This window comes from Vidua macroura, chromosome 3 (genome assembly GCF_024509145.1).
Source record: "Vidua macroura isolate BioBank_ID:100142 chromosome 3, ASM2450914v1, whole genome shotgun sequence".
Lineage (NCBI taxonomy): Eukaryota > Metazoa > Chordata > Aves > Passeriformes > Viduidae > Vidua > Vidua macroura.
The window spans coordinates 29,792,040-29,863,832 of NC_071573.1; the positions used below are offsets into that span (position 1 = coordinate 29,792,040).

A 71,793-nucleotide genomic window follows, 5' to 3' on the forward strand; every position below is an offset into this window, starting at 1 on the left:
CAATCAGGAGAAGGCACCCGCGGGTCGGTTCACGCCCCCTTGGCGAAGCGGCGGCCGGGGCGAGGGAGGCTGCGGGAGTGGCGGCGCTCGGAGCCAATGGCCTGCAGGCAAAGCGTGCCGCCGGGAGGGAGGGGATGTGGCGGCGGGAGGGAGGCTGGGTGGGGCGAGGGCGCTCGCTGACAGCCGCTTCCGTCAGTCCTGCCCGAGGCTGCGAGGCCGAAAAAAAAAAGTGCGGAGAAAGACGGAGTGCGTGCGCTGTCGTCTTGACTGACGAGCGCTGCAGCCAATAGTTACCAAAGCAGACGAGGGAGACCCAATCAGAGAAAAGCTTTTCGGCGGGGCCTGCGTGTGAGCGGCGAACGCATCTACCAATGACAGCGAGGAAGGGCTGTGCCGACGGGGCCGGCGGCCAATGGTCGGCGGGCCGGGGCGGGCGGGGTGAGCCTGGCCCCGCCCGGCTCTCCCGAGCGCGGTGACGCGGGCGGGGGGGGGACGGCGGCTCCAACATGTCCGCGCTGCTGGCGGCGCTCCGAGTGCGCGACCGGGCGGCGGCGGCGGCCGGCGGCGGCCAGCGCGGGGCGGCGCGCACCTGAGCGCGAGCCAGCACCGCCCGCACCCGCGCCGGGCCCCGCAGCGCCGCCGGGCGCCGGGGGACGCGGGGCGCACAGGTAGAGAGAGCGGCCGGGGCAGAGCGGGGGAAGGGGCTTAGCGGGCGGGCCGGGGCTAGGGCCGGGGCTGCGGCGCCGGGGGGGGGCAGCGAACATCGCGTGCGGTGGGTGCGCCCCCGGGGAGCGAGCGGGCGCCGCGAGGCCCGGCCGCCGCCTTCCTCCCGCCGCGGGAGAAGAGAGGGCCGGGGCCGCGCTGACACGGCCCAGGCCCCGCACGGCCCTGCGGCTGGGGAGCCGGCGGGCTCGGCCTCGTGTGGGTGGCACCGAGGAAGGCGCCGGAGGTGTCCGGCGTGTGCCGGCGGCTGCGGCCGGAGCCGGGCCGGGGGGCGGCCGGCGGGCTCGCGCACGTGCATTGGCCGGGCCCTGGGGAGTGTCGGGCCGGGCCCGTGTTACCGACGGGCTGGGCGGGTGGGGGACGGTGGCGAGCGGCGGGCACGGCCCCGGTGTCCGGGGAGAAGGTGCCGCGAGGCCTGGGTGCTTGTGACGAGCTGGGGATGAAATCACAGGCAGATGGGCAGTGCCTGGGAGCCTTTAGGCGAAAGGAGTTGAAAGCAGTTCTTACTTGTAGTTTGGAGCTTGCTGGCTCTGCGAACCCAGTGGATATACTTTTGTTATAATTTACAATAATACCTCTCCCGGAAGGAGGGCATCATTTTGATGAATTCAGTTGGAGGCAGCTAGAAAAATATGTACCTGTCTCGTTTTGTGTGCTGCGGTAGGTTGAGAGATGTGTTTATACCGTGGGGATGCAGGTGGTGGGTGAAACCACACCTGTTTTGGAGTAGTGGTACAGGAAGGCCTGTGAATTTAGGAGTAATCGGTAAACAGACTTCTGTGTGTTTTGAGAAATAAGGTGGTAAGTTGGCAGGCGTCTAAAGGCTATGGAGGAGGGAGGCTTTGGGTGGTAGGGAAGCTTGTGTACAAGTTACAGGTACAGTGGTAACAGGTTGCTACAAGGTTCTGAACTTGTTTTGTTTCGTGGCCAGTGTGGTTAGACTTAATGTGCGAGACCTTCGTGTGTAATATGAGCTGGTATGTGGACAGCAAGTCATGCGTGTTCCTACTGCCGTGCTTTGATTTGTTTGCTGCTCACACTGGGAGCTGAGAGAGATGCTTGGCTGTCACCAGCTCGGTGAGCTCGCTCTCTGGTGTGTGGACATGGGCTAGAGTAGCAAGCAACGTGGTCTGTGTCCTGGAAACCTGAGAGGAGCTGTGAGTTGATGTTTCACCTGTAATGAAATGGAAAGGCTGGATATTTGTTGTTTGGTTCGTGGAATACAAATGGGAAAACATGTAGCAAATGCCAGGTGTTGGGATCATGATAGTACTTTTTGGAGAAAAGTCAGCATGTGTGCCGGGGAGCTGTTGAACTGTAGTTATATGTTTTTGACAGGTATCAGGCACTCTAAATTTCTGTCTGTTAGATCATCAACACTGTCTTCTTGTTGGTAAATTTTCAAGGATGACTGTGGACTATAGGAAAGTGAAGGGGCTTGAGGCATATTTGGGTATGATTGAAAATGGGGGGAAGGATGAATTTGTACCCAGGGTGAAGATTATGTTAGGATATGTATACATGTGTGTATCAGGGGAATGGTATTTGTGCAAAAGGGAAACTGGAGTTTTCGTACTGCTGAGTTGGTTAGTCTGTGTATAGAGAGAGGAGGCAGGCGTTTTTGGCTGAGGCTGTGAAAAGTTGAAATGGTGTGGGGGAGGGATGATGAACTGGCTCCAGGGTCCTGTACAGGTTGGAGGCTGTGGGGATTCTTTGCTGCTCATAGTATGGAGACAAGTCTTTTATAGTTGTGACACCTGGTGAAAATGAAAAAAGTGAATAAAGATGATGAGGCAGTTGAGTACTGTTATGAATATTACTGGATTAAAGGAGGTTACAGGTCAGTCAAGGGGTTTCTGGTAAAGTGCTTTTTTTTGTTTGTTTATTTTGTTCTGTTTGTTTCACTGGATAAATTGACCATTAACTTTAAAGGTTAACTTTTGCTGAAACTAGCACTCATCATGGTGTTGACAGATCAGCAGCTAACTAAAAGCATTTAATGTGGTGTAGAAAAGCTCGTGTGTGTGTGTGTGTGTGTGTGTGTGTGTGTGTGTGTGGGCTTGGGCTCCAGTACATCCATTATGTGTATTTATTACATGCATTTTCTATACCGTAACACTTAACTGAGTTTGCATATCCAGAGTATATGAAGTGTTCTGTACTGGACTTGTGTTTGAGAGAGTGCATCAACACTTGAGGGTCAGAAGTTTGTGAAGAGATGATCCATTTAGAATGGAAGGCTGCTTGGATCAGTTGGAAATGAGGACTAATTACGTTTGTATTCCATGTTCTAAAGTTTGGGATAGTATGTTCTAGTTATTTGTGTAGTCCCTTACCTGTTCTGCAGATATTTAGAGGAGGCTGTTACATAGGGCAGTGATTTAATTAAGGCACACAACATCAGGATGAGGGAAACGTAATTAATGTAGTATGGAGAGGGCTGCATAGAGGGTGCTGAGAACCCATTTTTCTTTTGTAGTGGTAGCCATGAGGTGATCAGGTAGTGATGTAAGGAACAAGAGAAAGAAATGAGTAGTCTTGTAGTTATCCTGGACAATCCAGTTCTCTTCTTGTCTGGGGTGCATTGCTCTTTTAAGCTTTTCCAATGATAGTCACTAATGTGTGCTTCTGATTTAGTAAACTTGTCTCGAGAAATAAAAACCTATTACAATTGAAATTCAAGCCTGTGAAATGTGTGTGTTGAACAATCATTTCACATGCTCACTGTCAAAAACTACTGCTCTCAGGGGTCCAGTGGAGAGCAGAGAGTATTTCTGACATGAATCTGTTGCTTCCATATTACAAAAGGGAAAAGCACTAAAATCTGCTCTTAGTAGTGGATGTTAAAATCTGTGTTTATGAAGTACTTGTATTACTCTTTGGAGCAGGCCTTATTTAGACTGCATCAAGGGATGGGGTTGTGCATGGTACAGTATTGAATGTCCTCCTCGAATGGAGCAGACTGCAGCACACCTTGCTGAATGCTGCTGCTACAGTGTTCAACGGGGCAGGGGTGGGCTTGGTTTGTCAGTGTGATTTCTGTTGCTTGATTTGGTCTTAGGTTGTTTTTTGTGATTTTTTTTTTTTTTTTTTTTTTTTTTTTTTGTTGGTGGTTTTTTCTTTTTGGTTTCTTTAAAAAAAAAAACACTGAAAATGAAAATTGATCATTTGGTAGTGCCTTGCATGATCAGTCCAGTAGGAATGCTTAAATCTGCCATATAGGTTTACTGCTGTAGCTTGGGAAGTGGGAAATGGCTGTTCTTTTCCAGTCAGCACTGGAAGATAATTAGCTAACCATTGGGTTTTACAAGCATGGTCTCTTCCAAGTGAATGGGAAAGCCTTGGTGACAGAATCCAAGCTCCAGACTCCATGTTTCAACTGTGGAGAGTGATCACTGTAACAGGCTATGCATATCTTTGTATCCATGGTTGTTGTTTTTTGGTTTTTTTTTTCCCCTAGTATTTTTTTCCTTTCCTAGTATTGGTTCTTTCTGCCCACCACCTTAATCAAATATGCTCTATTTTGTTTGGGGCTTGTTTTTTTAGTTCTTGTCACTTGTCCACTGATCTCTCTGAATTCAGTGCTGCACTTCCCTGCTCTGTGGAAAAGAAGCATTCTTCAGATATTGGGCCTTTTAGCAACTGGAGTGATTCAATCTGAGTATTGTTCTTCTCAGTAAATTGGAGGAGAGCAGTGATAATTTCTTTGGAAAATAGTTGAAAACAAAACTTTTGCTGTCTTGGTTCTTTTCTTATGTGTTACTTTTTTAATTCTGTGCTTCAGTTTATGCTTGGTGGTCTTCATGATTTGGCTTATAGCTGTACAGCGTGTGAATTGTAACTTCTTCTTTCTCACTGTCTGTTAGCGGTGTGAATACAGCATAAATGTTTTATGCATCTTAGAGGAGTCAGGTTTAGCCCCAACCTCCAGCATCTCAGGTATACGTAAAATGTTCAGGGAATTTAATGTCAAAATCTAGACCAGTAATTGCAGCTTCTTAATAAAAAAAAAAAAAAAGCCACCCAAATAGAATGACTTCTTACTAGAGAAGCTGAGAAAGGAGAAATTGAAAGATGATCCCTGATGTAAGAACAAGGATGCAGAGTTTCCAGAAAGATTATCAGTACTGCTTTTACTTAACAGACAACTTTGCAAACTCCTTAGCTGTTTGCATGATGTTTTTCAGCCTTAGCCAGATGTCTAGTGTGGGAAACTTTATTCAAACTGCTTATAATTTGCTCAAGCCTTGTACAAATTTATATTTGTATCATATGATAAAGTCAGATAAATATTTGGAAGAATTTGAGTGTCACTCCAGACGAAAACTGGTCTGAAAATCTTCATGAAGATGGTAAGAAATTACTGAGCTGGGTAGCTCATCTCTAGTTTCTAGAGATGAGCGGTTCAGCTCATCTCAGTTTCTTGAGACATTATTGGCATGTTGAAACATAAGGGTTGCCAGTGAGTGTAGGTTAAATTAGTCTTCTGGCTCTTGGAAAACCCTGTGTTGGGAGGGAAAGCACAAAGATGTTTTAATGTAGAGAATGATGACAGAAGGGAAAATTCAGTGTCTCAGCAGACAGCAGCCTTTCTTATAATTTTGAAGGAAATTACTCAGGCCCAGGTATTTTTGTTCTGCTATGAAAATGTTATCCACAATTCTTTTTTTCCCTGTGCACCATTAGTTTCTCATTAACATTACCTCAGTGTGTCATTTTATGATGTCACTATGTTACTATCTCCTGGGGTAGATTCTATTCATCTTCGATGGGAAATAACTTTATTAATTGAATTTTCTTTCAAACAAATAGTACAACTAGGTGCTTAAGTCTGTTTTCACAAGAGTTAACGTGAAACAGACCAGAAAAACATCACTTAAGGATGTTTCAGGCTGGGCTGCTGGAGAATATAAAATGGCTTTTTAGTGAGTATGGTAATGACATGTCAAGAACTACAAACTTCCAGTTAAATCACAAAGGAAAGTGTCATTAGTTCTTTCAGTTTTCATGGGATTAGCATGTTAACAGAAAATGTCATCTTCAGTAATCCTACTTTTGTGTCTGCACCCCAGTATAGGAACTTGACCTTTACTGAATGTAGAGCAAACATGGCTCTGCATTGTTAGCCTGTTGAGCAGAGGAGGTAGCACATTATTGTAAGTTTGTCATGCAGTACTGCTTTGGTCTGTTCTCAGCACCTTGTTGGTCCTGCTAAAGGCAGGTATATGTTTAAAACTCATTATCTTCTATTTAAAATTTTATAGAAAAATAAAAATTGGTAACAGGAGAGAACATCTCAGTGATGGAAGTATTTGTAAAGAACTGATGTTTTGATTCAAGTGGAACAATGAACATTATGTTGGTCAGCTTATTCAAAAAGAAAAATAAAACAGTTCTGGGTGGCTTTGTTGGTTAAGCTGATGTGCAAGTCATAAAAAGCATTATTGAGTACGTGCTGCTTTTCCTTTCCTATCACCACCTCCAGTGGAGCCATTGATTGAGTTGTTTTTCCAATGTTATTTGAAAAGTTTTGTAAAACAGTAATTGTAAGTGATGCGTGAAATATGTAGATCTTTGGTGGGCTATCTTTTTCTTTATTCAGAAAACTTTTCTAGAGTATCCCACTAGCTTTTGAAACTCCTAACCTGTAAAGGGGTAGAAACAACAGTGGATGAGTGGTGATACACTGCTGCTATCATTACTCCAGAAAAAGGAGCATCCTGTGCGGGCTTCCTTTCTAGGGTTTTTAAGGTACGTGTTGGCAGCTTAAGTCTGTGGGTTTACTTCCTGCTGCTTGAGGTTCTCATAAATGAATGGACAGTACCTGCCACACTGATAATATTTACATTAGCAAGCAGTATGCTGCAGTTGAAGGAGGTTGTAGAGTGAAGCTGTAAGTTAGACAGACTCTGTGTCCCCAGTGTGTGTACTTCGTGGGATTTATTTTAGACTAATTGTAGTCTGGTTCTGTGGACTGAGTATGTTCCAAGCTTTCCCAGAGTTTTGATGTAGGTCAGTCTTGGAGATGTTTAGATCATTTGTTCAGAAACTTCTATGAGATGTGAACTAAAATACAGGAAGTGGGTGACAGATTTACTTCAAAATGCATGCTCCTAATTCAAACGGACGTGCCAGTACAGCTGTGCCCATTAAAAGGCACGTTAGAGCACTGCAGAGGGTGCTGAGCTATGCAGGGGACTGGGTTCTACCCTCTACTGCTTCCTAAGTGTTGCCAGGCCTGCAGAAATTGTCCTGCTGCTCTCTAAGGATTGCTGGTTTATCATGACTGGTAACTAAATATCTGTTCCCAAATTTTTGTCCCTAGTTTTGAAATTTTGTGTGAAAATGACTGGTGTTAAAACTACAACAAATTCTGGAGAGTAGATCTTTCGTGGTTTTACTTCAGTTAATCAAGAATGAAACTATCTATGTGAGCAGCAAGTTATGAAGCCTGACTTCCTGTGGCTTTGTGTCTTGTGGTTGGGCATAGGGTACTGTGAGTTCTGTAAGTATTCTCATTTGTTTGAGGCAAGATCTGTCCTGTATGGGATGATGGTTTTGGTAACACAGCTGAGCTTCTGCTGCACTTGTCCTCAAGGGGCACTGGTTTGGATGTCTCTCCTTGATGTGACTGTTTATTTCCACAAAACTCGTAGGACCTGATTATTTCTGAAATGTTTACCCTTGTGTAAACTTTTGAGTTGTGTTTCAGTGAAACTGTGGGGATACAGACAACACGCACTGTAACTTGGCTTGCTGGGGTTTTATTTTATTTTCCACTAATGTTATGTCTTGTTTTACTGTTTGTGTGTGTGGTTGGTTGTCTGTTTTTTGGGTTTTTTTTTTGTTTTAAATAATTACCACTGTTTGAAGTTTCTTCCAAAATAATTAAAAGTGTATTCTCCTCAACATTTCAGGGAACATATCTAGAAATAGGAAATTGTGTTCTTCATGGCAACTTTTTAAGGGATGCTGGAAGTCTTTTCTTTGTAAGTTAGATGAAATTCTGAATAGTATTCAACATGCTTGTTAAACCACATCCAAATAAACATTGACAGGTGTAAAGTTGCCTTTGTATATTGCAGCTGTATATATTGTACCTCATACAGTAGTTTTGGACCAGGATTCTAGGAGAGAAGTGAATGAGGGTTTTCACATTGCATAAGTCTCTGGAGTACAGCTAGAATGGATTTAGACGGTGGAGGATTAGCAGTTGGAGGGGGCAGGGACTTGTGTTTGTGATTGCCCTTGTGACCTTGAAAAACTGCTGAAATTGTCATGTGCTTTGAAACTTTTCATATGAGAAGTACTGTACTGAAATGCTGTGGTACTGTGGGCTGTTCTGAGAGTTCTGTCTTCAGTGCATAAAACTGAAGAAATTGTTCCTTTTGCATCTGTTGAAGTGGTCTATACTCAAAGCACTGCTTTCAGAGAGTTGTAAAGGTATGAAAGGTGAATATAGCGCAGATGTTACTCAGGTTTTTTCTGTCCTTTCTTCTCCTGCTCTCTTTACCTAGTATAGTAGTAAAATATGTCTGTACTACTTGTTCTGTTCCCAACAGGAAAACCTTATCCTGGTCAAAAGGTACTCTGCATACCAGCTTGTGCATAAGACTTCTCTTCAAATATGGTACTAGTTGCAGGCACTGGTTTCTGGTGTCTGACATGAAGCTTAGTTCTCTGGAACGTTTGATAAAAATTGCTTATATCTGGCTTTTTACTAAAAGAGTAGTTTGTTTGTTTTTTTTTTTTTTTTTTGAGTGTTCTTGTTCAAAGGAAACATGAAGTTCTTTTTTTATTTCAGCTGTTGTAGAACTTGAATTCAGACCTAGCAGGGGTAGTCCATTGACTCCCCCAGGTAGTGTTCAGTCCCTCAACTTGGAAAGTAAAGCAGCTCCATCTAGCTCAAGAGACCCCCAGTGCACAGTACAGCTGTTAAGGCTCACAAATGCCTCACTTTGGGTGTTGTCAGTAAGAACTGAAGTGGCGCCTCTAAGGAGGTTATTAACAATGTTTAATTACAGGTGTGATTTACACTCAGTGAGTGTTATTCAGTAATTGAGGGACTACTGCCTATACATGTATCCAATGGACTCCTCAGATGGGATGTTTATCCTTTTGCTAGCTTGTATGTTTTCTGTGCCTTTATCACTTTTCCAGGAGACATATTACAGCAAGAGCTTTTTTGTTTTACTTTTCCTTTTCTCTGAGATAATGTCTTTCCTGTTCTTCTCTTTGCTGATTGCTTATGTTGGTGGATGAATTTATTGGACTCATCCAAAGTCTAGGTTGTGTCTCATTATGTTACTCTGAGGAGTAGTTATCTAAACAAGTAGCGGGTTGTGCACAAGACTTCAAATAATAGATGTTTTATACATAAACAAGATGAAAATAATGTTGTGAAAACAATAGCTAATGCTGGGAGGAAGAGGGGAGCGAGAAACCTGTTCTGTAAATCCTCTGTAAGTGCACTGCAATTCGAACTGCTGTTCAAAAGATGACCTCCAGTTCATAAGCATCCAGTCGTTTAAAAAAAATGCATTAATAATAGGAGTTGTTTGCTTTGTGTGAGGTTTTCCAACCTTCCGTCTTTTAGATTCTGTGCATCTCTTGCAGTGTGAAGAAACTGGAAGCAGTTCAATGTGTCTATCTCTTACAAGCAATTTGTGGGATCAGGGAAAAGACAAGAATACCACTTTTGTGGATGATTACATTGGAAAGAGATGTTTCGCAGTGTTTGCTAGAGTCAAATAGCTGTGCAGTCTCCTCTGCAGTCAGGCCTTAAGAGCTCATCTGTTTTCCATAAGTGGTAGAAGTGATAGTTTAACATTTTCCTGTGTTTTAAAATTGAAACAGTAATTAGGTTTGTGATGTGGAAGGAAAGGATAGTTAGGACTACTGTAGTGCCAATACAGGTGTTTCATATCTTAATTTTATATGATAGTAAACAATAAATTTATTTTACTTTTTTTTGGCCTTTGGTTTGTCTTATGCTGAACTATGTCTGTACTATTATGTCTTAGAATATTTGAGTGTGAAAATAATGGAGGTTAAGAGCTGTTGAAGATTGATGGCTAATTTGTAACTTTAAATCAAATTGGGTGACATCTCAATTTCTTAACTAGAACATACAAACACAGGGAATTCTAGGCCAAAGAACTTCTCTAAAATATTTAATGAACTGAAGTATAGTAGCTGTTGTTAAACAAAACAGCTTATTTTGTGATTTTGACTATTGTTACAGTATTATTTTAATTTAAAGAAAAAAAGGAATGCTATCAACTTAGCATATCTGAATTTTGGAGCGACTGGGATAATGTTACAAACTGTTGAAACAGTTTCTCATGATTTTTAACATGAAGTGAAACATGAAGTTCTGTACTTCTGGAGTCAGAGGGGAAGAAATACAATTCCAGTACAGTTCAGGATTCTTGAAATTAGCTTGTGTGCTGCTGTTGCCAATGGCAGGAAACAGAATTTAACATGGTTAGAAAAATGTCACTATGGAAGGTACTCTGCAATTGTACTTTATTAATTCATATTTGGAAAAAACAATTCCTTGAAAAATACCATATATTCACAGATGTATTTAAGAACCACACTATTTTCAGCCTGAAGTTTTCTGTCTTTCTGAATAGAGTGGGAATGTAGGGCTCAGTTACTGCTGTAAGTCATCTTTTTTCACTGTTCTGTTTCGTTCAGGCTTAGCAGATTCAGATGTGTTTTGTATAAGCAAAAACTCGGGGCAGCAATGTCATTAACTGAAGTAGCAAATTTTTTGGAAAGGTGTCTTAAGTTTTGTCCAGACTTGAAACCTGATTATGTTGTCAAGTTTCGCAAAGAACAGGAAGTCAATGTGGAAAACTTGTTAATAGGTCTCTCCCTATTGTCGCTTCATCCAAAGGTCTTGTTTGTTTGTTTATTGAAGTACTGATTAAAACAAGCCCTTGCATACTAAGTACATGTGACAGCTTAGATCTGTCATGAGTTTTCAGATTTGTGCTTAAAGCCTTTTTCTAAAGTCAAGTCATGGTCCTAGAACACTGTGTTGGAAACACCATCATCCTTTTCTGCTATTTATCTTCTTTTTAGTAGTCAGCATCTTAAGGTACTGCTAGTACAATAAGTGGTGAACCAGGTCTACCTGTGAGCAGCCTTTCTTCTGCACAGTTCATTTGTTCAAGTTGTTTTTTTTCCAGTCAGTGTTTATCGTCTCCTTTCCCTGAGTCGAAGTTTGATGCTGTTACTGTAACGGAGAACCTGAAATAAATGAGGAGAGAACATGAAAAGTAGTGTTCTTAGTAGGGAAGAAAACTGCAGTGCTTTCTGAAGAACTTATTGCATAAATTCACTGATAACTTCAGCTAATCCAGAGAATACTTGGGTAGGCAGAACACAGAATTCATTGAGGAGTATTCCTTCTCACTCTCGTCGTGGAGATCTGTTTTTTGTTCATTTGTCTGTACCTCATTTTAAAGATTTTTATCAGCACGTACACTGCACTGCCTTTTATTACCAAGTTCTGCTGCCTGCTACTACCTCTGCTTGCCTTTCAGCAGTATCCTGACTCTTTTTGATACTGGCATGAGTAAAACCCAACAGGTAAAAATTGACCCCTGACATTGCTGGATGAGATGGGGATTTGCTATTCTTTCTCTGTCCTTATTTTTGTTTGTGTTTGGTTTCTTTAGGCTTATTTTCTCCTGTTGAATCCACTCTTGAGGAGGACTGAGCATAATGAGAGAAGATTTAGTCTATAGTGCTTTTTCCTGAACTGTGTGTGTTACTGGGTTTATTTGCCCTGAATTGTGTAAGAAGTTCTTCAGATAGTGGGAAACTTAGTGCTTTATGGATTTAAGGTATCATGGAATTGGTAGACCTGCCTCACTGTTGCTGAAGAAGCAAAGATTCTTGTCAGGTCTTTGGATGACTGAGAAGATGTATTTTGAACTTCTTTATTCAGAGAAGGAAAGTAAGAGTGAGCTGATATGACCCCAGATTAATTTTTACATTAAGAGGGGATAAAAAGCAATAAAGCTTATTAGGTCCAACTGCCAAAAGGTAGCATCTGCAAAATTCTATAGACAGGAGAGTTCATTCTTTTGTGTTGGTTTCTAGTAATTAAATTTTATGCTACACTGGTGAGAGTGCTGGGCACTAGATACTTCAACTTCTTTGTTGCTGTTACGTTTTTGTAGCTGTTTAAAAACAGTGGGTATAGCACCTTCTTGCAAGCTGAGTCACTTACTGTACATAATAAGCTTTGGTTTTGTCTCTCATTAGGGGAAGTTCTTACCCTCTACCCAAACATGTTTTTGCTGCATGCTGCCCAGTTCATGAATATCTGGTATTCCTCTTTTTAAAGGTGAAAGGTCCTTGAAATAATTTGGGTTTTTTCATCACTTTTCAGTGTTTATACAGTACAGAAAAGAGTCTTTGCTAGGCTTTTGTGCACACTCAGGCATTTGCTTCTGGAACCCATTCATAATCCTGACTTTCATTAAGGAAGAAGTTCTTGTATAGTTACCTAAGTATGTTAGTGCTGTTGTATTTCTGCAGTTTTCTCCTTCTGACCACGTGTAGGATCCTCTTCCTTCTCATGTTGATACTTGGTTGTGCCTCATCTTGTGGTAAGAGTTGGGTATTGTGCATATGTTGGGTACATATTGCTAAAATGAGTTTTCTTCTAGTTTGTCTTCTTGAATCAGCTTGCTTCATGAGGATGTGAGAGCAACTACTGGTGCCGAAGTTGGGTTTGAAACTACCCGTGCCAGGAGGTGGGCTTACAGCAGTTATCAGTTCAACATAGCCTCACTTACTGTAAGACTGCATGCTGAGGTGTTTCAAATGAGGTTCTTGACACTGGTGGTTTTGACGCCTGATGACCTATCTTGTGAATGGAAGTTCTGTATTTACTTGGAATGTTACTGCTGATGAAGACCATAGAGAAGTCACATAACTATGACGGTGTTTGCAGTGTCACCAGTCAGGTTGCAGTCCTAAAGTAAAAGAGCATGGAATTAAATGTTGACATTGAAACATCTATTATAACTAAATTAAAAAGGTCCATTCCCTCTTTTGGATTTTCCCCAAATGCATAGCCTGCAACAGATGTTTATATGACTCCCTTCATAGTAGTCATTCCGGTTTAATTAAATACCAGCACTTGCTGACAAGAATATCTGTAGGTACATGAGAAAGCAACAGAAACCAAAACTTTGCATAGCAAAGGTCATGGTAAGGAGTTTGTCAGAATGTCTGTGAGCAAGTCAAGCTGTTTTTCTGTGCTTTTTGTCACATTTGCAGATTTCCATAGGGGTAGGAGGACTGCCTCGGCTCATCCACTGTGGTGTTTGTCACCGCTTAATGTGCAGTTAGAGTATCTTACCCACTGCCTGTTTCAAGCCTGGGTTTTGATGAACTGCAGAGGGACTGAACTATTTTGGGTGAAACATGAGTAATGTCATCACTAGTAAAGAATAGAGTTTGCAGTTGTTTGTCAGGCAGCGGCTGATTACGTGTCCAGGAGTTTCTGTATTCGTTCAGTTTTGGTGGTCTCTTGCAATAAGGTTGGGAAGAAATTCAAGCTGTCTGAAAAGATGGAAGCAATCTGAAGTCTAGAAATTCTTTACAATGTTCATAATGAAACATGTTTGAGTTTTCTTGGTCATTTGTTGTTCTTTTCCACTTCTTTCTCTTTCTCAGCCATATGTTTCTGTAATAAATTTTAGATAGTGTTACAAAGACCAAATTTTCCCTTTTATAACCTCTGCTGTTTACTGCCTTGTAGCCAGATACTTTGAAAACTAGCCAAAAAACTGAATTGCTTGATGTCTGTGTTTGATGTGTCGAGACCTGCTTTTTTTTTTTTTTTTTTAATGCACAGAGTACTTGTATTTAGGCATTTAGGCTTCGGAACATTTGAATTCTGAAAATTGTTGAAGCATAGAGATGGTTCCTGTTCACTGTTTCAGGCATCCTTTCTATGTTATATAATAAAGAAAGCATTCCGTTTCACTTAATAAAAATGTTAAATACTGCTTTATTTGGATAGCACTATCAAGAAGTAGTTTATATAAATCTATAGAAAAACATTTTTGAAAAAGATGACTATTTTCAGTCTGCTTGACTTTACTGGGGGTCAGTTGTGCTTGACTGACCTGACTGCCTTCTGTCAAATTACTAGGTCTTCAGCTGAGGATAGAATTTTAGAGAATTTTTTTTTTTTTATTTTAACCTTAGCAAGATGTTTTGATGTCCCTCAGCATACTCCTATTTACAGTCTCAATGGGAGGATGACTAGACAAATGAAAGCCGGTTGAGGAGTCATTTTAAAGGGTGGCTGGTCAATGTTTCGTACTATGTCTGAACAGCAGTTACAGCTAGAGCTCCTCAAGGGTCTACTGGCTACTAAATAAAATAGTTTTAACGTAGTCACTCTTGTTGACTATTTTTGGTATTAAGCAGTAGTTAATTAGAATATGCCTATTGAGTGGGCTTGGAATAAGAAAGGTATGCTCATTGAATAAATATTTAATCTAAGAAAGGAAAAATACTCTTTTTTAGTGTCAAAAATTAAGTTTTAGAACATTATAGTTATCAATATGTCTTGTCTCTCATTTGCCTTTGGTGTTCTGAACCTTGAGGTAAAACAAAGTGATTTGTAGAGCATTTGAAGTTACTGGGAAGGGAGGGGTAAGCAGGATGCTGGGGAGTGAAACTAAATCTCAGCTTTTCTGAAACTAGTTTCTTTTCACAAGCCTGCATAAAGAGGGAAGTGAACTGTCATCTTGGATCCTACATGTGGACAAGCTCCAGAACAGACAATACTTGAGGCAGAGTCTTGCTGCAGAAACAGTATTCTGATCTGTGAAGGTGTGGTCGGTTTAATTGTGATGGCCCTTCTCATGGGTTTGGGAGAAATGCAACTTTGTTTCTTTCTTGTAACCAAGAGAGCTTAGGTGTGTTCCTGCTTGTGTTTTTAAAGAAATCTGTAGTGGCCAGTAACAGACTTCTTTGTCACGATTTCTGTGCTTTAAGATAAGTCAGAATCTCAGCTTTTAGTCTTCCTTTGCATCCAGGATGTGGATGTATTACTGTAAACAATTGCATTAGTATGCCAGACTTCTCCATTCTCTCTGCACTTAAACATGCTTACATACACGTGATTGTATGCAGGTTCTCCTGTCACATGGTTTATGTATTCCTGGTTTGGAAATGGATTTGCTGACATGACATCTGTAAAGGTGGTATGTATTGAAAGTGGGAGTTTTTTGGGAAGTAGTGGCCATCGAATGGTTGGTATCCTAGATCACTGTATACTTTCATTAAGTGAAAAGCAGTCACTTGATGTTTGGCAGCATTGCCATAGACAAATAGGAACTTTCTGTCTAGCTTGGCCTCTTCCAGTGGTTCACAGAGTTTATTAGTTTCAGTTTAGCTGTTACTCTTAAGTGTTTGAGTTAGAGATTTTATTGAATATTGTGTTGAACTAGGAGAGAAGTTGGTCAATTCATCCATATTACTATTTTCAGACTCACGGGCTGTTTTGCATTATTCACCCCAATATACAAGGCAGAGTCTCTAAAGGGTATCTTAATCAGAAAGACAAAGATCTGGAAGAAATTCTATTTTTATACTGCATTTAAGGTAAGACTTTGGAAATTGTCCATGATCAGATGACACAAAGCATGAATACTGAGACTTGGCAAAATGATACTGTTTCAGAGTTCATGGCTTGCATATTATACTATTCCTGCAGAATAGTATAATATAGAATAATGTAGTATAATATAGAATGTTATCACTCCTTACTAACTATTAAATACTTCTGCATGTTTCTGTTGAAATGCACTAATGATCAGAGTATATCAGCTAACTGTGGCTGTGCTCCTTAACTAAAATAGTCAAGTAGGTTGCTACTTGTAGCTAATGTTTATTGCACTTCTGTCTTTTGAGTAGTATAGGTGTTGCTAATTACAAAACTGATACTCAGATGCATGATATGGAATTTTGTACTAAATTGGCAGTGTTTTAGTAACTCTTGTGTTTACTTTGTGGTCCCGTGCTGAGCATATTGTTGTAATTCTCTGTGAATGCAAAGAGTGAACACACTTTTGAGTAATATTTTAGTCACTTTCAAAATATCAGGAAATAGGGCAGGTTTGCTACATTTTGGAGGAAATGGCAGATGCATTTCTTTTAATAAAGCCATAGCTTCAAGCACCTGCACAGTTGTCAGCTTTCTGCAAGTTGGAGCACAATCAAGTAGTAGGAGCCATTAGCACTGTTCAACAGTGATGCCATTGCCTTCAGCTTACATGCACAGTTTAACAAAATATTAATCATGTTTGTTGTTTCATTCCCACAACACTCCCAGGGAAAAGTGGAGTCTATATATAAACATATATATATATATATAGTGAAGCTGATTAGAGGGCTGGAGCACGTCTCCTGTGTTGAAAAGCTGATAAAGTTGAGGTTGTTCAGGCTGAGGAGGAGAAGGCTGTGTTGAGACCTTAGAGCAGCCTTCCAGTACCTAAAGAGTGCCTACAAGAAAACTGGAATGGGACCTTTGACAAGGGTGTGCTTTAATGGGACAAGGAATCATGGCTTTAAACTGCAAGAGGGTATGTTTAGATTGAATATTAGGAAGAAATTCTTACTGTGAGGGTAGTGAGGCACTGGAATCAGTAGCCCAGAGAATTTGCACATGTCCTGTCCCTTGCAATGTCCAAGGCCAGGTTGGATGGAGCTTTGAGCAACCTGGCCCAGTAAAAGGTGTCCCTGTTTGTGGCAGGTGGGTTGGAACACGGTGATCTTTGAGGTAATTTCCAACCCAAACCACTCTTTGAAGATTTGAGAAGCACATAGCTATTGCTTTACAGAGCAGGTATTTGCATAGAAGAAAGAATACAAGGCCATGGTCTCAAGTCATAGAAGTGATGTTGGAGGCACTCAGAAGGACGTGGGAGATGTTTTGGGGACTAATGTGTAAGTAGCACTTTATATAGGCAGCTGGTTGCCTAATGCCAGCTCTTCAGTTTCAGAGGCGTGGAAACCTACTGAAATTGGCACTTGGTGTGCTGCGTTCAGCATCTGTTTGAAAGCTCAGATCAGCAGTCTTCTATTCACATACCTATTTCTGATTTTTTGTGGCGGGGGGTCTGCTTTTTATGTAGTAGGTTTTACTGAATTATTTGTGTAATCCCCAAGCTAATTGTCTGCTTTTCTTTTAAACTGCTAAATTCATCTGATTCTTTCAGTTGTCATTCTGCAAATGCCAGAATATTTAAGAGTATTCCTTTGTGTGCCATGATTATTTTATGGATTCCTAGTTTCATCCAGATAGTTTCTTACACTAATATAGAATACATACAGGTTAAGCTTTCTGGTAGTAAAGTGGTAAGACTGATATGTGAGCTTTAGAATATAGAAATAGTTTTAAAATATCTTGACAAGTTGTTGTATAAATGGGATACCAGAATATGATGTTTGCCCCCTTGCTACAATTAATGTGGGGTTTTTTTGAGTGTGTCTTTGTGCTAAGATGTTTCCATCACTATTCAGTCCAGCAAGGGCATATCTTGCAGCCAGCAGTGTACAGGAGCAGTAGTAACCTTTGGTGGAGCTGGAGATGGTGTCTTAATCTGTGTTATCCAAATTTGCCTGCAGCTGATGTCTGAAATGATGAGTAGCATAAAGTGAATGTTGAATTATTAACATGCTAACTTTCCTGGAATAATTTTGGCTGTCATGTCTGTCATCATGGCACTGACTGCCTGTCATGCCCTTAAGCACCTTCTCTAATAATTGATTTCTTGAAAATTGGCATGATCTGCTTGTATGTTACTTTTAACATTCTTACTAACAGAGTTCCCCTTTGAATTTTTGCAGGTGTAGTTCAACATGTATTGTCATACTGGTATAGTGGCAAAATTAAAACAGTTTTTACTCAATAGAGGTATCTTAAACTTCAGCATTGAAATATATATTGCAAATTGAGAGTTTAAACTATTGATTAAAAGTGAGTCCAAGTGACTTATTGTAGAACTGAAGTTGCAGAATGAATTGGACAATACTTTTGAGTTCTTAAGCTTACAAGTTGCCAAGTGGCTGCTTCTTGCCAAGTACTCTTGTGTAGATGACAAGTGAAACAGTTCAGATAGCCTCAATGCAGACACTTGAAAAAAATTCCGTGTGTCCAGGCAATGATACTGGAACCTGCTGTCAGGAAAAAAAGGTAATGAAGTTTGCTTCCCTCTGCAGTTCCTAGAGATAGTAGTTCTTTTAACTAGATTTCTTCTTAAAAAATTTCTCTAGCCTGATGCAGAAGTGGAGCATCCTGTGAAAGGAGAGTAGTGTGTTTTCTGAAATAGTCTGGACAAGTCATCTGTGTTCTGAAACATGACTTTCCATACCATATTATGGATTGAATATCATTTGACTACAGGTATATTGATTTTGTTACAGTATGGGAGTACATAATTATATATTGTATAGGATCAGCTTCTTCCCTTCCACATTGGTTATAACTGCCTTAAAAATGCTTTGAGATAGGCCTTATCTGAAATGAATCAAATCAGGCTGATTTAGGAAGGTTATAAATCTATGTTAGCAATAAGGAAATTACTTTCTAAACAAATGGACCCTCTTAAAAATGTTTCATTGCCTTTACATTTCTATGTGCTGATTCTGTTAATAGTAATACATGTTGTTACTGAAGTAACTTCGCTAGTAATTAGAAGAAGCATCTTAATCTGGAAGAGACAAAGGGAAAGAATGTTCTAAAACTGTAATTGAGATATAATAATAACTATTTTTAGTTAAAACTGTATTTTAACAATTCCTATTTGGAGCCTTCAGTTCCTGTATTACTTAAATTACTTCTTTTGAAAGATTATGTGTGTAGGCTGTGACTTGACATAACAGATGCCTGAATTCTCTCTTTCCAAGCTGCATGTTTTGCAGTAAACATTAAACTGCATATAGCATCATAACTCTTAATATTTGGCAGCTCGTACTACTGGTTTTCTTATGTTACCAATTTAAACTTGCTGGTGATTTTATTGTGGTGTTGAATGACCTTTTTTGCATTTAATTTAACTCCTGATGTATATAAATTTAGCAAGTGGTAACATGGCTAAAAAAAGCTACAAATAGATCCAAGTGTCTAAGTAGTGTGGCAGAGAATTTATGCCTTCTGTAACTGTCTGCACATCAGTAGTGGCCAAATTGTTGTTTTTTTTTTTTTTAATCTGCTGTGATGACTCAGTTTTAGTGCATTTATACCCAAAGACTTACCATTACAAGTTGAAGAGGAGCCTTATTTGAGAGAGGGGAAGTCATTGGTATTATATATAAAGAAATAAAACCCCATTCTTATTATCCCTTTTAAATTTGATACATCTTGATTTGGGTCATTGTCAAACATACCAGCATTAGCAAATTCTTGCTGTATTTTTTGTACCTGGTCCTAAATGAAGTACTGTTATTTTTATACTTTTTGTTTTTCACCCCACTTTGTGGAGTTTAAATTCTTTCCAAATTTTGGATATACTCGTGGTCACACTTAGGGTTGTGTTACATATGTAAGATAGGGAAAAATGTGATTAGTATTGTAATGGCTTCATTCCCCTAACAGACAAAATGTGATGCTGTTGTGCCTTTGAGAATCCTTTGTGGGATATTAGTCCTAAATACAGGGTCTGTGCAGAAAGACATGTGTAAACCAGGTTTAAGCTTCTTTTTTTTAGTGTCAGAAACAGTAGAAATTTAAGATACGGTATTGAGGATAAAAAACTCTTGATTAGCTTCAGTGATGGTAGCAAGACTTGATTCAAAAGCTGACCTGTTCTAAATGCACTGGTAGCCAGTAGGAGCTAGGGTAAAGTTCTCTACCCAGATAAATATTAATATTTGAAGACTCTGGCTTAAGAATCACTGAATACTGGTCACAGAGGAATTAGGGTAGCCATCTGTAGATAATCTGTTCTTTTTTTTCTTCTGACCATTTTATACAAGACACTCAAAATGGTATTAATCTTTTGAAAACTATCAGACTTGGACTCTAACCTACAGCTAAAGCATCTTAAAATTTTGTAGCTCAGTCATCTTTGCTGTCTTAGTAATGAAATATGATTATGTCAATTTTCTTAACTCTGTATCCTACAGTGCAATGAGGTTTGTAACAATGGACTTTATTATCCAAAAGCATGTACTTGCTACCGAATTAACTGATCTGAACTACGTTGCTTTCTCTGATCTTGCGGACAATTGATGCTGTAGGAGTTTATGGTTTTCTGCTTAAGATGCCTTCTTTGAATGGCTTAACTAGAAAGGGCTAAGCTTTTTGAATTGCATAATCAACAGAGGGTTTTTATTTCCAAGATTTGTCCTGAGCTTGAATAATACTATGGTTTACTAATACTTTTCTCTTCTAGGCAAAGGAATGACAGACTCTGGATGCTCATTAATAGTGTTATAGTAGGTAGAGTGGATGAGACTGTCAAGTGAGGTGTGGTTTAGGGACATACTGTTTTGTACCAGAGGACTTCAGAAAAAATGTGCCTTGTAATATTATTAGGTAACAGATAAGGTGGATTCTTTCTCAGAACATCTGACCAGCACTCAGGCTGGTTTTGTGAACATTTACAAAATCTAATCTACCAGTAGTGGTTGTATTTTTTTAAAACATCAGGTTGAAGGCCAGATGTTAACAAAGACAATAAATAGACAGATATTTTCAAACTGACACAATAGGGTACTGCTACCCAGGTGTTCTAGCTAGTTATGTGATACTAAATTTACCTAAAGGAGAAGCAGTGTAAGAATATGCTCAAATGATAGGCACTGCAGTAATAGTAAATATGATCTTAGGTTGCCCATGCATATCACTTCAGTGTGTCTGAGCTGGAATTTTGAGTCCCCATCAGGGAGATGAATGATTGTAGACTCTGCCCTTTGCATCAAGGAAAACCACAAACCCATACAGAATACAAACACGTCTTTTTCAGTCTGTGACTCCTGGATTGTTGTGGAAGGTGTAGTATGTATCTAGAACTTTACTTGCACTACAGCTATTACATAAGGTAAGATAAAAGCTAGTTAGAAACTTTTTCAAGCTTTTCTCTAGAAAGTCCTAGCAGCCTCAGTTTCTTCAGTCCTCTGTTTACAATGCTTTGTTGTTTCAGTTGAGAGGATTTTTTTGAAGAAAACTTACATATACATGGAATTTATTTTAACTGTTGAAAGTACTTCCTTCTGCTTAGTTCAGCTAACGATCAAATAAGTGAAAATGAAAGAGCTTTGTACTTGGGTGGTTTTATTAAACTGTGTTAGATGGCTGTGCTCTTGAGCCTCCTCTCTTCCTAAAGCTGGCTGTTTGCAAAGCTGCCCAGCAGAACTGATGGAGAGATGATTCTACATTTCTCTGCTTGACTTGTGCTGAGCATAACTCTGATCTATTACAGAAGAACAGAGAAGTAAGTGCTTCCCAGTAGGCAAATGCAGATTGCATGCGCACATTCTGAACTCCAGTAAGGCTGGCTTTTGGTCTCCCTTCATCTTGTGCTTGTATAATTCAACAAAGTTTGGTTTCCTCATCAGCCAGATGAGCAGTCTCTGCTTGAGGCATTCATTTGTACTAGCATAGCTGTCTGCTCAGCCACAGAGCATGGAACAGGAATGGGCTGCTGAGAGTAAATATCACTTAAGCTACCATTGCTGCCAAGATATCCACACCCGTAATGTGAATTTACTGATCTAAAGCTTACCTGAAGGTGAGTCACAGAGAATTTAGGAATTACAAAAGTGCAAATACATATTAAAGACAGGCCTGCAGGAAGAAAATTCAGAATATCTTTTGGAAGATGTGTCAAAAAGCAGCTTTCTGGATACTGTAACTTATGTCCATCATTTGTGAGGTGATGTTTAAAAGTATGGACCTAATTTGAATGCTAAGCCCATGGTATTACCAAGCTTTTAGGTGAGTGGGAAATACTGGTCTAACAGTGTACTCCTGTTGGAAATTCATCATTTAATAGTTTAAATTACTAATTGGCTATAGAACTTTTAACTGCAGACTTCAACTTGCTTAACTCAACTTTGACTGGAACCCCAAGCAAATTTATTTCAAGGCATTTAGCTTTTCAGGAAGTTCTGGGTTTTACTTCTAAAACACAGTGGAAGGATACTTTTGCAGATTTTTCAAAACCATAATATTAAGTGCTTCAAAAAGGATAAAGCATCTAAATTGCTTCATAGAGTTCTTAGTTTTGAACTTTAGTTAGGTCTCCTTACTTTAACTGATTAATATGAATGTTTTAGTACAGCTTCCATGTTTGAAAAGAGGGGAAAAAGAATTCACCATAAACACCCACACCTGCAAATCCACAAATCTAGACTTTGTTCAGACTTGGTTGATTCACAATAGAATCACAAATCAAGACTTTGTTCAGTCTTGGTTCTGTATAGAATGAAGAACCACTTAGCAAATGTAGAGAGAATCTTTTATTACAATGGATGAACAACTTTCTCTGTAGGATGGAAGTTGTGCATTCAAGTAAGCAAGCAGAAAATAATTCCTTGTTTAGTTTTGGCTTTGTCATATAGGTACAATAAGGAAGAGCTACTGCATGAATTTGCAGCATTAGCGCGTTCCCCTGCGCACTCACTTTCCCCAAAATGTCAAGTATCTTAATGAATGCCTCTTTCAAGAAAGGGGTGTTACCTTAGGTGTACTGTATGTTGGAAACATGCCCTTGGTAGGTTGCAGTTTACTAGCTAACCTGTGGCATCCACTGCTGCTCTTTTCTTTCTCCCTCCTTGTCTCTCTTACTCTGCAACATCTTCCAGTATGTGGGACCCAGTTTACAGTTCTGGGGGACAATATTGACAGTGGTGGTATTGTGCTGTCATAGGGTGGATCAGGGCACATCAGATTATAGCTCTTTCTGTTGATGTGCAGTTAATGATTTGTTTGTTTGCTTATTTTAAAGCAGCTGTGATTTGGTTATCAATGAAAGGTCAGAGTCCAGGTCTAGCTGGTTAGGAGGCAGAGTAAACACTGTTTTTCTGGTACTTCTCTGGCCAGAGTTTGGAAACTTGCAAAGGACTGGATGTTGTAGTAGCTTTGTTTGTTTCGAATGTTAGGATTCCGCTTGAGGAACATTAGTGCTTTGTGAGCAGCATTATTAAGTATGTATTTAATCATTGGAAAAACCAGCATTTGGTGCCTACGCTCTGTAAATAATATGATAGGGTTCTTCAAATTTCTCTAGACTGTGTCATTTTTTTTCTTAATGATCTTATTTTCGAATAGTGAGTTTAGTTCTTTAGCAGTGAGGTACTTATGATGGCTTTGTCCGTTTGGTCTTACCTTCTGAAGAAAATACTGTAAACATGGTCAAATTCAAATGCTTTATTAACCCAGGAATATTTAAGTTTTTATCAATTGAAAACTATCCTACTGTATGGTGCTGATATTTTAGTAGCAAAATAGTTTACTGAACTAACTTAGTCATACTAAAATATTACACATTTAAGTAGTGCAAAGCCTTCAGTAGCCCAAATAAAATGCTCAATACATCTTGTAATTTTGTTAAGCCTTCCTAACAGGAAACATTCAGCTTTATTCTTGTGATGTAATATATGATGATATCTGGACAAGACATTTACATTTGTGTATTGTGAGTGTTTTTGGCACTCAAGTTGTTAGGAGCTGAATATAATTGTTTGTTATCCCAAAGCTGTATCATGAATCTAAATGTCTTTTCATACTCAGAGGAAACATTCCATGCAGCTTATTTGGAGAGGTAAGAGTCACTACTGTGCAAATTAAGTAGAAGTAGTGTCCCTTTGTTGTGCCATATTCAATGGTGGTGGCTATAACTTAAGGTGTTTTTGTGTTTTGGGACACTGAATACTCTATTCCTCACTTCTGAGAAGTGAGATAGTGTACATAGAATTTGTATAAATGCAATCAGATTCTGAGGTAAAATGCTCTTAGCCCAAAATATCTATTTTGGAATCTACTATAAGCAACCTTCTGGCTTAAAGTCATCCTGGTCTAAGGAATACTCTCACATCCTCTGTAGAGTAGAATCTGGGAGAGCTGAAAGGCTCTTGTTTCTGAAAAGCAGAATGCTCATCTTCCAGGGCTGCTTTTGTGAGTTTGCCACTTTTAAAGGCCACTGGCCACAGAAGCACTGAGGCTCCTGAGCACTTGGTGCAAGCACCTTGTAATGCTCCTGGCTGGGGAGGGTGTTCTGAAGGTGGGGGACAGTGCATGGAGGGAGCCATGTCCTGGCCACGTGTTTTGTGTCTGCGTCCTAAAACCTTGTGTGTTGAAGAGCTATTTTAAACAACTTTGTGAATTTGCACCGGGTGTGTTCCATTTTACTCCCTGAAGTTCCTTGATGTGGAGCCAACTTTTTTACTGAAGCTTTTTTACCTTCTGGGGAGGCATTTGCCTTGTAGTTCAATACAATGATTTAGGATACTTTTTCAGAGTTCATTAATGATTTAGTGCATGCTGCTTAAGGTGTAGTTACACAATACTTGGAACAAATATGAATTGGCAGCAGCTCCCAGTTCTGCATTTCTGTTGCTGGCACTTGTCTATCTGACATTTCCTAAGCTGGTTTGTAGACCTCAAGTGACAGGAAATAATTTTTCTGGATTAGTTTGGTTCCTTGAACATTCCATCCTATTGTGGTGTATAAGAAGAGAGAATTCTGGGGAAAACTCAGGGCTTGCAACAGTTGTAGAGCTACGGGCCTGGAACTTACTGAACTCCTCCTTCAAAAGGCGAAAAAGTAGTCCTTTTGAGCAATTTTGTGCCTTTGACACTTTTTAGTAGTTGAAAAGCACTACTGAGTGTTTGGAAGATGCGAGCCATAATGAAATGCTGTCGTAACTCCATTCCTCTGTCAGTGGGCTTAAAGTCAAGGTCAGCAGTAAGTCTGCTTTATCACTCAGCTCATCCAGAGTGCTGTTATCAGTTTAAGATCTTCACTGACACAATAAAACGTCTATTTCCTTCCTGTCCCAGAGAAAGCTGGCTGTTATCCAGAATTTTTCCTATGATAGTTCCTTCTACCAGTGTATTCTTAAAAGAAGTTCTGTAAGATGCAGTGGTTTGTAAGATTAAATATGTAGTCTCTGATCCATTAAGGATTTTGGGTATTTGCATTCTGTTCAAAACAATGGCTAGATGCTGTTGCTGATCCACAATTGTTGGTTATTCACTACTTCTATGTTTTAAGGTGAATTTCTAGTTAATTTTTTAGAAACTATTTTTGAAGAAATGTAATGATTCATATTACAGAGGATCTGAAATACTTTTGCAGTTGAAGCTTATTGCTTTTGTTTTAAACTTTTGTGCATTTTTACATCTAAGGAGGCAGAATAAAGAGCTCACAAATTATACATGCTGCACATGGTGAGTTTAAGTCATGTCAAACACTCAAGGAGTGTGCTGCATCATCTGTGTAGGTGAATAAAATTAAGACAGCACAGTGATGCTAGCAGGCATGCAAAAGCTATTCCTTCTGTTACTGAATTTAGGGACTTGAATGGCAGGTAATAGGCTGATGACTTTTTAAGTACTTGTCAGTGTTGGTGAGGGAAATAGAGAAAAATATTAATTTGATTTGTTGTTAGCATAAATCTTGAATATGGTGTTTAGAGAGTTTACTGAAAGGTCTTTGCACATCCAGGCACAGCTTTAGTTCAAACACTTCTATTTAGGAAAAAGTTGTATTCATGAAAAAATTAATGTACAAATCTGTTGTATGCCATCTGGAGTAGCTAACTACTTCCTTTGTTTCTTTCTAGGAAATACCAAAATAAAGCAGATGTTGTGTCCTGCACTGTTATCTCAAGGTTTTGCAAGTCATTCTGTTACGTGCTTCTTGGCAGCAGGAATGTAAACTAATTCTTTCAGCACTGAACTAGAACCTTGACAAGGTTAAAATTACAGGTAAGAACGAATTCTGCCACTTGGAAATTTATGGGAATATGTCATTCCTTTGACTGTGTTTTTAATGTGCAATTTGTAATTGACCATGGATTTAATGGAAATTTCTGAACAGATTGGGTAAAATGATGTTTTTTTCTTCTTTAAATGTATTTGAATTTTTCTTACTGCTATTTTTAATAGGTAGGAAATATAATTTCAAATACAGCTTCTTTCTGTTAAAATACAAAGCACTGTTAATAAATGGGGACAGGAAAATGTAATTTTTCACCACCTAAAATGTCTGTTGACCAGATTTTGGAGAAGTTATGTCCTCAAACTGAAGACTGTACAGTGTCAGTAAAAGTTCATGAAGTGTTTTACCCACTGTGTGTTGAGATCAGTTTACTGTCTGCATGTGGCTTTTTTCCCTACAAAGTCTGTATTTCCTTAAATGCACTAACAGCAGCAGTGCTACTTAAATTACTTGTTTTAATCAGTTACAGAAAATCTCTAAATTTCCCTGACAAGGTCCCCTGTAGCTTCAGCTTTTGAACCACCTTTTCAAGGGTAAAGGTTGATGTTTTTTTCCAGGTCAATGAAAATGTTTTGGCTGCTGGTTTTCTGTCATTAACTTTACCTGACAATGACTGAGAACTCTTGTCACACTCTGTCACCTTCTTCTGAACTTGTGTATAGGGAACTAAGAGTCAAATGTTCTTCAAATCCTTTTTAAAAAAAGGATAAATACAATGCTGCAAGACCATAGTAATGGAAAAAAATCCCATATCACCACAAATACCTGTGATAGAGATTGCATATTTTGGGTTGTATGTTTCTGAAAAGTTTAGTTCTGTTTTTAAACTGGGACTATTTGTTTTGAAGACTGTCTTTGAAATGAGTTTATTGCATGTGGCTGTCTTCAGAATTATGATCAAACAAAGGTTTTGGAGCCTTGATTACACATTTTAGTGTCTTTGACAGGAAGAGTTGCTTGCCTCTTTTCAGTAGTGGCAGGCAGGAGTCTGGACTGTTGGTCTGAAGCAGTCCTATCTGTCTTGCTCTGAAGTTCAATAATGGATAGGTTGGTTGTGCCAAGGATGTGGTGTTGGTTTTTCTGCTGCTAAAATGAAAGAAGGGTTCCAATGTGGTTTGTTTTGAGATTTTTTGTTAGTGTTGTGTTGATTGAACGTTTGTACTTATTTTGTAGTGATGTAACATGTTGAAAAAAGGCACAACCTTTTATACTGTGTAAGTCACAATTTGAGTGGACCTTTAGCACTCATCCAGCCCAACCCTTGTGTCTGGCTTCCTCAGATTTTTGTGTGACTCAAGAAACCAGCCCTCAATTATGTAAATAAAAGTGTATTGCTTTACTGTGGTTTTGCAGACCTGCTGCAGAACACTTATTCTGGTGTTTCAGACCTGTTTAGGAATAATTCACAGATTAAAAAATAGGTGACTCATTGATGCCCTGTTCTCACAAAAGTGTGTCTGAAAATTTTTGTAAACAGACTTTGCAAAAGGTAAGAAAAGTTGTCTTAAATGCTTAAATTTTGAGCAAGGGAGAACTCCCAGTGACATAATGTGTCATGCTAAGGAGTAAAATTATTCCGTTTGAATACCAGTAGTGTAGTGGATAAATTTTGGTTCTTTTTCTTTAAAATCTGAGGTGCTGATTCTGTAGTAAAAACCTGGCTGCTCTTTGTTAGATTGATGATTGAAAAGGAACAAACTAAATTTAACTCAAAGTACTTGGTCCTTTATTGAATGTAAAGAACCAAAACAGCAGTTTTGCATAGAAATATTTAAAAACTTTATTTGTGAAGGATTACTTTTATGCTAAGTTAATGCTTTGTAGTATCCAAGTGCCACCTGTGCAACTATTTTGAACAGCCCAGTAAAGAAGTGAGAACGTGCTTATTGCCTACAGGAAGTATGAGCAGGTACAGACAAGGAATTTCACCAAATATCATAAGATAGAAGTCTTGTATGGTCAGTAGGAATAGGCAGCAGTACAGTGCAGACTTCCACGTGGTATAATAAAGCCACACTGAGTTGCAGGGTTTGAGTTAAGGACAAAATGTGATTTCAAGGGTAATAAGCCTGGACACGTAATATATGAATTAACCAGGTAAGCCTATTTCACTGAAGTGCCAGTGCACTTCAGTCTAAGAAAATGGTGCAAGAGCATGAATGCTGACTTAGGCTGAGCTGTCTTTACTTCTAAAGACATTAGCTTCCATCCTGTTCCTGGGCAGGTGCTGTTAGCAGTAGTCTGCTTTGCACTGTCTGGGCCCAGTCTTGTTGTATTTGGTGAACCAGCCTGGGTATTTGCCTATTGTATTTCTTTTTGTATAGTTACTCTGTACCCCAGATAAACTGTTTGCAGGTAACAAACGGGATTGAATTTCCCAGTCTTCGTAGTGTTTGGAGGAAGTCTTGGTAAAGAAAACCTGAATATGCTCCCTGAAAACCTAAGATGAGTGACGTTAATTAAGACATTGACAAGAGTAGTCTCTTTCTTACTGAGAATGACACTGCATACTTCTTCAGTTAAGTCCCTAGTAGTGGTACTAATGTGAGCTAAGGGTTGCTGATGATCAGAAGTCATACTGGCAAACACAGAAATCTATGTAGCTAAGAAAAGCACTGCTTTTTTTTTTTTAAGTTTTCATTTGGCCACAGAGCTGTGTGAAGTTGACTTCTGCAACTTGATTAAGAAGGAAGCTGCATGATAAAGGCTCTGTGACTAAAAAATATATCGACCTGGGCACTGATGACCTTGTACTAAGTGCAGTAATTAGAAGGCTAGATGCAGAGTCCATTTTCAAGGTTTCTGTGAAGTCCTTCTTGAATATCTGAGGTATGATCTCTAACTTTGTAGCTATTGAGCTGCATTCCAGAAAAATAAGAAGCCTCAGCATAAAGTTTGCAATTTGCTCATGGGAGACAGATAGTTGCCACATAGGCTAAGCTGGAAAATCTGTAGTTAAGTAGCATCATCCATATTTTAGTAAAGTGCAAGAAAGCAGACTATAAAATTAATCTCTGAAAGGACCACAAGCATGTTTTTTCTCGTGTTAACATAGCTAGAAAGGTTATAGCCCTTAACCTAGCTCCTTGTGCTCCTTTCTATTTCTTTGTCTTTTCTGTTGAAGGTTACAGCCTCCTTGGATCTGCTGTCTAAGCTGCTGGCTTCCAAACCCACTGCAGTCAAAGTCACAAAGTTTCAAAATACTAAAGCTAACTTTGCACTTCTTCAGTGAAACAGTTCAAAGAGTAAGGGCAAAAATATCTCAGCCAGCAGTTCTGAAAGAAAAGAAATTGCTGGCACAATGTAGTGGTGAATAGCTGAGACAGAGCAGAATCGTTAATGTTTTCAGGTACTGCTACTGACATTGAAAATAGGTGTGAATATACAGCACTAAATTATGCCTGTGATTGTTTTGTACCTCTAGACCAATTCAAAATAGCTGAAGTTCATTCTGAAATCTTCATCTCCTTTGTAACTTGCTGGTTTAAAGTAATGTGGTTGGGGAATGTTGTGTTTTGTTTATCTTTGTTATTTGTTCTTTTCCACAACTGTTGTAACCATGTTGTGCTGAATTTAATTTAAAAATTACGCTTGTAGCTCCTAGGCATGTATGCTACCTGGTAGTAGGGCTGACTTGCAAAATTTTTTTGAATTCCTGGTTTAGAAGTCTCTTTGGCTTCTTTCACAGTATCCTGGCAGTAAGAGTTTTTGGTAGGAGACTCTGTATTGGCATCTTATGTTGATACTTATTTTCTTTCTGTCAGTATCTTTGGTCAGCTGACATCCTTCCTAAAGCCAACACCCATGGCCACAGATTACCTAAAACTAAACCCAAATCCTCCAAATAAAACCCAGGAATAGTAATAACTGTTCTTCTGTGTAGTTCATTTTTAAGTGAAAATAAAATATTCAGATCTCATTCTTAGGTTGCAATAATTTGTTTGGCAGTATTTGTGGCTACATAGTTAGAGTAGCTGTTACAGCCCATCTCCAATAATTGTTGGCCTAATGTAAATTCATGTGGTGCCAGTATTTTTGAGGTCAGTAAGTTAGAAGCAAGACCAAGGTTTTTAGGATCAAAAAAATCAAAACTATCTGCAGTGTGTGTAGACAGATGTACTGCATAAAGTCTATATGTGCACATAACACACACCAGAGAGAGACTGCAGGATGGATACAGAGGAGCTTTCTACCAAGACTAAACTTTGATTTTTTTTTTTTTTTTTTTTTTTTTTTTTTTTTTTTTTTTTTTTTTTTTTTTTTACTTATTTTGAAATTGTTTGTCATGGATACTTTGATTATTTATTTGTCATTTACATCTTTAATATCTAGTGCAGCATCTTTTCTTTTGAAATGTCATTCTTTTTTTATAGTGGAGCACATGTGCTTTGTAACAGGAAACTCTGGCACTGTTTCTTTTCCACGGCACTGACTTATTAGAAATGACTAGCCTGTTGAGTGAATCCTTCTGAGGAGCAGACATTTTACAGTACACTTTTATGACCTAAGCCCAAAAGATTTATGTTGGACCATTCTCATATTATGAAGATACAGTCTTTGGGACTGTTAGCCATCAAGGTGGTATTAGTTTAGTTCTGATGTTTTTTATGAGACTGACATGTGATGTGAAAATTATTTTATAGTATCTGCAAGAACTTTGATTATGGCTTTTAGACCTTAGTAATCTAATTATGTGTTGGTTGCTGTCATGGTTTAACCCTAGCCAGCAACTAAGCACTGCACAGCTGCTTGTTCACTCCATCTCCTCCCTCCCCAGTGAGATGGGAAAGAGAATCATAAAAATCAGAAAATTAATGGATTGAGACACAGGCTTTTTAATGGGACAGGGAAGGAAGAAAAAGAATTCAAATATGCAGAACAAGTGATTCACAATTCAATTGCTTACCACCTGCCAACCAATGTGAGCAGTAGCCCCTGGCCAGCTTTCACCCCACTTTATATACAGCTGTCATGGCTGTGTCTCCTCCCAACTACTTGTGCCACTCTGGCCTTCTCCATTGGCAGGATATGAGAAGCAAGAAAGTCCTTGACTTAGTACAAACACTACATAACACAATGATATTTTTAGTTGTTACTATCAGCTTTATTCTCATACTGTATCCAAACCACAGCTCTATACAAGCTATGAGGAAGACAGTTAATTAACTCTATCCCACCTGAAAGCAGGGCTATATCCGTTTGCATCCTACCAGGTCCCACACTTTCCAATACACCCAAGTAATCACTGTCACCTTTCCTGTATTTTGATATATACTGTATGGGCCATCCCTTCAAAATGTTTGTTGAGTTTTAAGTCCATGACTTTTGTTTTCTTCTGCTGTAGTAGTCCTTCAGGGCAGGAGAGAGTGTGTGTAGTGTTGGATTGTTTTATGCTGAAGCCAGCACTAGTTCCATCACTGCTATGCATGTCTGGTTCTATCATCAAAATTCCATTCTTCATTTGGCTGGGTAATTCTATTACAATACCCTTGATATGGCATTTAACAACCATAGAAATTATGACCTACAATATTTTATAGAAAACAACATAATACAGTTCAAATCATACGCTGTTCCTACCCAGAATCAAGTCCCCTTGAGGTATACATCGGACTTCCCATCCTTCTGTGTTACCCACCAAGTGCATCCAGTTGCGTGAACAAATGCGGTCCTGTGGGTGATCGCTGGATCTCCTGTTCATGTTATTTACCTTTTTTATTCTATGGCAAAACCAGTTTTCAGAAGGATTTGAACTACTTTTCCCTCTCTCAAAAACTTCTGTTATTGTATTGCCTCATACAATATTGCCATCAATGTATTAAGTGTTCTAGAGCTTTGCTTTGTTTCAGTACTGTTTAGATCAGTCCATGGCTAATAGTAGGTCTGTATTTCCACCTCTGAAGCAGTCCATTCCAGAGGTACTGGATAGGTCTGCACTGTATTGCCAGTGGCTTGAGAAAACTGCACTAGCAGTATCAGTTGTGGCATACTGCTTGGCTGCCTCTGACTCCAGTTGGTATTGAAGTTCCAGCAGGTCTGGCACAGCTGGATGTTGGAGGTGGCATGGCTTTGTTCAGGCCATGACAGTGTACTGTTAGTCTGCACTGGCCATATGGGACTGTTAGTGAGTGATTTCTGCTGATCACTCCTTGGCTCTCCATATGACAAATCAACTTACGGATGGTGTCAGGGTGTCTTGGTTGGTGTGGTTCTGCTCACTGGAGTATCCCCTGTGCCCATCATTTTCCCATCACATCCAGAGGCCTTTTTTTCCCTCAGGGAACTGTACAGTCCTGAGCATGGCTTAGTAGGCCTGGGCCAGGCCACAGCACATTGCCATGGGTTTTCCCTCTCTGGAATTTCCAGGGTGGCAGCACAGTTTCTCCAAATATTTAACTAGTCTTTTGCACTTGTTCAAGGCTGAAGTTCCAAAGCACTGGAGGTGGCCACTGTCCTAGGCACTTACATATAGTATCTCGCACACCCTGCCACTTAGCACTATCCAGCCTCAGGGCAGATCCCTGTGGGTGGCATCTGAAAGAATTGTTGATCCTAAAACAAGACCTTGAACACATTCAGAAGACACAGCAATAGGAATGCTGGTTTGAACATCCAAGGATATTAAAAATTCCCAAATGCTGTTTTAATTGGCCTAGAGGAGAAAGGGAAGATGAAGAGAGGTAGGTATCAGTCTCCCTCACGGATTGAATCTCTGAGAAGAGGTAAAAGTTGTAATTATTAGTAGTTTCCTATAGATGGCTCCCAAAGTATGGAGATGTGGGCAGTGCTGAGTACAAATACCAGATCAGTTTCACAAGCGGCAATTCTGTCATATTATGAGACAGTGTTACAGAGAGCAACAACATAACCTGAGCCCAGTTCCCATGGGTGACAAACAGCACAGAGGGCAATATATACAAGTAAACTTTTATAATGCAACTTTATGAACAAGAACACCACACCAACTTGGAGAGCAAATACATCACCACTGTGACCAGTGACTAATATAATGAGTTCTTACAAGAAATTTCTTCTGATACATTCTAGTCAGATTTGTCATTATCTCAACCCATCGTGCCCTGTTTTGGGCACAAAAATGTTTGTCATGGTTTAACCCCATCCAGCCACATAGCTGCTCACTCACAGTCAGATGGAGGAGAGAATCAGAAGAATAAAAGTGAGAAAACTTGTGATAAAGACAGTTTAAAGGGACAGAAAAGGAAGAAAATTATAATAATGAAAGAATTAAAAAGAAATGAGGCACAATGCAGTTGCTCGTCACTCGCTGACCAATGTGCAGCCAGTTCCCAAGTGGTAGCCCTGGCCAAATTTCCTCCCAGTTTATATATTAAGCATGATGTCATATAGTATGGAATATCCCTTTGGCTAGTTTGGGCCAGCTGTCCTGGCTGTGTCCCTCACGACTTCTTGTGCCCCTCCCGCCTCCGGGCAGGGTATGAGAACTCTCAAGACCTTGACTTAGTATAGCTAACAATACTTAGCAACAGCTAAAAACCTCTGTGTGTTATCAGCATGATTCTCATACTGTATCCAAACCACAACTCTGAACCAGCTACTAGGAAGACAATTAACTCTATCCCAGCTCAAGTCAGGACAGCTCTGGCCTTTATGACAGTCATTAAGTAAATATTTCTGCCTGTTAAATATAAATCTAAATTGAAAGGAGCATGCTTTTCACTTAAACCTGTGCATAATAATTTTAAGGCTCTTTCCTATATGGCTGATCTAATACCAAAGAGTCTTCACTGTGTAGCTGGGGCAGAAAGGATATTGATCATGAATTTTTATTGCATGTCAGAGGACATGACTTTTGCCTTCATTCCTCTGTACCTCAAAAGATTGGTGTCTTTGGTTTCCTGAGTCTAAATTGTTGCCTGTGTGTGAGATAAGGACCTCACGTAGGATTTTACTCTGGTAGAAAACATTAGAGAAAAATACAGATTGGAATTTCAGAGAAGTAAGCCTTGGTGAGATTTTTGCTCTGAGATGTCAGCTTTTGTTGGAGACTTGTTGCCCTGAACTCTCTTGGAAATGACTCAATGATCGATGTAAGACTAGAGATGAACCATGTGCACTAGAGAGATAGTTAGAGCCTCTGCTTTGGTAGTGTATTGCTCAGATGCAACTTTTGCATTGCCAGAGAGGGGCAGAGGCCAGTAATTTCTTCCTATAATTTCTCCTCTGTAAAGGCATTCCAGAAGCCTTTGAGCCTTGGTGATTATTAGTCCTGCCAGGCAATCGATTTTCTTTTAAAATTTGATTATTGTTGTTTTCTTTTTTTCCCCGACCTTTTCCAGGGTTGGAAAGGCTACAAGAAGAGAATCCTAGGGTTTTATTTGTGGTCTGAGTGTTCATATGGTGTTTTAAAGAATGGTCTGTGGAGTATGGGCATGAACTAAGGCCTTCTCCATTTCCAAGAAAATTTTAGGAATTACAGTAAGCATGGTCTTCCTGATCTTGAAAGTTTCAACTAATTATTTTATGTGGGGTAGATATTTTCACCACAAGGAAATTAATATTTTATCAAACCAATCTGTTACTCAATTAAATTTCATACAAAAATGAGATCTTTGGAAAATAAATCTCAAGACTAAAGGGTACTGAATTTTTAAGTTTATGCTGATTAAAGCCATGACTAAATTACTGGTTTGCAGGTAGGTGCTTCATCTGTTCTTCTGCTGACTGTGTTTTATCTTGAGAGTAGATCTTTCTCTACAAAGATGTTAGGGGCCTAATGCCTGAACTCCCTCAAGAAATGTTGAGATGGTTTGACTAAGAGGAAGTACAATGGAATCTTCATTAAAAACTTGAGCAGTGGAAGGGTGTACATGCTTAAAATCCATGATACGAGTGAGTGCTCAGTTAGCCCAAGGGCAGGCCTTAAGAGTGGATAGATCCTGGTAGGCTGTACCAGTGTTCTGATGGTAACCGCAGGAGTGTAATCAAGTCATGTACCCGGAATAAAGTCACCTTGTCCCTCTATACAGCCCGGCTGATGACTGTCGAGGAATGAGCTTTGCCAAAGAGAGCCCAGGGGTGGGTCCTGATGGAGAACCAGGACAATGTGTTGAACATTAGAGAGCAATGTGTCTGAAGGGAGAAAAGTTTGGCACCTATTAGCAAAGGTGTATCCAGTATTCTGGGAGAAGTGATGGTTTTTCTCTATTTGGAGCTCATGAGGCTGCATCGGGAGTACAGTGTGGACTGCTCACCTCCCAGTACAAGAAAGGCACAGACATGGAGAAGCACTCTGTTACTGAGGGGCCAGAGCCTGTCATGTGTGAGGAGGGGGAGATAGGAGTTTCTTCAGTGTGGAGGAGGAAAGGCCAAGCTGACTTCCAACACTGTTGTGGGAGGGATAGAGAAGGTAATGCTGTGTTCCTCCAGGAGATGTGTGATGAAAGCCTATGAAACAAAGGGCGCAAGTTGATTCCCAGGCTAACTGATAGCAAGTCAATCTCTGCATCCTTTGTTTGCAATATTAAATGGAATATTTAGAATATTAAGAACATAATCTTGAGTATTGTGGTTTTCTTATTTTCCAGTTTGTTATAAGTTGTACAAAAGTGAACCTACTTATGAAGCAAGTAAAACTAAGGTGTGACACGTGCCTTGGGTGTTTTGGTTTTTTTGTGTTTTATTTTACAGCTATAAAACACAGCACACTACTGAGCTCACAGGCCATTGCAATTACATAGGTTTTGATCTTTTTTGTCACTCAGTCACATGATTTCTTCTACATTTTCGATTTTAAGAATGCAAGGACATACTTAACACAATTAAAGGAATTTCATAGAAGGTATGAAGTATTGGAAGGTATCTGTCATTTTGGCAGCCTTTCAGTCCTGTATGACAATTTTACTGGTAAGAATGTTTTGTTTGCTTTTAAAATAGTTTTATATTGTGTGTAATTTGTGAATAAGTGATTGTGAGATACTAGAATCCTTTCACGAGTCTCTTTTACTGATGTTAGTTGCACTGTTAAACTATGTGGAACTTGTTCAGCTCTTAACAGAGAACATTGGTTGCTGAGAACTCTGTTTTGTGGTGGTATGTTGCACTGTCTTGCTTACCCTCTGACACAGATTAATTTTGTTTGTTTTCAAAGCAAAATCAGATGTTTTGAGAGAAGGGGTTGTGCATAGTTTTGACTACAATATTGCAGAGATGGATACACTTTGTGTATCCTTTCCATCGATTCACAGTGTTCCAAAAAACTGCTTAGCAAGCTGTTGGGATCTTCAGCACTGCATGGAGATCATTGTAGTCGAGAGGTAGTGTGAAGTTTGGTTTATCTGTGTATAGTCCACTGTATACTTGTTTAGATGAGGGGAATGGCAGAAGTAAGTGTTAATTAATCTCCTCCTGGCCTGGCAACAAATTCTTAAACTGCAACTAGATTATCATGACTCTGTAGGTGGGGATTACTGTGTCAGAGACGAGTGATTGCTCAGGATCAATCATGGCAGAATTCTTGCCAATTCTTTTAGGATGAAATTTGCTGTAATTTTCACATCTAAGGATTTCATAGGATGATGACTTTTAGCATCATCTGAAGTTGTGATATCTGAGTTTCTGAGATCTGTGGATTAAAGAATGTATTCTCTACTGACTTTGTAAAGGGCAAGGTAATTTTTCAGGTGTACGTAGGACACTTGAGTCCAGTACAGGAGAGGAAATCAGAAGTCTTCTAAAGCTTCAACATAGATTATTCACATCTTACCTGTGAGTTTGCATTCTAGAGATGGTCTCTAAATATTGAAGAACTTCCCTTAGCTCATATCTCTTGTAATTGAATAAACTTTAACATCAAGATCTTTGATCTTAAAATCCTGTGTAAGTACATTGAAAGTCTTTCAGGGATGGCTGAGAGTTGAGGTTGTTCAGCCTGGAGAAGTCTGGAGAGATCTTATAGAGGCCTTTAAGTACCTAAAGATAGCGTGCAATAAGGCTGGAGACTGTTGGACAAGCGTAGTGATAGGACAAGGGAAATGACTTCAAACTGTAAGAGGATAGGTTTGGATTTGAGGTAAGAAAGAAATTCCTTACTGTGAGGGTGAGACATTGGAAGATGTTGCCCAGAGAAGCTGTGCATGCCCCATCCCTGGAAGTGTTCAAGGCCCGGTTGGATGGAGCCTTGTGCAGTCTGGTCTAGTGGAAGGTGTCCCTGCCCATGGTGAGGGGGGGTTAGAAGAAGATGATCTTTAAAGTTTTTTCCAGTCCAAACCATTCTATGATTCTATAGTAAATATTGAAGTGTTGTTTTGTGAAGGATTAAATATAATTTGGTAAAAGATACCTGTGAGAGGTTTTGTTGTATTTAAGTGGGAATTACTGCCTTGGTTCCTTGGCAGATGGTCTGTGTTTCCCTATGGTCACTTTTGCCATGCCTTACAAGAATACAGAAATAGCATGGTATGTGCAAAGCTAGCAATACCAGTCCGTTCTGAGTCATGGACATGAATTGATTTTCTTCATGCCACAGTAAAACTGGAAAGAAAGTAGGAGTGATATAGTTGTTGTTTTTCCATCATAAATTTGTCTCCACAGAGGATGACAAAATCAGCTGGGCTGCAAAGGTATGTGAACTCCTCTGCCTTCATATGTTTGAGGTTGTTTAATTTTTATGAAGTAGCTTTTCAAAAAAGCATCCCAACAAAAAAATATTAAAAATGGATACAGAGGTTTGTAAATTCACACTTTATTCATGTCATGTATTAATTCTTTTTTTCCTCCAATATAGTTGTTGACTGCATGTGTGCATGCTTTATCACTTGTTTTATAAAGAAGAAACACAGGAAATGAACAACAAAGCTTACATGGAATGGTGGTTTTATAAATAAGACTTCTTCTCTCTGTTTTCCAGATTCAATATTGCATAAACATGGGTGCATTTTTGGATAAACCAAAAACTGAAAAACATAATGCTCATGGTGCAGGGAATGGCTTGCGTTACGGCCTCAGCAGTATGCAGGGATGGAGAGTGGAAATGGAAGATGCTCACACAGCTGTTGTAGGTATTCCCCATGGCTTAGAGGACTGGTCCTTTTTTGCTGTCTATGATGGTCACGCGGGATCTCGTGTTGCAAATTACTGCTCCACACACTTATTAGAACACATCACTAACAATGAAGACTTTAGGGCGACAGAAAAACCTGGATCTGCTCTTGAACCTTCAGTGGAAAATGTCAAGAGTGGAATCAGAACTGGCTTTCTGAAAATTGATGAGTATATGCGCAATTTTGCAGACCTCAGAAATGGCATGGACAGAAGTGGCTCAACAGCAGTGGGAGTTATGATTTCACCTGAGCATGTGTACTTTATCAACTGTGGTGATTCACGTGCTGTTCTCTATAGGAATGGACAAGTCTGTTTTTCAACACAGGATCACAAACCTTGCAACCCAAGGGAGAAAGAGCGGATCCAGAATGCAGGAGGCAGTGTAATGATTCAGCGTGTTAATGGTTCATTGGCAGTTTCTCGAGCCCTGGGGGACTATGACTACAAATGTGTTGATGGTAAAGGCCCTACAGAACAACTTGTTTCTCCAGAGCCTGAGGTGTGTGAAATTTTAAGGGCAGAAGAAGATGAGTTTATCATCCTGGCTTGTGATGGCATCTGGGATGTAATGAGCAATGAAGAGCTCTGTGAATATATAAAGTCTAGACTTGAAGTATCAGATGACCTGGAAACAGTGTGCAATTGGGTAGTGGACACTTGTTTACATAAGGTATGTAAGTATTTTCTCCAAACAGCTGTCTAAAATTATCTTCTGGTTAGATGGGTACAGTGTTCACAGCTGTTCCTGGCCTACTGTTCCCCTTCTCCAGCTTCTTTTCCTCAAAGTTCTGTGCCCATTTGACTGTATAGAAGAATATACAGCCTCACCCTATATGCTTAACAAGGTGATAGCAATTGCAAAAATAAAGGCTGGTTTTTTTTTCCCAAGTAATGCTTGCATATAGTTCCAGCTCTAAATGTTGATTCTAAATATAAAATTTGTAAAATTAGTCTATTCTGAGCAAGGTACTTTGTGGGTTTTTTCGTTCTTTGAAGTTGGGTAGTGTTTGTATCCTTTGCGGTGTTGGCACCATCTCCTCTTCAAGGTGGTGTTTGTCTGTCACCTGTGCCCTCAGCTCTTTGTAGCTTAGATGGAGTAACACCACCTTTGCATCTGAGCTTGCTTCCACTCCTGAAATTTAGTTTGTTTGAAGCAACTACTGGTTGGTCTGCATATGTTTAATAGCTATTCCATTTCCAACGTTCCATGAAAAGTGCAACTCCTGCTAGTACAAACTGAGTTCCTTTGTTAGGCCACAAACTAACATGCAATTTTGAGGAAAATACTAAAATTCACAATTATAACTCTGAAGGGTAAGTTGTATGTTTTTTTCCAGAAATAGGGTTGTATTCCAGCATACGTGTACAGTGTATGATTGGTTTAAATGCCATTTAAATTGGTTTAAATTGCTTTTCTGACCAAGAACTCAACCAGCCTTGTTAAAGAATGGTCACTCTCAGATACTTTCAGTAAAACTGAGTGCTGACCACATGTTTATTTTCCAAAGTCAGATCCTGCATCTCGGTAACAGCCAGGCTGTGGCTTGTAGCACATAATACTAAGTGATAGGTGTCCTCATACGCTTGGTACAAAAGGGAATATAGGCTAACTCCTAAGCAGTATTTCTAAAGGAATTAATTCTAATGTCAAATTCATAATTGCTTCAGGAGAAGGATTTGTTGTGATAGATGATTAGAACGATCCAATAGCTTGGGTTTACACAGCAACAGTATGCAGTAACTAATAGCAGTTGATATTCTACGTGAAAAAAAAGTGAAGTTAAGATTTGATTTTCAAACCAGTAGTTTAAATTATGATTCTGCTGGATCCCCTTGTAAGAGACTTAGAATTGTCATTTTAAATTTGGCTGTGAATTACAATTTTGAAAATTAAATATGAGCAGGAAAATGGTGTCAGTGTGCTAGTAAAGAACTGACATTAAAATTAGTATCTAAAAAAGCCATGGGGTGATATTTCTGAGCACATGATAGTCTGTGTGGTTAGCTTGGCCATACGAAACATTTATATTTTATACTTGCTTCAAGGTACTGTGTGACACAGGTGCATTCTGATAAACAGACTTGTAATGCGTGTAATGGCTTACATGAATACCCTGCAACTAAAGCAAATTAGTTGCTTGAGCTAAGCTATTCTAATAGTCTAGGAGAGTATTCTGCATTTCATTTTGCAACAGGAGTTGTTTTACAGTTTGGCTTAAGGTAACATTACATAACTGTCTAATTTCTAACCTGTTTTATTGATACTATTTTAAGTGGTTGACATGTAGGTAAGTCCATTAATTATGTAGACTTCAATACTAAGAATATACAGTCAAAATCAGTGAAATTAATTCTAGTGGGAGGTGTGGTTGGGACACTGAGAGGTTCTTTACTGATGAAAACACAAGATTTTTTCAGGGTTTCCTTTTTTTCCCCAGGTTTATCTGTAGTACTGTATCTGGAAGAAGTACAAATGTGATTAGAGCAGAAAGATGAAGAATAAGACTAAAGATACTAACTTCTCTTTTTTGTCACACAGGGGAGTCGTGATAACATGAGTATTGTATTAGTTTGTTTTTCAAATGCTCCTAAGGTCTCAGAGGAGGCAGTGAAAAAAGATGCTGAGTTGGATAAGTACTTGGAATCACGGGTTGAAGGTAAGAAATCAGTTTGATTGTGACAGTGAGCACAGTAGTGTCATAACTATCTTGAGCATGAAAACAAAAGCCATGAAAGACATTATGCCACTTTTATGTTGGGTTAAATTCAGGCCTGGTTATAACTCTGAACTTTTGTATGTCAGGAAGAATGTTTTAGGCCATGTGCTTAGTCTATCCTGGTATTTTGCAAACATTTTCTTAATGTGAGCTCTAAGTTTTTAGTGCTGTCTTCATAGGTTAAAATGCAACTACTGACCTGGCAGTGTGTTGTATCAGCTCAGTAAATTGTGATCTTACTATTGTCCTGCTTATGAAGTATTAAAAGGGATGTAGTGTTTGTACTGTTTCTTTCCTTTTTCTGTGCAAGTTTTTGACAGAAAGAAAAAGCTGTACTTGTTTTTTGTGTCAATGTCCCAGTAATCCAGATGGTTGGTGTAGCCACCCTAAATTTTAACATATATATATATACACATGACAGTCTTCAGGTAGGAGTTATCTCTGAGCACACAGCTGTTGTGTGTGGTGTCTTTTCCTCTTTTTTAAATGGCATCTAAATTGAACTGGGTTTGTAATTTCTGTTGAGATTAGACAACGCTAGTGGTCACTTCAAATGCTAACTCTTGGCCTGTTTCTTGGAATTTGGCTTACATCCCAGGTTTCCTAGATGACACTAGTTAAGATAAATACCTGTTATCTTCTGTGTCAGAGTACATGAGCTGTTAATAGGCTCTGGGAGAGAGCCAGGAGCAGTTGCCTTCACTGGCAGCAGTGAGGTGTGCACAGTGGTTACAGGTTAGTATTCCCAACTTCTTGGTGGCTGCTTTATTACCAAACAGGTGAAAAATATATGGAACTGCAGTGGATTTTATTCCTTTTATAAGTGAATATTAAGATTAACAGAAAAGCTGTCAAATAACTTGTGATCAGAGTGTCTGGATTAACTAATCTATTAAGTGATTATTTTTAGCTGTTATCACATTTAACTAAATAATACATATACAAAAAAAATAGTTGAGAGTTTTTAGTCCAAACTGATGTGGAGTCATTTCAAATATAACTCAAAATGATTGTTTAGCTTAAGTGCTTCAGAGAAATTAATTGCTCCAAAGCTTGAACTTCTGTTGCTTCAGTTCTTGATTTTTTTTCCCTGCTTGAGTTCCAAGTGTCGTTCTGTGTTTTGCTAATTGGACAGGGTTCAAGGCCTTTAGAAGGCAAGTACTTAGCAAGAAATTACAGTTAGCATATTTGAGAAATTCTGACAAGGAGTGGAGAGAGAAAATGAAGCAGACTTCAGAAGAACTTGAAATATCTATCTGATTTTTAACAACTTTTTGTATTGATAAATTCTACAAAATTGTAATTTTGATACAGGCTCCTTAATTAAAAGGAAAAAAAAAAGTTGTGGGACTGCAGTTTACCTTACACGTGTGCCTTGAATGTTACTAGTTCAGAAAGAATAAAGTCCTTAGCAAAATGTTGCAAACTACTAAGCAGCGTGGGGAAAATTGTTTAAAAATATGCTGGAATTTTTAAAGGTTTAAATAGTGAGCAGGAATACTTTTGACTTTAAAAAACCCCATGAGGGCAAGAGTATCATCTCAAGTGTTGGAGTTGGTAAAGGTTTTGGAAGATAGAGTTTCTTTTTGGTTAAGACAACTGCCTTAATCAGTGTTGTATTCATCTTTTAACTTAGTGTAGAAAACAGTGCATAAAGGAGTTGTGCCTGGAAGGTTTAAACTGTCTGCAACTCTAAAAACATAAAGCCTGCTAGATATGTTGTAACACTGATAATACAGATTTGTTTAAAATGCCTTTCTAGAGGCTGACTATTCCTTTCAAAAAGCAAATAATGGTGTTTGAACACAAATTAACAAGAACAATATTTTAAAAAAATTAATGAGTTAACAGGTCACAAGTTATATGCAGTTGGCTAATAGCCAGTAACAATTATATTTATACCTGTAGTAAAAACATTCTGAAAAAATAAGGTTGTCTTGGAACTACCAAGCTGCAAAGATAGATGTTGTAAAAAATGTAAACTATGAGTTCTCTTGGATACCCTCCACTTTCACTAAGTGACTAATATAAGTCAGGGCAACATTGGAACTTATTATAAAGTCCTCTGGGACTTCCTGAAGCAATATTTGTTTGATCACTGCTGTTTGTTCTTAATGAATACATACTGTTCCATTTCTGTTCTCTTGTGGGCCTTAAATTTCAAGCTGACTGTACAAACCCATCAACCTTTTAGGCAACAGGGTTTTTGTTGGGCATTTTAAGCTGTGGCTCAGGGAGAATAGCAGTGTTTAAATCATGCTTTTGTTAGATTTAAAAAAGTAAAAAATAAAACAAGTTGAAAAGCAGTTTAATACTTGCACACGTAACATTTGTGCTCTGTACATTTGGAAGTGGAATGCTGAGATTTTTGTATATTTGTATAATGATTTGAGTTAGTTCCCTAAGATCTCTCCAGAGTTCTTAAAAGAGAAATATTGTCTTAATACCTAGAGATACTTTTTTATTTTAACAGATTGATTAAAAAACAAACTCAGCAGGTCATCCTTTACAGAGATTTCCAGTGGAAGAAATATATACCAGTGTTCTGTTGCTAGTTTGCGTTTTGAGGCTGATGGAATGTGAATAACTGCATTCCAAAGCTGCCACTTGTAGAGTATACTGAAATACTTAATGAGGTTAAGCTTGTGCCTGAGTCATTTATGACTCTGTGTACAGCCCTGCTTTTGGTTTGAGTCATTTAATTGGTCCATCTCCAAAGCACAATCACAGAATTACAGACTGATTAGGGTTGGAAGGGATCTTAAAGATCATCTAGTTCCAGTGCTACTGCCATGGGCAGGGCACCTTCCACAGGTGTTTTGGGCAGTAGTGAGGTTATGCTAGGTTGCTTTTTTCTTACTTCCCCTTGCAAATACTTTCTCCTCTCTTTTTCAGAGATCCAAAGTTTGGTCCCACAATGTGAAAACTAGGCACGGAAGTCAATTCATTTCTCTGATATGTTTCAGTTTATTTGAAAGAGTGTATCAGAATTGTAGTTAATAATAGACAAATCACAGAACTCCACAAAACCCAAAAAAACCACTAACCCTACAAATCTTAAGTAGGGGCACATGATCTGTGTAGGCTTAAACAGTCTTACTGGTAAATACTCAGTTAATCCCCTAAATTGGATGATGCATTTTACATATGTGGAACATATACTGTATATAAAACTCATTTGTCATAATCTGGTAGCTGAGCATGAAAGGAGGTGCTGGAACATGGAGAACTTGTAATGCTGTTTGGCTGGGGACCTGCATTTTATAAAATGGAGGTTAAATGTTACCTGAATTTTCAAAATGCCTATCCATGAGTGAAGTGTTAAGCTTTTAGTGAAAAGTGTTTCAGAGATAAAGTAGTAGACTTTGTAGTGGACTTTCATGAATATACATATATAATAATATCAGGAGTAATTCTTTAAGTGTCTGAATTACGTTAGCAATGCAAAGCTAACTGTAGGGTTATTCTTAACATCACAGAGATTAAGCTGAAAACTTTGTAAATGCCCATAAATCTGTTTCTGAGAAAATTTGATTTCTTTCTCTGGTGGCCTTTGTCAAGCACATCCACCGTGTGTATCTGCTAACTGATGTGTAATGACAGTGGGTCATGCATGCTCATTTGCTCTATTCTCGATTTTCTTTTAGGAAGCTTTTTTTTAAGAGACAGGTTCTGGATAAAATTACTCACTCTAATACCAGGAAAATAAAAAGATAATTATTAGTTCATCCAGAATTCTTGGTTGGCCACCTTCTAGAAATGGAGAGAAGATGCTTATGGTTCAGTTCATCACTCCCTGATAAGTTATTATGCAATATAAACATATATGTTTCTAGTACAGGAAACATACAGCAATCTTTAGCTGTGTTTTGCTTTCATTCCTTTTCAAGAAGATATAAAACCTTTATGCTTGCAATAAATATTTAGAAATTTCTTACATTTATAGTTTTTCTTACTACTAATTCTTGCTATTTGTCTACTTTTCCTGTGTATAGAACCAGATGTGCTCTTGGTATAAACAGTCTATTTTCATAAGAAATGTTTCTTGTCAAATGTATCTCAGCAAAATTATATTATAGCAGTACAATTACTTCTAACTAATTAGAACTGAACAAAAGGATGAAATTTATAAGAGAAGTTGTGGCTAATTTGTGAATTAGTGATCAAAATCCTAAGATTCAGGCATACTTATTCAGCTATCACTTCCTTTGCTAGCCATGATTTATCCTTGATGGATGGATGATAATACACATCAAGTTTCATGGAACAGTCTTTAATTTTAATCACTTCTAGTAGTAGTGCAGGTATCTTATTCTTTGCAAAGATTGTATGCTGCTGGCTTAAAATTGGGACTTAGATGTGTAATAGTGCCTTATATGTTACAAGGCAGTATAATTATTCCACAAGTGATTGCTTTGAGGGGTTACAGATGTGCCTCATACAAAGTGGGTGAGTACCTTGCCAAGCACTTTGTTGACCTTGGTAGTCCTAAGAGAAGCCTGAATGTCACTTGCTTCTTAGATAAGTGGTAGACATCAAGAAAGGTTTAAATGCTAGGAAACTTGGGATGAAGGGTTTGAGGTAGGTAGGTGATGTGCTTTTCTGCTAACTTAAGAAACCCATAAACAACTCTAAGTCAGTCATCCAGAATATAATCAATTTTAAGAAAATTAAATTATTTGTTTCTTATCTTTGGCTAGTAGCCAAGATACAGAATGACTGAAGTTTTTTTTAGGATGATACTTGAGGATTAATTCTTAATTCTTCTTAAAGAGAGTTTTATCTAGAGCAGTGTCTACAGGAAATAGCACTCCATTCCTTAATTTAGTTCGTTTTCAGAAAAAACATTCTCTCTTAAAAACAGAAGACTTGGGCATACAACTCCAAATCTTTTTATGCCATGTTTGAATGAGTAGAGGCTGATGACTGGAAGCTGGTAGCATTACACCTGTGTGAGTGTATACACAGATATTATACATTCATCTTTATAGCGACCCTGATGAAAGAGAGTATGTGAAGATTTACTCCAGTTCAGGCAGTTCTTGTCCAAGCTAGAAGAACTTAGAAGCTAGAAGCATTGGACTTGACTTGAGTTGTATGTCAGCTTTGAAAAGAGATTATAATTTTTAATTATTATTTTAATAAGTATTTTTAATTATTCCTCATCAGTTCCATATACTGTTTTGGCCACTTGAGTGCTAATATTATCCATCCATTATGTATTCTCTTGTTTGCTTGGTGGTCAAAGTGTTTGTGCACTGTTGATTCAGGCCTTTGAGGATACAAGGTGTTACTCACAAGGAAGCGTGCCAGAATCCCGGGGAAGCTTTATGGCATGTAACGTGTTGCACTGCAAGGGGAAGCTGACTGAAACAGACTCCCAGCTGCTGTCTTTTTCAGAGAGAACAGGCTGCTGTCTCCAGGGTATTTCATTCAGTTCACAGTCTGCTTCTGAATTTCTCTTAGAGAGTAAGGCTTGATGCATACTGGAAGGACTATGAATTTAAGCTCTGTTCTACCGTGCAAAGACTGTTAACCTAAAATGCAAAGAATGTTTTCCTGTTTACATGTAACTTTTTCATAATGCCTGTGTTAAAAAGTGATAATATCTTATATTTCAGTGTCTTAGCCAATGAGTGGTATTAATTCAGGATTTCTTGTGTTTTTAAATTAGAAATTATGGAAAAAGCAGGTGAAGAAGGAATGCCTGATCTTGCTCATGTTATTCGTATTTTAACTGCAGAGAATATCCCTAATTTACCACCAGGAGGTGGTTTAGCTGGCAAGTGAGTATAATACTAGAATTTCTTGAACTGTTAAATTCACTGACACTCTTTCATTTAAATGTTTTAAAGTTTTCTTATTGTAATAGCTATAGTCAAATCAAGTTTTTTATGTTTGAACTTAGTTCACCTTTTGCAGTATATAGACATTTGTGTCATTGTTCCCATTCCAGAATGGTAAAGAGGAAACACATAATCATATTCTGGTACATAACATACTAATTTATTATTTCCATGTGGCCATTTCAAAATATAAAAATATATGTATTCTTGCCTTTTTTACTGATTTACATTTGTTAAGAATTATCAAACTTATCAAAATGAATAATAAAAATGCCAGGAGATCAGTTTCCTTGATGTCATGTTCTCCCAACCACTTAATGTCCATTATAAGTTCGGAACAGTACTTATTTGCTCAGCAAACATTCTCATGAGAAAATTGTTTTTATTTGTTTAGTCGGAAACTGAATGGTAGATGACCAAGAATATTGAAATAGAATATGCATCTTAAAACGTAACAGGAATAAACCTTCAGAAATTACATTGATTTCCTGGGGAGCCCAATGGTGATGTTCTAGCAACCTATAACTTAAAGATTTTAATGAAAAGAACATAGGATTGCATAAACAATTGTTAATCTAGAATTCCCCAGGACTGATAATTGTTCCCTCTCATAGAGCATGTTATTTCTGGAATATTTGTATTTTGCAAAATATGAAGTCCTGTCCTCTGAGCATTTGTGTGTGCGTACATCTATTTTCATTGCATGTACTTGTTAATGAACATGATTATATCTCTCTGGCCTTGGAAGTATCTGTACATTCTGGGCCTTTTTCTCCACTTGTGTGCATTCTAGGCATTCAGAGAAGTTTTGTTGTTTTGCTCATTAATAACTACATCATGTACTCTACTGCTGTATTCTGGACCCCTGACATATAAATTCTGTTTTAATTTGTTGTGAACCAGGTTACATTTTTCATGGACTTGGTTCAGAATTTACATTTTGGTGCCTTTCTCTTCATCTTGACTTTTAAAGTCCCCTGACTTCAGGGGTATACCTGCAGTTTCTTTCAAGAGAATGTTATACAGTATTAAGTAACTTGTTCTTGGCCTCCGAACTTGGGACAAAGACAGGCGATGACATATGTAAGTTCATTTTACTTTCAGGAAATTAATGGAAGTCTTGGAAAAAAAATACTACTGCAGAGCCCAAATGAATGTATTGTGTAACGTGAAACTTTTGTCCTGACAAGACAATATTCTTTTTCTTGAAGTCCTTATCCTGGGATGTTACCAGGTCACTAAGAAGTAACACTTTGTCCTTGTGTTTGAACTCCAAGACCTTACTACAAACAGGTTGCAAAAAGATCTTGTCTGTGGCTGTAATCCACAGTTTTAGCACCAGTTAAAGTTGCTCCCAATTGTTGGTATGTCTGAACTGGAGAATTGCAATTCAGTGTAATGTTTGTAAACCTTAGGAACCCCTTAAGTAGCTCCATTTATATTGGCACTGTATAATTCCTTCCTTCCGGCTTCTCACTTATGTAGAAGCCCCTGCTGGCCCCCTCTTTGAGACAGGAGATGCACAGGTCAGCTGATGGTGCTGTTTTATCCTATAAAATCTTACTCTCCAAAGACTGTTTTCTGGTTTGACTCCAACTCCCTTGTGATTTCAAATACTGCCCCAAGAATGGAGGTTTGTTGCTGAAGTAAACAAAAGCCCTGAGCTACTCTGGCACCTGGGCCTTAGTAGTTCCACACAAAATCTTGCTCCTGGGTTTTCCCATCGAAGAAGAGCACAGAGAAATACACTGGTGAAAGAAAGAAAGAAAAGTGATTTTAAAAGACTGGATAACTCCCAAGTAGCTTATTGTCATATCTTTTCAAACCCAATGCAGTGGCTGCCTCCTGCTTCTGTAGCAGTCTTGCTTGGACTGTTCAGGCATTTTCTGTTGGAGGTGCCTTTGCTTTATGTAATACAGATATTTAGTCAGAATTGTGCCATTCCTCTATCACTAATTGTGGAGCTAAATTGAGAGAACCCTTTTCTCTAGCATTGGCAAAAAGATTCTTTTCTCTAGGAAGATCTTCCATCGGTTCCAATGAATCCCATACTGCCTCAAATATGCAACCTTTCTAGATTTCTTAAATATGTTCAGAAGGAGCCTCATCAAACTTGTAGCATCCTCAGTATTCTGGGACAGAAAGTTCTGTTGCATTGAGAGCCATCTGTATTTGAGACATTTGCTGCTGTTTTGATATCTGATGCCTTTGTGTTCTTTAGAAGAGTCAACAGTTGGAGCCCTCTTTCTGTAAGACACAATTTTTAGAGATCTTGGTCACTTCCAGACATATGAGTCTTAGTCCATGTAACAGTTCTTTTTTGTTGAAGTTGTCAATAACTTTGATCATATTTATTATAGCTGTCTGAATGCTTGCTACTTTTAATTTTGATTTGAAGATGTGAGTACATAACTTTTTTTGCATCAGAAGTCTGTTTATATGATGGATTTTATTTTTTGTGAAGTTCTTTGTGCTTATTTTGACTGCCTGTGAAAGTGTGGCCTTAAATGGCGCTGCTACAAAAAAGTCTAGCTAGTGGCTTTTGTGTTTTAATTTCTACAGTATGAATAGACAATACAAAACACATCTCAGGGGTTATATACTCTGCATACCACACTTGAAAATTTTGTAGACAGGTTGTAACCTGTGTATGTGTAATAAAGATGGGGGAAAACTGAACTGTCTTCAAGTTCCACATCCAGAAATAAGGCAAGAAAACCAGCGAACTTGAAGGATTTTTTATAACAAACAAAATACAGATTTAAACATTACTCTTGACAAAATCTGAGTATGCAGCTCTAAAAAGAGGTGGATCATGGAGAGGGTAAGGTAAGAAAATGATTTTACTTTGCTCAGTCTTTACAAATCTTAATCAGTTGCTAGATCTCCAAATTATTTCTGAAAGTGAGTAAACACACAGTGTGGGTTTCATCTTTTTAAAAGGCAGATTAAAAGAAAAATACCTTAAACACTTCAAAATGCCTACTCTGATCAAACTTTTCTCAATGTTTTGAAATCCTTTGTTTTGCTTAACTTTTTTTAAAACTTCTCTTTTTTAGGCGTAATATTATTGAAAATGTGTATACTAGGCTGAATCCACACAGAGACAATGAGGGGGTAAGTTCCCATTTTGATTGCTACACTTCTTTGTTAATGTGAACATCAAAGATGTCATACATTAAGGAAAAGTTTTCGTCACTGGGAATAAAATATTAGAAACACAAGATACATATTGTAATATACCTCTAATTTTTACCTTGCTTTGGATGGATTTGATATAGAAGTTCTTCCTCTAAAAGACAGAAAACTGACACCCAATTCTGAAAGACTTTTTAAGCATCTAAATGACTACCACTTTCTCAGTCAAACCTTTGAGGCAACAGTGCAGGGTTTTTCTAAACTATGGTTTATAATTGTAAAAAATTAGTAGTCAGCAGATCCTTACTTAACTAGCTGTTGTACTACACCTCTGGACAGTAGACATAAGAGAGGGCAAACACACTTCCTGTTGTCTTCTGTAAGAAGGCCTCAGTACACTGAATATAAAAGATTACAAAATGAATATTGACTATTTTCATAGCATTTACACTATCTTTTCATGTCCTAGCTCTACTGGTCTAAGGAAAAATAATTTTAGATTACTTCAGTTATGATTTCTAAAATGGCTTACATTCGTCTTCCCATTTCCTATGAAGTTGAATTTTAAATAGTATGTTGAAATCTGGTTTATTGTGTCTTTAAACCTGATTATTAGGTAGCTCTTAATATTAGTGTAAGTAATAATGTGTTTCTATCAATTGTGGTTAAATTTATTTAAAAACTGTGGAAAACTGAAGAACTGATTAAAAACATCAGTGCTTGTACACATTGTCATTTCCTGTACAGTTTGTGAATTGTTTTGTGGAAGTACCATTCCTATTCTAGTAAATCCTTTGTAATATTTTTTTTCTTCTGAGATGCCTACAAGACCCTCAGTCAGGTATTTATTACAATGAATGGTGTTGCACTTGAAATACCTTGAAATTGCTTGCACTTGAAACACCTTGAGATAGTCAATATGCAGTCTCACCACAATTGTTACTGTGTCTTTCCCATTGTTCTCTTCTATTAACTGCCCATATTTCATTTATTATCTTCAGTTAGAAGGCTTTTGTGGGTGGAAGGGGCCACTATTCTCTTAGCATACAAATTGAGAAGAAATATGTTAACTTGTTAATTTGTTAGGATTTGTTCCTTTGTCTAGTTTGAAAGTGATAGGATATACTTTTTTTCATTTCACTTTCAAGAAATTGTGTAACTGTACCCCAAACCAAGATACACAAAATTTTCCTCTTTTCAGCTTCTTTAGTCCTTCAGGAAACTCTGCACATCAATCAGCTTGCTACTACTTTTTGTACTTGGCCAGAACTTCCCCTGCTTTTTGGGGAAAAGTTACTGGCATATGTGGCTTATTTAAAAATTAAATACAAATTAAAACAGCATAGGTTTTACAAATAAATTGGTATTTTAAGAAAAAAAATCCTGAATGTTTGTCTAATGGTTACATTTTAGAAATGTTACATGCCGTAGTTGCATTTATGATGCACCTGTTCTAAGTCTAGATTTACTTCTCAGTAGTCGTGCAAGTTTGCTGAAAGTCCTAATACATATTAGGATCTTAGCATCTGTTTGTCTATTGACTCCTTTCAGGAAATGTTTGTGCATCATCCATTTTAATTTAATAAAATGAGATAGCTAACCTAAATATGCATTTTGCTCATAAGAGGATATACCATTAACAGCTTTGACCTTTTTTGCCATTAAAATCCCTGAGTAGTTGGTTTAGCTTTTAATTTGGTTTCTTTAAAAAGAGATGTGAACAGTAGACTGCAGTCTGCTTCCTAAATTTTTCTTACGTTAGTATAGAAGTGCAAATCTCAGATATGTGGTTTAAATAGAATGGTTTAAATTCTAGTTTGAGCTTGGGGTAGCACGTCATTTGCCAGTCAGCACCTCTGTTCTTTTCACTCTGAGTGGTACTAGCCCAGAGTGGTTTGAGAGGATGAACTCCCCCTTGGTGAAGGATACAATTCTTGTTTGCATCTTCCCAGCAAGTTATCTTAATGTCCTTGAAGTGGATTAATCTAGTGGGCCTCATCTGTAGCACAAATGAAAACATGACTTCCTTTCTGGTCTTACTCAGTTTCAGGTGTATGTGTGGTGATCTTGTAGCCTCTGAACTGGATACTGTAGCATCCAGAGATGTAAAGGGAAGGAAGCTGTTCAATTATTCAGCATCAGACTCTTCAGAATGTCTGTGCACAGTGATAATGTTGCTACACATCTCAGATTAAGGCAGGAAGGAAACATACAGCATATCCCAATGAAGACATTGCCAAGTGAGATTGAAATATGGCCAATGATGCTTCTGTTTAAACTAGTATGAGGCAAGAGCAGATGTTCATGTGAAAACTTAGGTGCTAGAGACATGGATGCTGAGTCTGCAGAGCACGAAGGCACACTTGACTTGGGCCTGAGCATCCTTCCCTGTGTGTGGTTAGCAGTGCACCCATGTCTGCTGAGAGTGGGTGTTGTGCAGAACGCTTCCGTTACTGACTGGAAACTCTGCCTGTGGCAGTAGTCTTCCATCTTATGGTTGTATATAAGACTAGAGCAGTTTTTATCATGGCAAAATAGTAATGTTGTTACTTGCTAAAAAATTAATGCAAATGACTAAAAAAACCCCCTCCAAACCACACAAACAACAACCCAAACAGTCAGATTAACTTTTGAAATTGAGAATATGGTTTCCTTCTAAAGAATATTCATTTTACCATCTAACAATTTTAAAATAGTTACCGTGAGTTCATGTGAACTGGAACATAATAGCTTGCAAGTTAGTCTTAGTATATAAATTAAAACCTTGGTTTTATATGTTTCTAGGTTAGCTTTGTTTTATTCAGCACTGTAAACATTTCAGGTAGTGTTGCACTTGGATTTTGTTTATTGGTTATCCAAACTAGTGATAGTAGATTTTTATTCTTCACATGTGCATTTTCTGAGAAACCTTAACATAGAGCCTAAGTAAGGAAATGTCATGCAGAGCAAGAGTCTGAGAAATAAAAGTATCCTCACTTAAAGCAGTATCCAGAGATCACTAGTCTGGCTTGAGGGTATAGCAGTCCTAAGTTTTTTCTGCTAGGAATCTCAGCAGGTTACAAGTATTTTATAAATCCAGGCTGGAGAGAGCCTGCACTGTGGTCACAGTGAACAACTTTACCATTGTTTGAGCAGAGACTAATGCTATAAATGTGGTGGCTTGTGCCTTTACAAATATGAGTGAAAGCACAGAAATCTGTTATGTATTGGGACCTGATGCTTGCAGATCTTTAAAGGGAATTTAAAAGAATGTTTTCATAGCTAAATAATTGTTAGCAATGTGATGTTACAATACCACTGAAGAGTTGTTTTACTTCCTATGCTAAAGTACTACTTTTTCTCTGTGACTCTGACCATTTTAATTTTTTGATGTGTTCCTAAGACTAGGAGACTACTGTCCAATTAGACTATTTCACTGTATGTATATATCCTTAAACACAAGAAACACTATTAAAATTAGAGTGGCTGTGTTAATAGTTTCAGTGGCATTTGCTTAAAGCTGCCTTTGAACATCTTAGTTGAAATCCATCATGTTTTTCTCTTGTTTTTACTAATACACTCTGGCAGTTGGCTGAACCAAATCATATGCCATTAAGGGCTGCTACACATTAAAAAATGTAAATGGACACAACTCTTACATCATTCTCACAACATTGTAAATCCAGTCTTTAATACATAGCAGCCCTTTTCATACACATGATTTAATAGCACAAAACTTGTGTAAAAATTGTGACTGCTCATGTTGAATATAGCTAGCACAAATTTATTCTTGATTTTATGGTCAGTAGCACTTCAGTTGAATTGAAATGTGAAGGAAGGCAAATGCTACCTTGCACAATAACCATAGTTTTCAGGGACCTGTTCTGGCCACACATCATTAGAGAGAAATCTCTGTCTACATAGTGTATAATACATAAAAGAGGCAATTTCTGTCCTACTGTCTGTGGGGTTTGTTGTCTGTTAGCACTGAGGGACACAAGGGAAGCACGAAATAGCCTGCTGTAAAATAGGGTGCAATGCCATGCAGGATGTGAGTTTGAATATCAAACACTAACAGCATTGCTAATTCAACTCCTACCAGCATTTGAATTGCTTAGGACCCTCAGGGCTGCTATTATATTGCTTATTGCTTTTACTCTTCAGTGTTGCATGGAGCAAAATTATTCATTCAGTCTGCCAAAGGAATTTTTAAAGATCTCGGTATTGTGAAATGTGGAAATTTCAGGGTGTATGTGTGCTAATGTCAACCTCAGAGCAAAACTGATGGAGTAGACAAAATATGGAATTTAAATGTTCCCTGAATTTAAAAAAACTGGAAGTCTTCAGCTATGTTGCCTTGTTTAATATTAGCTAGGTATATACATAACTCAGTTTTTTTTCTTTGTCAAACCAAGAAACAGGATACATCTGTAGCCTCTTCTTGGTGCCCTGGGTTTTTGCTGACATTGTGCTTATAAGGTATTAAAACAGTTCTATTTCATACATTAAAACTATCTCCTTTATCTTGTTTCTCCTCTCTGTGCTCTTGAAGACAAGAGAGTATTGAATTCTTGAATATTTCCTTGAATATTTTCATATTTGAATATGAAAATGCTAGTACATGTGAGTCAAAACATATCAAACTAAGACCAGCAAACCACTGTGAAAGTATGTCTCTTATTTCCTGAACAAATTAAACATATGCAGTAATACTCCTTTTTGTGGTAAAATTGTCCTCATTTTAACTTGGAATGTGCTAATCAGTCTTGGGGCTTTATTCCAGCAACATTACATAGAGCATGCAAAATCTTACTGATTTCAATACTGCTATTAAGCTTGTAAATGAATGACAGCAGTACTTGTAGTTAGGAAGCTTTTGGATTACATGACAATAAAATGAGGTCAGCATGAAAACAAGGCAGTCTGGATTGTGCTTTTAATATCTTGCAAAATCTGCCAGCTTCCAGAGATAGTTTCATTTGTTGAGATTGATAAGTTGCTAGATATTAATAATTTAAAATGTATTGTTCCCTTAAAGCAACAATACTGCTTTAGCACTTGAAAGTGAAAATACCTAGTATCAGTGTCAAAGCACTGTAAGTCTATCACCAAAAACCACATTTTTTTCAACTGGAGGCTTGTAACCAAGCAGGTCATTTGCTGAGGAGATTTCCATTCCTTAATCAGCACTCAGTGATCAGATTTTGTTCTGTAGGTTCTTAGGTTTGACATTAAATAAGTGTTCTACCTGCTAATTTTTCCAGGCAATACACAATCTGCCCAAAGGTGTATCTTATGTTGTTCAAATGCCAGCATTCCCCATGCTCATGGGTAGCTGCTTGCTCTTCTGGCAGCATCATGCATGCAAAAATCAGAGTGTTCACTAAAACACTGGGCATTTGTTTTGATGTGATGCTTCAACTAAACTACTATCAGTACAGTTATCTGTTGTCTGAGTTTTTCACAGAACTGTGCTGCTACTGGCTGTGCAGAAATTCACAATTAAATATATTGACCTGGTGGCTAAAGAAGCTTAAATTTTCAAAATTTTCCACTGATAAATGACCGAAGTTGTGTGTGGGGGTATCATCTGTATTTATCAAAGACATTTGAAATAAAGATGAAGTTAATTGGGAGGAGGTACTTTGACTGGCTCAAAATGAATTGAAATTATTAAAAAATGCTGCTTTCATAGTTATCATTTCTTAAAAGGTGGAAAAGGTTAAACATGAAATACATTGTTCTAAATTGTATGTTGCTAATAAGGTGTTTCACATTCAAATAGAGAGATGTTTTCTCAGTTTGAAAAAAAGATTGGTTTTCGGTTTGCTTTTTTTGCCTTTTTTTTTGCCTTTTTTTTTTTTTTTTTGCTTTTTTTTTTTTTGCTTTTTTTTTTTTTTTTTTTTTTATGTGGTTAGAAAAACTTTTAGTTTAACTACTGATCTTTTTGGGATGTTGAATCTCAACCGAAGGAGCCCGGCGCGGCCGAGGAAGGCGGAACGCAGGGGAGGTTGGTGGAGGCGCTGAGGCAGATGCGGATTAATCATAGGGGCAACTACCGCCACCTGCTGGAGGAGATGCTGGCCGGGTACCGCCTGGCGCAGCTGCAGGGCCCGGGCCCGCCCGAGGACTCCGCGGCCGCCGAGCCGGAGCCGCCCCCGCCCCGCGCCGGCCCCGCGCCGGCCCCGGGCAGCGACCGGAGCGGCGAGCAGCACTCCTGACACTCGCAGCGAGCTAGCGCTGCGCTTCACCGCCGCGGCTTCCTCTGCTCAGAACCCAGTCTGGGCCACTGCTAGCCTGGAAGACTGTTTGGCTTTACTGTAGTTATGTGTACAGATTGTTTATACAGAGCTCTTACTTCCTTAGAAGTTCAACTACTGTGGGATAGTACAGTAATTGCATCCTAAGTTGTGTAGCAAGATTTAACTTCCCATTTGAGATTTCGATCTTCTTTTTTCAAATCCTGTGTCATCAACAACAGGAATCTAACAGGAGCACACAAAAAGATGTCTTAAAACTTCTTTTGAGAACATTATTAAATAATAGTTTTGATGGTATATGTTTGCTCATTGTGAAGTAATTTACATCTTCGTTGTATCTTTTGTGCAATTTAGTTGAACTATACAAATTATTCAGGCTTTTTTTTTTTCCCCCAGCATAATTACTGCATGTTTGTTTGGTTTGTATATAGTTTCCATTGCAGCTAAATTACAAAAGCTGTTACATTTTAGGTTGTCACTTATGAAATGTTTGATTTCTTTTTTTGGTTTAGATTGTATCCAGTGTTCATCATAAATACTGATTTTCTTAGACAATGGTATTATTACTTCTCAGGTTCTAGCATAGCATATATCCAGAAATGAAAATGTACTTTAAATTTAGTACCTAGTGTCAAGTTACAATAATTTGTGATCAAGTGAAAATAAAGAATATGCTGTGGAATAATATCTGTATGCATATTGACTCTTTTAAGCAAATAATAAACTTTCTTTGAAGTGTTATTACTCTGACATGACTTGAAACTTTTCATAGCTTCTGATGTAAACTCATGGTGTTCTTTAGTTTTGACAAAGCTTTGAGATATTTTGGGTTTGGAGCATTTGTCCTGTATTTGGGCAACATTTCTCAGGTTCAAGCTAAACATCAGCCATATAAATGAATAAACTATTCTTCTAAAGTCTGCCTTCTGCCAAATCTTTTCCTTGTCTCTAGGGGTACAACACATAGGCATACGTCCATTTGGGTAGGTCAATGCTAATACTGGGACTTTGCAGTAGTGGTAGCTCATCTGCTAATAAGTGAAATCTGGAAGTCTTGTGTCAGTTGTCAGTTCACAACATAACATGTGTGCAAAAATACAATTGTTCAGAATAGGTACAAATGTCACTGCCTTAATGAAAATGACCCTACAGGAATTTCTTTTGGACCAGGAATACCTGAGAAACTGAATTCCATACTATTTTGTAGAGCTTTTTTTGGTTTGTAGTCCACAGATGTTGTATGTATTGATAGTAGTGATCTAGTACAATTTTAGGTAAATCGTGGTTTTAAGTCATTCTGCTGTAAGAGCTTTACTGGATTCATGTTTTATAAAAGTAAATTCGATCATGATGTTGACAAACAGGAAATATTTGTGTGTGGAAGTGGGCAGGTATGGAAAACAAGGGAAATGTTTTCTGTCTTATGCTAGTATTCTTAATTATGCCACTGAAATCCAAAGTGCAACAAAATGTTTTCATTTGTATTGGTGAGTAGTAATGTTTCTCCTCTTCTTTTCCTGTAGGGTTCTGGAGATCTAGAAGATCCGTGGTAGCCTTACAAATCTGCTAAAATGCTTTTGATTCTGAAAGGGGGAAAAAAAACTTTTAAATCTGATTTCTTCAATACAAGGGAAAATTTCTGGTGGATTTCCAACTTTTTGTGAAATGGGCAGAAAGATATTAGAATTTTCCATCATTTGTTCATTTTTGTGTTTTCTGATATTGCCACTCTTAGCATTGCCTGTACTACAGTATTTTTACCAGCCTCAGGCATACTGATTACATCTGTAATGAACTTTGGCCCTAAAAAAGAAGGAAGGAAGGAAGGAATATTCTCTCAGCAGATCGGTGTGTGTACCTGAGGTGCACGGGATCGTAGGTCTACTCTGAAGATACCCTGTGGCTAAATGAAACAAGCAACACACAAGCATGAGAGAGAGAACAAGTAATTGTTTGAGGTGTTTCTTATTTCACCTTACCAAGTTGGAAGGCTTTGCAGCTCTGTGGCGTGGATGTAATTTCAATTGGGCAATACGCTATCAGATATGTTTTGGTTTTTTGGGGGTTTTTTTTGGGGTTTTTTTTTGTGGTTTTTTTTTTGTTTGTTTGTTTTTGTGGTTTTTTTTTGTTTTGTTTTGTTTTGTTTTTTTTTTTTGTTTTTTTTTTTTTTTTTTGTTTTTTTTTTTTTTTTTTTTTTTAATTTTCCAGTTTTACCTATATTACCAGACCGTTAGGTTTCCCTGCGGTGTCCAAATTGTGATATGTTGCCTACTGCTTGCTTGAAGATAAGTGTATTTGGCAATAATATATGAAGATTCTAGGCATCTAAAAACAGTAAGAATTTTACGCATGTGTACAACACACCCTTCAACTCTTGCTAGAGAAAATCTTTTTGAAAAAAAACAAACTGGTGAATTTATAGTTAGTAGTGACTTGCTTTGACATCTCTCACAGCTGCAGGTTTTTTTAAAAATGCTGAAAATTTGCCTTTATTATAATGTAAATTGTGATTTTTTTTTTTGTTCTATATGTGGTTTTCTATAGTTTTTTTGATTTTTTTCAGCTTAAGATACAGACAGAAGTCTTGTGTAATATGGGTATAATTTTTAATTGTTTGCATTATTTTTGAAGTTCAAATTATCACTTTGAGATTACTATAAATACACTTAAAATTATCTATTTTAAATTAAGAAAATATTAGAGATATTTTCATGGGTTCAATGACCTTTCATTTTATAAGCAATGGGCATGGTACAGAGTGGCTGTCATGTAAGGTACTTGAAGATTCTTAGTTTAATTCTATTTTTGCAATAACCTTGACTTTTTTTCTGACTTCTTTGAGTTGTGCATGTAATGAGTCCAGTAAATGCTGAAAATGGGGAAGAGTAAAGTATTTATCTAAAATAAAAGCTATTGGGGAGGGGAAACAATGAATGTATCCATCTGTACATGATTTACATGCTGTGGATGCCTTGTAAACATTTTCCTATTTGTTTAAACTGTGTTTCAGCGAGGATGTAATTGCCCTTGTGTGTAGTTTTAAGCTAATGACAGTCATCAACTGGTTTTGTGTGAAATTAAATTCATGGTATTTTTCTGTAACTTTATCCCCATGGTGAGTCTGTAAAAACCACATGCTTTCATACTGATGCCGAAGGCCAGCTTTTCCAGTCATTTTGATTCACTGTGTATCTGATTTTTTTTTTTTTTTTTTTTTTTTTTTTTTTTTTTTTGGTCTAGAGAGGACTATTGCCACAGTATATTTTATTTATTCATTAGATTTTAGCCTTGTAAGTTAAAGTGTTTTAAATGATGATGTTAACAGGTATTTGTCCCTTTACTGTTTTTTTTTGGGGTTGTTAAAAGATAGGGAATGAAGAATGCAAAATGGTTTATTGTTCAGACTGTCCGCTCTGGTCCAACCCTGTACTGATAGTACCTTCCCAGTATGATATTGTGATGTTTCATACAATACAGTGAACATAACCAACTTGTTATCTTCAATAAAGGATTGCTAAAACAGTGTGACATGCTTTCTATTTTCTTGGGAAGGACTTACTAAGAGGATGTACGTATTCCATATGAAAAGATAACCCAGTAAGACTTACGAGGTCTCTTAGTTGATGGATTTCTGGTTGTTTTGTAGCAGATGTGCCCCTTTGCCTCAGAAGAGCACAAGTCTCAAAGTGGGCTTCTCTGTGGGAGTAAGGAAAGGGCAAACAACATTTAGTGCTCCTAGGGCAAATCCCCATCCCAGGTTTAGCTGGAGTCTTAGTTCAGTATGGGAGAGCATTCATTTAAAGACTAAAAATTGAGATTAAACTAGACTTCTGGGTCAATTCATTTCTTGAAGTTCCTTAAAGATCAGAGCCTAAACCTATGACATTTCACTGTTGCACGATTTTGAATAGATATTTCTCTGATGTTAATGCTTTCATGTTAGAACTTCCATAGGATTTTTTTTTAACTTTTACAGATCTTTTTTTCCAACTTATTAATGCAGTTTTTTAACTGAGTGGAAAAGGAGAATGGAATCCTCCTTTATATTGATACTGCAGGGTAATAATGTGCCTGAATAGTTAGTGCTACTGTAGAATAGACATCTTTACAAACAACCTGAATATTTTTGAGTCCACACATCTGTAACTTCTTTGAACTTTCTTCTTGGATTTGCTTGTACAACATAACCCCTGCATGCTTTCTTCATGAGCTACAGCCTTGTTCCACTGGTAAGGCTTCTGGTATTCCATGGGCTCCAGTCCCGTGAACACTTCTTTGTGTAGATTTTTCATATTAAGTGGATAATACCCTCAGGTAGAAGAGTTTATGCTTTCTTGTATCAAAGTGAAGCATACACACAGGTTTTTCAAAGAGAAGGACAATGGCTTGCACAGCTACATCAATATGTAAATCAAGACAGCTTTTTTTCCTCTAAATTATCACTACTTGCCATTCATGCATCCACTTGGTTATGAATTCTAGTCATGTTTTTAGTTTAATCAAAATACTGTGTAGATTTCAGCAGCCTGGGAAAAATTTTGCTTGTTGACTTCGTATTCTTAGTGTGAGAAATTTGAATGAATGATGAAATTGGTTCATGTATTTGCCATAGCTTGTCAACATTTTAAAATTACATTGTCTTTAATTTTGTTGCCACCTGGTAGTTAACAGAAAGATAGTTATGTAGAATACTGAGAATGGGAAGGAAGTACCTCTTCCACCTGGGGTCTTTCTGTTGTATCAAGTTCAGTTTGGTTTCATTTTTATAACTTCCTGTAACACAGGCAAAGTAGTCCATGTCAGTTCTCAAATCTGCTCTCTGAGCAGAATAATAAAGATCTGTTTTAACTGCTCCTCATTAACATAATAAATGGAATAGGGGGTAATGAAGTTGATGCAAATATAAATGATGTCACTCTGACCTCAGAAGTCTCATATTAGGGGTTAACGACTATGACAGTCTCCTCTTAATAGGCTGGATCTTCATGTGGTTATTCGAGCCTGCATGTAAGACTTGGCCAAAATATCCATATTTTTCATGGCCCTAAATGTGAATCTGATGCTGATTTTGCTATTTGGGTGGTTTCAAATAAAGCAAACCAAAACACAAAAGCAACAATAAAAAAAATCCAAAACCACAAAACCAAACAGCATGTTAAGTTGATTCTTTTAGCACATCAGAGGCTGGCTATTAGTGGTTAAGTAGTTTCTTGGTATCAAGTGTAAAGTGGAGTTCAGTCAGCCACTTCATCTCTGAACTTTTGTATACTGTCAGCCATAATCACTAGCTTAAATTTTAAATAGTAAAATTAGCCCCAGAAAACCAGTCATTTTTCTTTGGCACTTTGGAAAACAAAAATAATAGGAACTCCAGATTAGTTACAGCATTGAACCAAACTTCCATTTTACCTCTGGAAGATGAAGCTAGAAGCAATGCTGCCTGTCATTAGGTGTAGGCCTATAATAGCAAAAAATAAAAGGCCGTAATGCTAAGCAGTTTTTAATTAACTAGTTTTTGCAGTTTGTTGGCTTGAGGATTGTCTGAAGGCTTGTTGCTTTTGGCTCTTTAGAGTTCTTTTTTAGCTCTAAACTGGAAAGGAAGTTGGAGGAAGCTGCACTCGTGCAGGTAGGCAACTCCATGGAATACTCCCAGAGATGAAGGCAATTTGACAAAAATCACAAGAAATGAGCCAAGGTCACTGAATTTATGCAGTCTAATCCAGGTAAGTATGCAATTTATGCAGCTGAGGCTCCACCTCTCATGTCTTTGTAACCTGTTTTCTCTGTGTGCCAATCTGAATTTATCCTGCCTGTGTTTGTTTGGGCTGTTGCTGTACAGACCTGACTTAGCTCTGCTTGGTTTGTGCTGTTTCATGTTTGTACCTGGCTGCTTCTCTGTTGATCAAAACATGAGCAATTTTTGCATTTTAGCATGACTGTGCCTCCTGTTTGTGTTCAGTTCATTGGTGGTGCTCATCTCTCATTTCCATCATTCACTCTGTCACTTCACCAGTGCTGCTGTGCTTAGCACTTTGTATGTCTGAAAGGTCATGTTCTCCCAAAGACTTTACATTTCTGTCTTCAAAAATCTTAAAGTTCTCCTTTGCTGTGTTGTCTCGATTTAAAGACTGACTGGGATTACAGAGATCTTCCTTCTGATTCTTGGCTTTCCTTATTTTCTTATTTGTCTATGTGCAGCTTGACTGGGAATTTTCAGAGAAAAAGTCCTTGCTGTGCTGATTAGTGGTTGCTGTGATTAATGGCTGAATCATCAACTAATGATTGCATCAGCACCTGCTTTTAAACCTAACCAAGACTGATAAGGGTTCAGGTCATGGGGATGGGCTGATAGGAGAAAAAAATTAACATTTTCCATCAGTTGGGTAATCTTTCTCTGAAAGCAGTTATCCTTCCCAGTAAAGGATGAAAAACACTGTAGTAGGAATGAATACACATTCTAAAGACTTGTGGCAACTAATTCAAACAGTCTTCTTGGATATAATTTTTCCTGTTGTGTCAAGTCTGCTTCAGAAATAACTTTCAACGCTGGTTTTCTGTCTCAGAGTTCTGGAATCTAAGGTGAGTTGTGGGGAAGTTGAGTCTATGGTGCAGTAGTGTTTAGTGTTGTAAGGACCCTGCCCTTGACCTTTAAAAAGCTGGAATGAAATTCATGAGATCCCTGATGGTGATGCTGGAAGTTTGTCTAATCTTTAAATATAGAAACACTGCTTCTTCTGGCCTTTATCAAGTGGCTTTTGGAATATGTTTGGTAGATATGGGGTATTTTTGAACAAATATTGCTCAGAGAAGTTACGTGCAAGGTTCTGTCAGAAAATTACCTGATGCGTTTTGCCTTTATTATTTTGAAAGAGCTGCAAAGCTTAAATGAAAGAAATTGGGCAGAAATTCATAGAAGGCAAATTCTGTCTTGTAAGATAAAACCCTACTCTTGGAAGTTAGTGTCCAGGACTTATAAAGAGAACCTAAAAATATTTCTGTATGTTATATTCCTTGCAAGACTGTTGCATTTTCTAAAAAAATCCCTGAATTATCTTTTAAAAAAATGTGCAAAAAGAGAAACTGTTGTGAAAATGCATCATACTATACTGATGTATGTTAGCTACTTCTTTTGGGGAGGTGAACATGTAGATTAGTAAATATCCTACATTTAGAAGTTAGGTGGAAACTTTGAAGTAAATGTATTTTAACTTCGAAGTAAAATGCATATTTAAATTGCATTAATGAAGAGATATTTCCCATTGTTTTTGTAAGGAAGCTTCTTAACACCATTCCCATCAAATTAATTCTGTGAATAAATATTGGCTTTATTTTGTTTGGCAGGTTACTCAGATGCAAAATGGTGGATTCCTGCCGAATCTTCAAATAATTTACATTATTTAATTTATTATTATTAGGGGAAACTGGATGATGTGAGGGGTTTTTTTTTAAATCCTTTATCCAATGGTCATCTTCATAAATGCATCTAATTTTAATGGTACCACAAGGATTTTGTCCTGGGTATGTGAAGCAGATATGTTTTCCTAGCGTATTTTAAATAATAGTATTTCAACTCTGGGAGCAGAAATGAAACCAAAAAAATTTTTCCAGCTCCAATAAATCTGCATTTACTTTGGAAGGAGATAGTTTTTGGAAATAGTGTCAAGGTGTATGGATTTGTGGTGCTTTACAAGAACTTCTCCATCTCTTATTACTTTTTACGTTGTGCTGGCTGTGAAGTTTTAAAATGGAGAAATATATTTTACATTCATCTCTTCATTCCTACTTGTCCTTACCTTAAAAATATGTAGGAAGATCCATGCTGCTGCTTCAGAGAATACAGTTAGTGCATTTAACTTCACATTCAATAATTAAAAAAAACACAGAGGTCTGAGCATGGGAGTAATTGCAGCAACTTCTTTACATGCTGTTACCATATTTCAAGTGCTATTTCTGTGAACTAAAAAAAAAAACCCAAACCCAACAAAAACCAACAAAGTTATATCTTTAAGATGTGACTTCTCATATGATCTTAGTAGCCCCTGTGCTGTGAACTGCATTAAATAAGAGATTTTGTATTAAATGAAGGGAAAGGAGAAAAATATGTACCAAATGGGTGTTGTGTTATCACTGCCTTGGAGATTTTGTACAGCTGTCTTCCATTTCAGCCTGCAGTATTCAAATATTTGAAAGATCTGTCTTTGAAATGCAACCAGGGCATCCACTCAGTGTAAAACTGGTTTGCACTGCTCCCCTGTACTTGGTACAACAGACTCCCAAAGAGCATAGCAGAGCTAGCAGCATGAGAGCTGTGAGACACTGCCTCATATATATGTGGAATGAAGAGCAGAAATGTACTTTAATTACTCTTGGAGGAGGGATTGGGTGTATGTGATACTGAATTGCTTCTCTGTTAGAATGGAGAAAATGGAGCAGGCATTTAAATGCACTATGTCAATGCTTGCAGGGTGTGGGATTGTTTGTCTCTGGTTCACCAGCATAAACAAGCGAGGTGCCAGAGCTATTTTGTGCAGATAAGCAGTGTGAGATCTGGCACTGAAGAGCCCACACAGTTCTGTGGACTCATGTAATTCAAAATGGAGAGGCTGGTATTTGCTGCAGGTGATGCTGTCTTCACCTTCCACCGAGCAGTGCTTTCACCCACATGGCTGGATCCTTGAATGCCAGACAGTTCCAAAACAAAACTTATTTTAGGCAGTGTTTAAGAGGGTAGGACTTAGAGTTTTAGCAGTTCTTCTAACTTACAGGAAGTAAAGATTGTCTTCATTCAGTAGTTGTACATTCAGGTGAATATGAAATTAAGGTGAAGTTCTGCTACCCGTGTCCACACTGAATGGTATATCTGGAAAATACTTGTAGTTATGGAATGTTTTCTTGATAACAGAGGTCTGGTCTGTACTGGTCAGAGAGCCCCTTCCCTGAGTGTAGACCCTTTCATGTGCCAGCTGTTGCTGCGCAGCATGCTAGGTCCTGAATAGAAGAATAGGATTTTTGTTGGTTTGGGGCTTTTTTACGGAATATGTTCTTTCAGTTCTTTGGTTTCACTTCAGTGCTCACACTGATTTTTACACACATTACTGCTGCTGGACTGTTAACAGTCTGATGTGGAATCCATGAACTGTTGGTCAGAAGCAGCCTTTGTAAGAACCTTGGGGCACAATTCAATACTGGAAAGTGAAGCTTTCTGTACAGACTGGAGATTTTTTATATGAACTGAGCTCTTCCAGGAGGAAGTGAATTCACAGGAGCACAACCTGAGTACATTTCATCATGGAATACCTGCCACTGATTTGATACTTGTGAAAAAGCAGTTTGCAGGAAGGCCTATCTTGATGCATTGAGAGAGACAAGGGAAAAGGAGTAAATTTATATGGAGTACCATATATATCTGTGGTACTGTGTGTGTAATTCCTGCAGGTGGGGAAGCTGAAACACTGTGAAAAGCTGTACATCTTGTATAGTGTGGCAATAGGTGTGCTCATGTGACAGCTGTTGCCTGACAGCCTCTTCCAATAAATCCTTCATCCTTCCACAAGAGGAAGTGCTTTGTGCTCAGCAGACCAAAACCTGCTCCTAGATTCCTGTTCAGTTGATTTAAAATTGTTCTCAGAGATAAGCCCTGGCAAAGGCAGATGTAGCTTGTGGGGTACTGTCTTTTTGGTAACCCAAAGGATGGATGTTGTGGTGATGTAGTGCAATGCCATTTTATTTTTTTGAGCTTCTCCTTGGCTTCCTGTTGGGCTGCCTGGCTGTGCTGTCTATTGCAGATATCCCACTTCAGGGATGTTTTAGTAACACAAGGTCACTCTTGAGTTTCAACCATCCAAACTTCAACAGTCTGCCATGATTTAGTACCATGCTGAACCTGTCCAGCATGTACAAGGGGAAGAGCAAGGTCTGGGTCTCTTGTTGGGAAAGATTTTTGAGGAGTAGGTTGGAAAAGAAAATCCTTAGGAAGTTGTCATGCTCTAGGACAGAAATGGGGCAGATGAATGCCACAAAGGGAAGAGTGTAAATTGAAAAGAGCACAGTTAATGTGAGTGAGCTTCCTCCTAGATGGGCAACAAACCTTGAGTTTGTTTTTCTGTGGGTTGTATGTAGTGTTTGACCCTCTGGGGGAGAAGCATCCAGGAGTCAGTGCTATGTGCTCTTGTTCTTGCAGCTATGATAACAGCAGGAATTAGTGGATAATTGTTTTCATTAAAAATAGTGGGAGAGGCCAGCCTTGCCGATCAGCCATGGGGGGCAGGGGCTGGGTGCCTTCTTCCCCTGAAACCTACCCCTGAAATGTCCCCTGAGCCAAGCAGTAGCTAATTACAGTGTTTTTAATGACATGAACCTTTAATCACATTGTCCATTAGTGGACTGAGAGCATTAAAAAAGTAACAAAACCCCCACCAAACCCTGTCACAGGTGTCCTTTGCAATTACGTTTTGCCACCCCTAGGACTTCAGGCTGATGGCAGAAACTTCAGACATGCTCATGGTAAAAGATACTGTGTAAAAAACTTGGTCCCCTAGACCTTCTCTCTCTTGACAGCTGCCCTCCAGGTCAAGGGAGGATTTTCTTAGTGCTGAGTGAAAGGTAGCTTTAAAGGTCAGATTATCCATCAGTCTTGTGGGAGCTGCTGAGGTAAAGCCACTTCTGAAGTGTCTGACTTTTTTACATACCTGTAAATCTGGCCCTGATTCTGTAAATAATGAGGTTATATTTAAAGTGCATTATGTCAGAACAGTTCCAGTGGCAACAAACCTTTTAATGAAAAAGCATAAAGCAAGAGAACTTTTTAACAATAAATGTCTTCCTACACTTAGCACATTAGGGTGCATAATCACCCCTCTGCATGGTTTTTGGCGTAATGTGTGTGGTATTGAGCAACTGGCAAGCTACTTGGCATTTGTAGAGCATCCAACAGTAGATGACTAAGTCAGTCAGTGCATCTAAATAATTATATATAAGAAATACTTGTGAAAATTAACCCCTCCATCTTACAGAAATAACCACGGCAATCTGTGTGGAGATAGCAGCTATTACTGCCCACATACAGATTGGTTTTGTTTCCCTACCTAACCCCAAGGTAAACAGTAACTGGCACAGAATATGAAGTGTTTTCTTTACTACTTAATGCCTTTCAGCGGATTCTGCTAACACAGTTACACTGGCTAGTTACTCCTGCTAAACTGTAAAATAGCTCAGGAGGGAACCATTTCAGAATTACTTGAAAGCAAGCCAGATGCATAAAGCCTGCATACATAAAATATGTTTTAAAAGGAAAAAGTTAAAGCTCAGTGGGAATTGTTGGTGATCTGCCTTTCTAAGATGAAGTTTATGTTATCCCTTTATCAAATAATTTTAAGGCAAGCAACTCCTCAGGATGAGGAGAGGGAAAAAAATAGGTCTGTATTAACAACAAAATACCTGTGTGGTTTTATTTTTAGTCTGTGAGGAAAATCATGCAGGAGACAATAATAGATTCTTGTGTTCGTTCTCCTGGGTCTGTAGTAGTTGATCATCCAGACCTACTTTAAGCTTCTTGGCTGTATATTTTCTCCAAGGTTTCTAGAGGAATTTTTAGGATTTAAGGCACAGGTGTCTACCCTAAATGTACCTGTGTTCCACTGGTACCTGCTTGCGCTTCAGCTCTTCTCATGGAGCAGGGCGGAGTTGGTGAGAGACGTGACTGCAGTGTGGCTGTGAGCCCGCTCAGCCCGACTCTAGAGACTGTGTGTTCACCAGCACTGCCACTTGGTAATTTCCAGCATGGCTTATGTTCTGTTTCAATCTCACAGCGATTGTGTAGCTGGATCTTTGTGTGCCCTGCAGCCAGCGGAGATGGCGCACATGGTTTCATGTGGATTCATCTATCCATGGGCTCTGCCTCCTGCCTGCTGCATTTATCTACCAGAAAACTATAATCCTCCTCTTTTCAGCCAGACCCTTTGCAATTAAGACATGATCTGCCCTACTTAAGGTATAAATAAGCCCTTTAATGTTACTTGGGGATTACATTAGGACACGAGGGGCTCTTTTGAAGGCATGGCTTTGGCACAGCGGGATTCACAGAGCAGGTTGCTCCCACAAGATGCTCGAATAAGGGGAAAGGAATGGATTCCCAATCACACATACAGAGGGCAGTGGCAGCTTCTGACTAGTGAGATACTAAATTGGCCTTTATCAGATGTGAAAGTATGTGTGTCAAGGTTAAGCTACCTGTGTCCTTAGATCAAATAAACCTGTCCATGCAGGCAATAATAATCAGAAAGTTTACTGGCTTAAAGAAAAGAGATGGGAGGGAGCTGAATTACTCACTTGGAACTAGTTTCCCCTTTTTGATTCCAGCAGTACTGGTGGGTGTAATACTCTACACCTGACTGTCCTGAGTCTCCTTGGCTTATGAGACCCATGCATCTGTGGCAGATGACTGTGTTTTGGCCATCATTTGCTCTTGCCTCTGACTTGATTTGCTGTGCTTGGGTGACTGAGGGAGCTTTTGTGTATGCAGGAAGATACTGGCACTTTTAAACCTGAGTTTGTCAGGGGGCAAAGCAAGCTAGGGAGTACCAGGTCTTGAGATGTATTTCATGCAGTCTTAAAAAATTTCTGTATTTGCACATTTTCTACTTTCATTACAAGTTAAGACGTTGAAATGAAACAATTGGAGTAAGGAGTCACTGGCATTGTGTCAAATACAAGTGTACGCCCTGAGTGCACAGTGTCTGTCTGGAAACTTTTACAGCTTACTGATATGATGATGTTAAGACTGTAAAGTTATTAAATGGGAGTGAACCAGTGTTAAATAATTTCCTATTTCTGGATCTCCTGGCAATACTGAATTACAGGACTGACACTTCAGCTGTTATCTCGGATGCTCCTGCAGCTGCCTGACACTGCACAGGCTGAGGTTGCTGCCAGGCACTGCTGTTAGGAAGAGGAAGGATTAAATCTGTCAGCATCAAATACCTGTTCTTAGTTCAGCTACTGAAGAAATGACACTTTTTTGAGTCATTTGAATATTGCATGCTGGATTTTTTACAGTCTATAGCTTATAAATTTCTCTCATGGCTTGAGGTAAACATAATAAACACTTCTTTTGAGTCACAACCCAACCTTGTCTCCACTGCACTGTCCAAGAGTTTCCTTAGGACCCTGACCCTATGGTCAGAGGTAGGAGTTAACTTTTACAGGTGATAAGGCAGCTCCTTGGCAAATCTGTATTGCTTTGTGCATCCTTTGGTATGCTGGGCAGGGGCACTGGTGGAAAGGGATGTCTTGATGCTGACTTCAGGCACTTGGGGCTTAGGGCACACAGATGTGTACAGATGTGCATGTTTGTGCAGACTTTGTGCAATGCTTTTTCCTGCCTAGAATAGTAGAAAAGGGGGAAAGAGGGAGAAGGGAAAGGTTCTTATAAGCATTTCTTATTTCCCCCCTTTTTTTCCTTTTTTTTCCCCTCTTTTTTATTTTTTCTTTTAATGGGGGGATGGATTTTAATAGTTGGCAGTGGGTTTTTCTCTTGAGTTTTGCTTGTGCCTGTGCAGAGCTATCCTGTCATGCCCCGGGGCTGGCTCTGGGTGTAGGAGTCCACCCCACGTTCCCCGCTGTGAGTCGCAGGATCGGTATGTACCACAGCAGCAGTTAGTGCTTAGGAGTTGGGGGTGGACTGGAGCAGGTAAGTTAAACTGTGAAAAACATGCACAACCAGCCTTCGACTCTTTTCTTAGTCTATGTTGTTGCATTTGGGCCACTGGTTGCCATCACTTCATTCTCTTGCTGTCCAGATTTAAATTACCCATATTCAGACTGCTTCAGGCAGGGGAGGCTATGACCAGTCTGGAAAGCTGCATATTTACTAGATCTGATAGTGGTAAAACCTGAATTTCCCCCTGCTGTCAAAGGGAAGAGAAGTATTGAGAGAGAGCAAGGGTAAACGTAACTGTGCTCAGCTGGTACCAACAATAGGCTTTACTTCCCAGGAGGACTGCCCTTTCTTGTAGCATTTTGTTATCTTGCTAAAGATGCTGAATATTATGCAGAACATCGTGAGCACTTTGCCCTTTTTGTCCCTTTTTGAACTTTGACTAGTTAGTCAGGATTGATTATCAACCCAGAATACCTAATTGCACTGCTTCTCATTTCACTGAACAAAGGTGCTGTGGCCAGAGTCTCCAGGACAAGAACTGTCAAGTAAAACAGTTGAGGTGGAAGCTAGGAGCTTACCTATGGAGCTGAGTGAGAAGGGAGGTGTGCAGAACAATGGATTTGTTCAAAATGAGGATTTTGAGGACAAGGAAACAGACACCAGTAGCCAAGAAGAAATGCCAAAAAGGTGCAGTGTTGATGTGGACCCAGTGGCTGTGGAGGAGACAGTGTTGAAGCCTTATGCTGGGATGCCGAAGGAGGTCTTGCTGCAGTTCTCCAGCCAAGCCCGCTACAGAGTCACCAGGGAGATCCTCTTCTGGCTCGTAATTGCTGGTTCTGTTGTGCTTGTGTGCGCTACGATTGCCATCATTGCTCTCTCTCCAAGGTGCCTTGACTGGTGGCAGGCTAGCCCTATTTATCAGATCTATCCTCGCTCCTTCAAGGACAGCAACATGGATGGGAATGGGGATCTGAAAGGTGGGTCAGTTTTCATTCTTGCCATGTAACAGTTGTGTGTGTATGAGTATATAAAAAGCAAAACCAGTGGAAAAGTACAGTCCAATAGACAAAGCCAGCCTAATGGAGAGAACTAAGAGAAGTTGTCAGGCAATGTTAATAGCAACTCACATTGTTGTGAATAAATCCAGCAGCTGCTTGCTCAAGTTAAGTTTAAGTTAGAAAGTTGGAATTAGAAAGGAAGTTGAGAGATGGTGCTGAGAACAAGCAGCAGCACAGCTGCTACCAGAGTCAGATACCTCCACAAAACTGAGTCCAGTCAGGAGGATGAGTGGTGCTGAGCACCTGGTCATGTTTGGTGGCTGCTCTTCCTAAGGAAAACTAAAACTGACAAAGAGGGGAGAAAGATGTGCTACTTACTTCTTGTTTTTTCATGGTCTAGGTGTTATCAGCTGGTAAAAATGCATGGAGATGGGGTGCCTGATAGCAAGGAAGCAATGCCACTTACCAGTAGCTGAGCTGAGACTGCCCTGCAGAAAGGGAAGGCTCAACACCAAAATGGACAATGCATTTCTAAACAAGTGATAGCCACACTGTACAGTACTGGCAGGTGAAGGGCAGAAAGTGTTTCTGTAGTTGCATACTCTAGTAACATGTCAGGAAGATAAAGGGACCTGTGTACAAACAAAAATATTCTGTCATTTCTGAACAGATGATGTCCTTTTCTTTTTAAATAGGTATCCAAGAAAAACTGGACCATATTACATATTTGAATATAAAAACCATCTGGATCACCTCTTTCTTTAAGTCCCCTTTAAAAGACCTTGGCTATGGAGCTGAAGACTTCTATGACATTGATCCCATTTTTGGATCAATGACAGATTTTGAGAATCTGATTGCAGCCATACATGACAAAGGTAAGCTGCACCTCCAAGCAAAGTAACTGTTAAAAAGATAGACCTTATAGGGACTTCAGTTTGTGCACCTGGCAGTCCCCCCATAGTGCCATTGAGCAGGAACAGATAGAGGTGGCAGCAAAGTACAAGGCAGCTCCACAGCAACTTGAGCTCCGTGATTGCCGTCTCCTGCCCTTTCGCTCTGGGGCAGTGCTGAAAGCAGGAGAGAGGGCACAGGGAGCTACAGCAACAGCACAGGGTGGCTGCATGTCCTCTGCAAGAAGGATGTTTGTGGGTGGTGGGCTGGCACCCATCCATGCTCCCTGAGGCCTGTCTTATGGGCATTGGAAGGCTGGGATCAAGCTGAGGTGCAGTTCTGTGTGACTGAACATGAGGGAACACACACTTCTTTCCTGCCCTTGCACCCTTGCTTTGATGAGTTTATGCCTCAGACCAAATGTTTGCTCAGGAGTTTCTTCTTAAAGCTGCTGAGCTGAACAGAAGATGGTTTGCGAGTCTAAAAGGTTTCAATAAAATGTCTGTTC

The 71,793-nt window shown here is 38.7% G+C and overlaps 2 protein-coding genes across 8 annotated transcripts in view; both read left to right on the forward strand.

Moving 5' to 3' along the window:
- The first annotated feature begins 603 nt into the window (after positions 1–603).
- PPM1B (protein phosphatase, Mg2+/Mn2+ dependent 1B) lies at positions 604–57,806 on the forward strand. Of its 4 annotated transcripts, XM_053973351.1 has the most exons (8): positions 604–668; positions 25,561–25,705; positions 35,388–35,538; positions 37,606–38,469; positions 40,339–40,456; positions 46,191–46,302; positions 49,422–49,479; positions 55,452–56,662. In XM_053973351.1, the coding sequence occupies exons 4-8, from the start codon at positions 37,624–37,626 to the stop codon at positions 55,698–55,700; spliced, it is 1,383 nt and encodes a 460-aa protein (XP_053829326.1). In that variant the 5' UTR covers positions 604–668; positions 25,561–25,705; positions 35,388–35,538; positions 37,606–37,623; the 3' UTR covers positions 55,701–56,662. The 4 variants fall into 4 exon arrangements, with proteins under 4 accessions (XP_053829326.1, XP_053829325.1, XP_053829324.1 ...); XM_053973350.1 differs by lacking the exon at positions 35,388–35,538; XM_053973349.1 differs by lacking the exons at positions 604–668; positions 25,561–25,705; positions 35,388–35,538 and adding an exon at positions 35,566–35,603.
- A 12,111-nt stretch (positions 57,807–69,917) lies between these two features.
- Positions 69,918–71,793, forward strand: part of SLC3A1 (solute carrier family 3 member 1) — a 12,337-nt gene continuing 10,461 nt past the window's right edge. For all 4 annotated transcript variants that reach the window (XM_053972655.1, XM_053972656.1, XM_053972657.1 and 1 more), the window contains exons 1-2: positions 69,918–70,373; positions 71,090–71,269. In XM_053972655.1, coding sequence (XP_053828630.1) covers positions 69,977–70,373; positions 71,090–71,269 — 577 coding nt within the window. In that variant the 5' untranslated portion in view covers positions 69,918–69,976. The remainder of the gene's footprint in view (positions 70,374–71,089; positions 71,270–71,793) is intronic.

What these genes read in the sequence shown, in the direction of transcription:
- PPM1B (XM_053973349.1), top strand. An exon ending in CTTGGAATCACGGGTTGAAG is followed by an intron (nt 40,457 to 46,190) that starts GTAAGAAATCAG and finishes TTTTTAAATTAG; the next exon opens with AAATTATGGAAAAAGCAGGT. An exon ending in GGAGGTGGTTTAGCTGGCAA is followed by an intron (nt 46,303 to 49,421) that starts GTGAGTATAATA and finishes TCTCTTTTTTAG; the next exon opens with GCGTAATATTATTGAAAATG.